The 72,089-nt window shown below is 40.0% G+C and overlaps 1 protein-coding gene across 1 annotated transcript; it reads left to right on the top strand.

Moving 5' to 3' along the window:
- Positions 1–23,703: 23,703 nt before the first annotated feature.
- Positions 23,704–25,317, top strand: LOC115982885 (polygalacturonase-1 non-catalytic subunit beta-like). The gene is made up of 2 exons (XM_031105621.1): positions 23,704–24,774; positions 25,187–25,317. The coding sequence occupies exon 1, from the start codon at positions 23,953–23,955 to the stop codon at positions 24,733–24,735; it is 783 nt and encodes a 260-aa protein (XP_030961481.1). The 5' UTR covers positions 23,704–23,952; the 3' UTR covers positions 24,736–24,774; positions 25,187–25,317.
- The last annotated feature ends 46,772 nt before the right edge of the window (positions 25,318–72,089 follow it).

The following is a 72,089-nucleotide window of genomic DNA, read 5'->3' on the forward strand; positions in this document are numbered from 1 at the left end:
GACTGATTGGACCCAAGTAGACCGAAATGGACTGAATTGGAAAGAATGGACTGAATGCTACAAATGGGACTGAAGTGGACCAAACTAGAAGGAATAGACCGTAATGAACCAAAATTGACCAAATGCTACGTTAATGTGACTTAACAGAAGTGTGACAACAGTTAATATTACCTTAAACTTTTAGATATTATATAGATTCTTAACAGAAGTGTGACAACAATTAATACGATGCTTGAACTTTTAGATATTATATAGATTCAGTTGAATTTGTTAACCTAGAGGGATTTGCTAATGACTGGTTTTCTTTTTTGTCTGTATTGTAATGCAGTGTAATTTTTTATTTTTATTTTTTAATAAGGAATGCAGTGTAATTAATTATTATTATTTTTTTTTTTGAGAAGAAAAGGAACCACTTTATTAATGTATGGAAAAATTATGAAGTTACATCAACATAAATTAGATAGGTAATGTCGGCTGGAACAGATTCCATCCAAACAGATAAAGGAAACGACATTCTAGCTCTCCTAGCTAAAGCATGTGCAACACCGTTGCCCTGCCGCCTAACATGAGAGAAAGAACAAGTTTGGAACAAACCCCTTAAAGAGTTACAATCTTTTATAATATGACCAATGCTAGATTGGTCTGGGCAGAGGCCTACTAGTGCTTGGGAATGCAGTGTAATTATTAGTAAGAGTTTTGGGTATGCATATGAGTAGTTAAATTTTAGTCATAGCTTATTTGTGTATGATACTATGATTACCTCCGGAGTGGGCAGCACTGTAATATTGCGCAATGCTAAAATTACAAAATGATTGAAGGTAATTTGGAAAAAAAAAAAAATGAAAAAAGGAAAGAAAATATTGATTGGATGATTTCTTATTATAAAATGACATGGCAATCATCATAGGATTCATAATTGCAAAAAAAGCCCTATAATCAATTGAAAACAGAGTAAGTGTTCCTATAAAATAAAATAAAGGCAAAAACACCATTTTGGTCCATACATTTTGAGGTTATAATTAATTTAGTCCCTACATTTTGGTAACAATCAATTTAGTCCCTGTTATTTTCAACTAGCAGTAAATTTGGTTCCTATTGTTAACTTTTAATGGAAAATTCCTACGTGGCAAACAGATTGTAGAATTAGCACATTTAATATTAAAAGATTAAATGTGTCCAAATTTTATTGGCCATGTCACTGATTAACTGGCAAAAAAATACACATCAGAAAAATAAAATAAAAAAATTAAAAGGATGAATTTAAGGAATTAAATTAATTTTCTTTTACTTTCTTCGGAACCAAAGTGCAACCCACACAACCAATTGAAATAATCAAAATAGCTTACATCTTCGTTTCTAAATCTCACGCTTCCCACCTCCACCACCTCGTAAGTTTATATTGTTTTAATTGAAGTGAATGAATTTCATTGCTAAAAGTAAGCTTTCATTTCCGGATTGGTAATGTTTAAAAAAATGATATTTGTTTTTGATTTTCTTGGGAAACAAACTTGTTTTTAGTATTGAATTTTCAAAAAAACATATCAAAGACTTGTTGTTGTTATTATTATTATTACTTTTACACAAGAAGATCATTATTATTGTATTAGTGATCGGATCCTCACAAGCATCGATTGGATTAGATCCGAAAAGGATCATTCATCTCTGGCTTTGACATATGCGCACTGCGTGTACGAAAGATGAAGCTTGAAGGCACGAAACCCATTAGGAATTTCATAGATCTTTCATGGAACTGTAGCGATCTTCTGGCAAAACCATCTTTATCTGAATCAGATGTGCTATCTATTGATGAATTGGTGTTGTCAAATCTGGTTTTTTAGGAGGATTTGGATTTGTTTTGTATAAGGTTTTGATTCCTTGAATTGGGATGAAAAATTGTGTACTGGGTTGGTGTTTAGTTGTCAAGAAAGTTCAAGAAAAAATTAAAATTTTATTTTGTTTGATTAATTTAATTCTTTAAATTTATCCTTTCAATTTTATTTAATCTTTTAATATTAAATGTGTCAATTGTGTAATCAATTTGCCACATAAGTATTTTCCATTAGAAATTAGCAGTAGGGGCTAAATTGACTACAAGTTGAAAATAACATAAACTAAATTGACTATTATCAAAATGTAGGGATCAAATTGACTATGACCTCAAAATGTAGAGACCAAAATGGTGTTTTCGTCTAAAATAAAATAAAGAGTTGTGTATTAAAAATAAGGTTGAGATGTAAATTACACTCTCTAACTTTAACTAAAATTCAATTTAAGTCTTTAATTTTACTTTCATTCTTTTTTTTTTTTCTTTTTTGAATGTACTTGTAAGGATGTGTTTTGGACCCTAAACCGAAAGTATGATTGGATACAAGCCCACTAAGCCCAATACAATGACTTTGTAGAGAATGGGTTGGAAAACTAGGTTTTAATGAATGGGATAACAGTTAGAATGAATTTCAAAAGATAATCAAACAGAGATAGACTGGAGTTCTCTAAGTAAATTTTTCCTCGGCACAATTCGAGAAGGTTTATTCTAGTATATATTGATTGAAAATGATTATAGATATGGTTCACGCTGCTACATTGCTTTCTCCTATAAATTTCCAATCCCTTCTCCATGGAGGGTCTCTTCTATTTTATAGTTCTCCTTAGACAATCTTGGCCCTTCATCTGTTGATCATCCAAGCCATCACTTGAGTGCTTGTCCCATTGGACACCCCCTCAGTCCCTTTGTGCATTGGGGCTGCTAATGCAACACTGTTCAGGAGTCTTCTCCACATTAATGCAGCCAGAAAGTTAGCTACAGAGCATTAAATACGGTGTTAGCAACTTTCTTCTTAGATATCTTTGGACTCCCCCCTGTCCTATGTTTTTGCAATGCTTATCCATGCCTACAGAACTTCCTAGAACGTTCCCCTAGACGGTAGACTACCTCTTTGGACCTTGGCTTTGGTTAGCCGAAGATGCATTCATCCTTGGCCCAACCTCCTAGGCTGTTATGATCAAAACCGACTTCTTCATTTACTAACATGGGCTCCCTTAACAATATTTATCCCATGTTGGACGTCCTCTAGTCCTCGGATTGGGCTTTAGGCCCACTATATACATAGATAATGGGCTCCTGGGCCCAATGCCCCTACAATAGCCCCCCGAGATTCTTCTTTTTGGCTCCTCGAGAAGAAAGAAGGATTTCAATGTCACTGTAGTCGCCCTATGCTCTTTGCATCCCACCTCTGCCTGTGAAGATGCCTTTTTAACTGCCCAAGGTACGCTTCTGGTGCTTTGGCATTCGAGATGCGCCTTCATTAAATTTTTTGTGGTTCCTTGTCCCCCACGTTCTACAGCGTGATGCAAATCTAACGGCTGATGTTTTTGTTGGGTACCGAGTGGGAATTTTCCCGCTTCTAACTCCCTCCTGATATAAATACCTCTCAAATCAATCACTTATCTCACTTTAGCATTCATTCTGTTTTAGCGCACATACCTTGAACCTGCAAATTTTTCCAACTCATCTATGCCCTTACAAATACCAAAAGCCTATTTTAGGACACTTTTATTCTTTCTATAAGTCTTTCTGAACTTTTACTCTTTATTTTTCTATATACTCTTCTTTTCTTTGCGTTCTTTCCTCCTCGTCTCCACCTTCTTTTCTCAACCTTCTTAGTTCCTCCCCACCCTTCCAAAAATGGGTAGATTCAAGAGTTTGGTAGACTCCGAGGAGGGAATAGAGAACTTTAGGACTCAGTATAGGATCGCTCCTGGAATAGGTATTAGGTATTGTAAAGAGGGGCAGCTGCACGAAGATAGGCAATAGGGAGAAATAGTAATCCCAATGATTGCCTTCATAGAAGGGGGGATGAGAATCCCCATGGGTACAGTTACTAGGGACCACCTTAGTGCCCATAGATTAGCTCCCACCCAGTGCGCACCCAACATGTTCAGAATCCTAGGTAGTGTAGATGCCCTTAATGAGAGAATGGGTCGAAACCTTACACACCACGATGTCAATTGGGTGTACAATCTTCACAATTTAAAGGGGCAGGGGTATTACCTAAAATATAGGTACCTTGAGATTAGGCTTATCCAATGCCTCCCCAAATCCAATAAGGGCTTAATAAGGATTTTTTGATCGTGTCAGGGGAGTGGCACGATGGCTTCCCCTGTCCGACAAGAGAGGGGAAACTAGGTGGGGTTCTAGGTTTAGATTTGTAATTTCAAAGTTGTCTCTTTCTTATTTATCTTTTGTTTGTGTTCATACCTGAAAGTTCCTTTGACTTGAGTTGTCCTTTGCTAATGGTGTTTTTTGTTTATCTTGATGGTTTTGCAGATTCGAGAGCTGCTATTCCCAACTTTGATTTGGTGATCAGGCAAAGTTTGGACAAAATCCTGAAGGTTGAGGTGTTCGTCCATATAGACGGTCAATTTCGAGCAGCCCACCTGATATTGGACTATATTCCAATATCTAAGAGCATCTAGGCGCCTAAGTGCGTCATCAAAGCCAAGGATCCTCGACTGCAACGGATTAGTGTTGCTGCTCTAGGATTTCTGGCCTCCGGTCTAATTCTTGAAGGTATTCTCTCTACCAATCCCATACCAGAGGGTATACCCAAGGTAGAGGCCTCCTCTTCTCGTCCCATCATAGAGGAAAAAGAGAAAGAACAAGAAGAGGAAGGAGAAATAGTTGAAGTGTCTGACTCTGAGGACGACTTTGGGGTTTTTGATCAACTTTGATCTCTGGACGCTTCATCTGGTGACCTCAGACAATCTCCCCCATCCTAGTTTAGCTACCACCAAGGATCTGCCCCTCTACCAAATGATATGGGGATTTGATGGAAGCAAAAGACTAGCTTGCTTGACCTAATAAAGTCCCAGCTAGGGAGGGACATGCCTAGCAAGGCCGCTCAGACTAAGCCTCCCGCCCCATACTCGCTTTACCCTTCAAACTTGAACCTGCCAGCCTAAAGAGGAAGAGGGAGTCTAAAGGTAAGGAGGTGGTGGAAGTTGGAAAAAACCACCCATTTCAAGAGGATGAGGCCTAAAGAGCAGCCAAACAAGTAAAAATGGGGCAAAAGGGGGCTAAAAAGAGGAGTGAACCTAAGGCTGCGCCCCTAGCCTGGCTCCCTACCCCAATGCTGGATGGGGCACCTTTGTTAGCTAGTGCCTCCATTATGGACTTCCAAGGAGGGACGACTGGCTACGTGGCTAACGCAGTGGGGTAGGCTCTACTACTCCCTGAAGACATGGTTGAGCTTTATTCCATAAGGAGACATGAGGTCTTTCTAAGCTTAAAGAGGTATCTAGCCATGGAATGTTCTCTACTTGACCCTTTTTTTTTTTTTTTTTTTTTTTTTTTTAACTTCTTCTTTTTCTAATCCATGTTTTCTTCTTTAGCAGGTTGTTCAAGCCTCTTTTCGGGTGGAGGAGATCACCAACTACTGCCACAGGCAAATGAAGGAGGAGGAGGAAGGAAGGCGTAATGCTGCCGTGGAGGCCTTTAACTTGGCCGAAAGGAGTATTCAAGAGCTAAAGAAAAAGCTACTAGAAGAGGAGAGGGAAAGAAAGAGTGCTACAACTGCTTTGGACAGTGCTGAGAAGCAAGCTGAGGGCCAAAGGATTTTCCTTCGCAATGCCAAGGATCAGTTGGTCGCCTCCAAAACTCAGATCACTGCCCTTAAAAAGAAATTGGAAAAGGCTAAGAAGGCAAGGGAATTGGCTAAAAAGGCTCGGGATTAGGCCGAGCAAGATGGGTATGACCTAGGAGTGGCAGAGACTGAAGAAGCCCTTAGGGCTGAGGTCCCGAGGGTGTGCAGGACCTATTGCTCCCAAGTATGGAATGAAGCTCTCAACCAAGTTAGGGTTGAGGCTTCATCTATACTTAGGAGGGTAGAGAGCGTGTATTACCCCCCTGCCATCCGAGAGTCTGTTCCCTCTAGCTCGAGGACTGATATCACCTCTGAGGTGACCGGAAGTGGGCAAGGACAGTTCGGTCAATGTTCCAACTTCTTCTGACAAATCCACCGAGGAGGCCGAGCACCCTGGGATCACAGAAAAAGAAAAGAATGCTAACCAGGGAGTGGCCCCTGATGCTATGAAGCCTCCAACTGTCACCCAGGACCCTCCTGCTGAGAAAGAAGCTCCTAAAAAGGTGGAGGTCGTCCTGGCCGCTATTCCCTTGCCTGCCAAGGCTGATCCAGCAAGCAAGGGCCTTGAGGCCTCAGTAGTAGCCTCTACTCAACCTATCCATGGTCCTCCCAAAGACAAGATTGTAATAAAGAAGAAATGATTTCTAGTGTTCAGGTGCTTTTTTATTTTTATTTTTTTTTAATTAAGTAAATTTGTAATTAGAGTGACATATTTGTATCTAATCTACCTCTTTCTGAGGCTTTAGTTAATGAAAGTTACGAACTGTTTTCTTATTTCCATGATTCTTACACAAGTGTTGATATAGTTCCTATTTTGTTTAACACTTAGATGATATGGAAATTAGATATAACTCCATTCATATGTACAAATGGTAAAACATCTATTCTTGTCATACTTCATATAAATTTCTTCCCATTACTAAGGTAAAAGACCTGAACACAATAATCAAACCTGAAACAGATCATGGATATACTTTCAAATGCTTTAAGTGATGCTTACAAGCATGCAATTGATTCTGTCACTTTAATGAAGATCTGCATCATTAATTAGGACTAACCCCATCTAACACTTAAATAACCAATAGGAAGTGTTAACATACTCAATAGGATTCATATATAATGGAGGTTCTGTTTGACAACTTTGTGAATGGCTTGAAATGTTAATTTTCCCAAGGTATGTAGTCTGAGGAGCCAGGCATAGCTAAGGTTTTGTTTGATACTTAGATGTCAGGGAGTATTAATTTACCCAAAGCATGTGGTCCGAGAAACCAGGCATAGGTAAGGTTCTGTTTAATACTTAGATAAATGATTGTAAGATATCAATTTTTCGAAGGTATGTGGTCTGAGGATCCAGGCATGATCAAGGTTCTGTTTGATACTTAAATAAATGTCAGGGAGTATTAATTTACCCAAAACATGTGGTTCGAGGAGCCAAACATAGCTGAGGTTCTGTTTAATACTTAGAAAAATGATTGTAAGATATTAATTTTCCCAAGGTATGTGGTCTAAGGATCTAGGCATGACCAATGTTCTGTTTGATATTAAGATAGATGTCAGGGAGTATTAATTTACCCAAAGCATATGGTCTGAGGAGCCAGGCATAGTTAAGGTTCTGTTTAATACTTAGAAAAATGATTGTAAGATATCAATTTTCCCAAGGTATGTGGTTCGAGGATCTAGGCATGACTAATGTTCTGTTTGATACTTAAATAGATGTCAGAGAGTATTAATTTACCCGAAACATGTGGTCCAAGGAGCCAGGCACAGCTGAGATTCTGTTTAATACTTATAAAAATGATTGTAAGATATTAATTTTCCCAAAGTATGTGGTCTGAGGATCCAGACATGACCAAGGTTTTGTTTGATATTCAACAAATAGTAGAATGCATGACAAATAAAATGATATAACCAAAAATATGGCAAAGACTGCTCTTATTAATAATAATACCTCATCAGGTTGTTTACATTGCAGGGATGAAATACAGTATTTTCATCTAGATCTTCCAGATAATATGCGCCTATTCCTGCCATTGAAGTGATACGATACGGTCCTTCCCAATTAGGCCCTAGCTTTCCCCAGGCTGGGTTCTTAGAAGTACCCAAAACTTTTCTTAACAAGAAGTCTCAGCTTCACATTGGCTTCATACCCTCGCTTGAGCTTGTGTTGATAATACACCAATTAGACCATTGCATTTTCTCTTCGTTCCTCAATTAAGTCTAGGCTCTTCCCTAATAGCCCATCATTGTTGCTCGGAGTGAAAGAACTCGTTCTCAGTGTTGGGAATCCAGTCTCCAGAGGAATAATGGCCTCGGCCCCATACGTCATTGAAAATGGCATCTCTCTTGTTGACTTGCGAGGCATAGTCCGATATGTCTAAAGGATATGTGACAACTCTTCCACCTATTTTCCCTTCACATCATCCAGCCTCTTCTTAAGTCCATTTACTATAACTTTATTGATAGGCTTGGCCTGTCCACTCCTTTGGGGGTAAGCTGGGGTGGAATATCTATTCATAATCCTTAAGTCACAATAGTATCTCCTAAAAGCCTTGCTATCAAATTGCAGGCCGTTGTTCGAGATAAGGGTATGAGGGACCCCAAATCGAGTCACAATATTCTTCCAAACAAATCTCTTAGCATCCACGTCTCTGATGTTAGCCAATGATTCAGCTTTAACCCACTCAGTGAAGTAATATGTGTCGACTAACAGATACCTCTTATTCCCGGCTGCCTTAGGGAAATGACCTACAATATCCAAGCCCCATTGAGCGAATGGCCAAGGGCTAGACAGAGGATTAAGGACTCCTCTCAGTTGGTGGATATTTGGTGAAAATCTTTGACATTGGTCACACTTCTTCACATATTCTTGTGCTTCCTTTTGCATGCCTAACCACCAATATCCCTGAGTGAGGGCTCGGTGAGACAAAGATCTGCCTCCTGTGTGGCTCCCACAAATCCTTTCATGTAGTCCTCAAGGAGTAGCTCTGATGCTTCAGGATGTATACACAGCAAGTATGGCCCATAAAAGGAGTGCTTATACAATTTTTGGTCCTCGAACAGCCAAAACTGAAGAGCCTTTCTTCACACATTTTCAGCTTCTGACCTCTCCTTGGGTAGGATATCCTCTTTGAGGAATAGCATAATAGGATCCATCCAATAAGGCCCTACCCTAACTTGATGGATTTGGACCATGTTCCTCTCTACCCCAATAGGCTTGCACAAGTCTTTAACAAGTATGACCCAAGGCAAATCGCGTGCCAAGGAGGTTGCAAGAGTGGTCAGGGAGTCTGCATGTGTGTTTCCACTCCTAGGGATATGTAATAAGTTAAAAGATTCAAATTCTGATTGCAAGTGTCTAACCTGATTCAAATATTCTTGCATTCTCACATCTCTAGCTTCTAACTCCCCCTTTACCTGGCCTACGACCAATCTTGAATCCAAGAATATCTCTATTGCCTTTCTGCCCATTTTTTGCACCATGGCCATTCCTACCAATAAAGCCTCATATTTAGCTTCATTGTTCATGGCCGAGAAGTCTAGTCTCAATGATTTCTCAATGGTGATCTTCTCGAGGGATACTAGAACTAGCCCCATTTCGGATTTCCTCTGATTTGCTGTACTATCAACGTATACTCTCTAGGATAAAGGATCTTGTAGGGAGATCATGCCAACTGATTTTTCATCCATGTCTTGCTTCTTTGCTTCTACTTCCAATAGGGATTCAGCAAACTCGACTACCAGATTTGTGAGGACTTAACCCTTGACATCTCTAGAGAGAGAGAGAGAAAGATGTGAAATTAATAGCCTTATGTTATGGCCGCCCCCCCGACTTACGGCCTTTACGCTACTACTACTGTGACGTGAGCGGCTCAAATTGGTTTGATCTTTACAAGGCATGTATTTGATATCAAAAGCTCCTAGGATTGTGCCCCATTTAGCAATTCTCCCTGTGTAATCAGTACTTTAGAGCAGAGTTCTGAGCAAAAGCTGAGTTAGGACAACAACTGTGTGTGCTTGGAAGGAATGAGGGAGTTTACGTGTAGCATGTACCACCGCCAAAATGGCTTTCTCCAGTGGTAGATAGCAGACCTTGGCTTCATGTAGTAACTTGCTCACATAATAAACTGGCCTTTGTATGCTACTATTAACTTGTACCAATACCAAGCTTACAGCATTAGGGGGCCACAACAATATATGTAGAAAAGACCTCATCCATCTTAGAACTGGACATGATAGGTGACCGAGAAAGATATTCCTTAAGACACTAGAAGGCCAAAGCACACTCCTCGGTCCACTCAAATCTCTTCCACTTATTCATCAACAGGAAGAAGGGTCTGCATCTATCCGTTGACCGAGAGATAAATCGGTTCAAGGCAGTAGTCATTCTAGTTTGCTTCTGGACTTCCTTGGTATTCCAAGGTGGTTGTAAACTGTTAATTGCCTTAATCTGATCGGGGTTAACCTCAATTCCCCAGTGAGTTACCATATAGCCCAGAAACTTGCCTGATCCCATACCAAAAGTGCATTTAGAAGCATTAAAGCACAACTTGTGTTTCCTCAGAATTTCAAAAATGTTCTCGAGGTTTCCTACATGCTCGGATACTACCTTACTCTTCACCACCATATTGTCTATATAGACCTCAATACTCTTACCTAATTGTGGTTTAAACATCCTAGTCATTATCCTTTGATAGGTAGACCCTGCATTTTTCAAATCAAAAAGCATCACTTGTAGTGGTAGTTTCTAGTGGAAGTGACAAAAGTTGTCTTTTCCTGATCACCCAGGGCTAGTGGTATCTGGTGATATCCTTGAAAGGCATCTAAGAAGTTCATCCGAGGATGGTCTACAATTGCATCCACCAATTGGTCTATCCTAGGCATAGGTAAGGGATCTTTTGGGCAAGCCTTGTTTAGATCTATGAAGTCCACACATATTCGTCACTTCCCATTCTTCTTCTTCATCACCACAGTATTGGCCAGCCACTCAGGGTAGAAAACCTCTTTGATAGCCTCTGCCTGCTTAAACTTTATCACCTTGTCTTTGACAGCATCAGAATGATTTTTGGATGAGTGCCGAGGTGGTTGCTTTTTGGGGGTAACAAATGGATTAATATTTAAATGATGGCAGATGAAGCTCAGATAAACCCCTAGGGCTTCGTAAAAGTTCCATGCAAACACATCAACATTTCTCCTAAGAAACTCTATCAGCTCTTCCTTCTTTTGTGGAGGCAACTGAGCTCCAATTTGAAAGAACTTCTCTAGATCATCACCAACAACAACCGTTTCTAAATCTTCACATTTCTCTTCCTTAGTTGATCTATGGACAGGTAACATCGGAGCTTTTGACTGTTATAAGCCCCTTTTAGCAGAGGTCGAGGATTCAGCTTCGGGCTGATGTAAGATGGCAGCCACCAGGTACTGCCTAGCCAAGGATTGATTCCTAACAATCTCTTCAATCTGGCCCCCTGATGGATACTTCACCTTCTGTTGTAGAGTAGAAGAAATGGCCCCTAGGGCATGATGCCAGAGTCTGGCCATGATGGCCTTGTAGGCGGAATAAGCATACACTACAATGAAGTCTACCTCTACTACTTCTGAACCAGCCTGCACAGGCAGTTTAATCTGACCCCTCGGAATGACAACCTTTCCATCAAAACTGACCAAAGGAGAATCATAAGTTGTTAAGTCCTTGGGTCTCAAGTTCAACCCCTTGTACAAGTCAGGATACATAATCTCAACACCACTGCCTTGGTCCACCATCACCCTCTTCACGTCATACCTTCCAATCCTGAGTGTGATCACCAAAGTATCATCATGGGCCTGTATGGTTCCAATCATATCCTCGTCTGAAAACTTTGTGCCAGTTGGACGTCCACCTTAGCTCTCTTTGGCTCCAGACTAGTGTCTTCGAGGGACAGCCGAGCTACTGACATCACTCTGGAGGGACAAGAATCGGTCCTCCCCGGAGAAACGAAGATGAAATTTATCGTCTCCAAAGGAGGTCTTGAAGAAACATCTCTCCGGGGTTCTGAATTTTCTTGACCCTACAGACCACTAGAATGATGCAAAAACTACTTCAATTTTCTTTCTCGTACCAGCTAGTCCAGATGATCCCACAAATTTCTATAGTCCTCCATAGTATGTCCCTGGTCTTGGTGGTAATGGCAATAAAGGCTCTGGTTGCGTCTCATAGGGTTTCCTGCCATTTTATTTGGCTATTTGAAGAACGACTCATTCTTAATCTTCTCCAGAACTTGGTGCACCGGTTTATGAAACACCACATTAACCACCTCAGTACTGGTAGGCCTTGGCTGCTTGGCAAAGTCTCTCCGAGGTCGGTTGTTATTGTATCGGTTTGACCTAAAATCCCTTCTCTCCTGAGGGTTAACCTTAGCCTTACCTTTCCCCTGTTGTTGGTCTTCCTCAACCCTTTTATATTTGTCAATCCAGTCCATGAGTTGGCGCACACTAGTGACAAGCTTTCCTGTCAAAAACTTTCTTAAACTGTGCTCGGTTAGGAGGCCGACCTTGAAAGTACAGATGGCCACGTCCTCAAAGTTACCATCAATCTCATTGAATATCTCTCAGTATCTGTCTGAGTATGTTTTCAAGGTTTCCCCCTCTCGCATGGATAAGGACAGTGAGGAATCCAAGGGTCGAGGAACTTTGCTATAAGTAATAAAACAAGAGCCAAATGCCAAGGTGAGCTCCTTGAAGGAATTTATGGAACCTGCTGCTAAGCCATTGAACCATCTCATTGCCATGGGCCCCAGACTGGATGGGAGTACCTTGCACATCAAGGTCTCGTTTTTGGAATGGACAGCCATTCTCTGGTTGAAATGGCTCACATGCTCCACAGGATCCGTTCGACCATTGTATAAGGTTCTGATTCCTTGAATTAGGGTGAAAAATTGTGTACTGGGTTGGTGTTTAGTTGTCAAGAAAATCCAAGAAAAAATTAAAATTTCATTTTGTTTGATTAATTTAATTCTTTAAATTTATCCTTTCAATTTTATTTTTCTGAAGGGTATGTTTTTTGCCTGTTAATCACTGATGTGACTAATAAAATTTAGACATATCAACATTTTATTTAATCTTTTAATATTAAATGTGTCAATTGTGTAATCAGTTTGCCACGTAAGTATTTTCCAATAGAAGTTAACGGTAGGGACTAAATTGACTACAAGTTGAAAATAACATAGACTAAATTGACTGTTACCAAAATGTAGGGACCAAAATGGTGTTTTCGCCTAAAATAAAATAAAGAGTTGTGTATTAAAAATAAGGTTGAGATGTAAATTACACTCTCTAACTTTAACTAAAATTCAATTTAAGTCTTTAATTTTACTTTCGTTCATTTTTTTTTTTTTTTTTTTTTTGAGAAAGTACTTGTAAGGGCGCGTTTTGGACCCTAAACCCAAAGTATGGTTGGATCCAAGCCCAATAAGCCCAATTCAATGACTTTGTAGAGAGTGGGTTGGAAAACTAGGCTTTAATGAATGGGATAATAGTTAGAATGAATTTCGAAAGATAATCAAATAGAGATGGATTGGAGTTCTCTAAGTAAATTTGTTCTCGGCACAATTCGAGGAGGTCTATTCTAGTATATATTGATTGAAAATGATTACAGATATCGTTTAAGTTGCTACAGTGCTTTCTCTTACAAATTTTTGATTCCTTCTCCATGGAGGGTCTCTTCAATTATATAGTTCTCTTTAGACAATCTTGGCCCTTCACCTGTTGATCATTCAAGCCACCACTTGAGTGTTTGTCTCATCGGACACCCTCTTAGTCCCTCTGTGCGTTGGGGCTACCAATGCAACACTGTTCAGGCATCTTTTTCACATTAATGCAGCCAGAAAGTTAGCTGCAGAGCATTAAATGCAGTGGCAGCAGCTTTTTTCTTAGATATATTTGGACTCCCCCCTGTCCTATGTTTCTGCAATGCTTATCCATGCCTACAGAACTTCTTGGAACGTTCCCCTGGATGGCAGACCATCTCTTCAGACCTCGGTTTTGGTTAGCCAAGGATGAATTCATCCTCAGCCCAACCTCTTGGGCTGTTATGATCAAAATTGACTTCTTCATTTACTAACATGGGCTCACTTGACAATATTTATCCCACCTCGGATGCCCTCCAGTCCTCGACTTGGGCTTTAGGCCCACTATATACATAGATCATGGGCTCCTAGGCCCAATGCCCCTATAGTACTTTTGATCATTTGAGTTCTCTAATTTTAATTTTTTCAATTCAAGCATTCCATTAACCTCTATTAAAAATTCACAGTTAAAGATCCTTAAATTACTTCTTTATCCAGATAAAGAGAAAATGCACTTGGTCACTAATCCTAAATTGCTAATTACTAAGAAGGAAGATGGTTTGGGGATCTTCAAAACAAGAGCTCGAAATTTAGGTGTTGTTTGGTTTGTGTTGTGTGTGTATTCATTTTCTCTTCCTTAAATCTTGTGTTCATTTTCTATTTCCAACTCATTTTATGTTTGGCACAAATTTTCTAATCTACTTTTTTTTTTTTTTCCCACTATGTATATTTCAATTAAAAATTGAATAATTGATTTTATAGCGATCTAGTTCAATGTGTCTTACACACTTAAAACACATCAACACATCAACTAGAAGTCTCCACTTCCACGATGAAGACAAACCATCTTAGTTGTCATGTTATAGTCTTCGCAGATGAAACTTCCAATTATATCACCGATTATGAACTACGTTTATGAGTTTACAAGGAACTTTTGATTTATATATTCTGTAACTAAATCACATACAATGCATCTCAAAACATTATATGATAATGTCCAATTAATTCGTATACAAATAGTTTCATATAATTAAAAATTTTAATTATTTATAACATACCAATAAATTTAAGTCTTATTAATAACATACCAATAAATTTAAGTCTTATTTATAACATATCAATTAGAAATCTTTCACTTCATGATAAAAACAAATAATCATAATTGATATGTTATAGTTTTCTTAGATGAAGTGCCCAGTTTCATCATCGATTATGAACTAATAATTTTTGAGTTTACAAGGAATTGTTTATTTACTTTTGTATGCGAATCTCATTCACAACATGCCTAAATCATATACAATTCATCTCAAAAACTACAACACATAACGTCTAATATTTTATAAACATACATTCTTAGAAAATGAAACACTTTTGTTATTAAAAGATAAATTATTTAATTGGGTTTTAGGGCACTAGTCCAAAACTATCTTGTGCCCATAGAGGACCAAAAAAAAAAAAAGTTTTTCTCCAAATTGATTTGGATGAATCTTTTCCAATTCATTATGTGCCAACTCATAAAATCATCCTCGCATATTATTCAAACGAGTTACATGACTCATTAAATATTTCATATGCTCAAAATTACATGTGGATAGTTTTATGAAACACAATGTAGTGACTTGGAGGAATTTTCCTCAAAACAGGCCGAGAAGAAATTTAACAATCATTTATAATGTACTAATTTAATTTCTCAGTGAATGAGCCAAAATCAGTTGGAGATTCAATTTATAGCATTGGCAAATGGTAATCACATTTGTTTTTCATTGTTACGGGCAAGTAGGCTAGTAATTGAAGAGAATATCCCATTATGAAAAGGACAATTCTAGACCCAGTGGTACAAATTATTTTATAATGTTTTCTTATAAATGTTGAGCAGATATATTGTGATAGGTGTATAATAAAATAGTTAAAATGGTGCTCCATTTAAAAGTGATCTTACATCAATTATAATTTAACACCTAAAAAAACTATGAAAAAAATTAAGAAATCTTTTGCGTCTCTGAGCAGTAGATACATGCTCTTATTAATTTATCAATAATTGAATTGCTGGGTTACTTTTTAACTTTTTTTTTTTAATTGAAATTTTTTTCTTTTTTTTACTTTTATTTTTTGGATAATCATCCCATCTATGTTTTGGATAATATAATCATCCCATCTATCAATAATTGGTGATATCTTTTGTTATTGAAATATTCTCTTTTTAAACATGGGGCAACTTATGGTATTGGGAATCTTCTGTTTGTTTTAATAAATCCTTGCATCTCCATTAGTTCAGCCTTTTCCCGCTTTTTCCACCAGAGATAAGGAAAATATATCGATTATAATTTGATTAATTCTAAGACCACGACCATATTTTATCTCACAGTTATTTTATGTCGCAAATTCTAACTAGTTACTTTTTGCTTTCACATAGATCTATTAATTTTTTCTACTACTTATAGCTTACCACATCAAAATTGTAACAAAATTATGACACAAAATGATATGATCCTAGATTTTTTTCATATAATTTACCACCTCATAAAAAAGCGGAAGATTCGTGAGCCCATTGACTATCAATAATTGAAGGAAAAATACTATTTTGATCCTTACATTTTAGAGTTACTGCCAATTTGGTTCTTACACTTTGGTAGCAATCAATTTGGTTAATGTTGTTTTCAACTTGCAATCAATTTGATCCCTACCATCAAATCACATATTTTCTTTCACTTTCTTGGCAATCAAACACAAATCAAATTAACCAAATTCCAAATTTAGTAGACACAGTAGCAACTCAGCAACTAAAACAAATCCAGATTTAAACTAATAATGACTGCAAATTGAAAATAACATGGACCAAGCTAATTATAAGTTAAAAATAACAATGACTAATTTGGCCGCTACCAAAACATATTAACCCAATTAACAGCTTAGAAATAATATAGATCAAATTAGTAATTAATGACTACAAAATATAAGGAACAAAATGGTATTTTGCGCTTGCTTACTTTTTAACTTTATTTTTTCTATAGTTCAATAGCTTTCCATCCCATCTATGTTTCGGTACGTATGCAAGTATGCTTTACCAAACATTTGATTAAATTGGTGATTTCTTTTGTTATTAAAATATTCTCTTTTTGACCTTGGGGACAAGCCATGGTATTGGAAATCTACTATTTGTTCTAATAATTCTTTGCATCTCCATCAGACGAGTCTTTCCCACAACCAGAAATAAGGAAATTAATTATAGTATTGGAAATAAGTAAAAGTTCTAATAATATTCTCTTTTTGACCTTGGGGACAAGCCATGGTATTGGAAATCTACTATTTGTTCTAATAATACCAGTTTATTATAGTAAGAACAAAGTTTAATTATAAACTATTTTGTAGCCAATGGTTACAACTTTTACTAAATATATTTTCGTTGGATATGAATTTTGACATATATATTATTGAATTACATTTCTTCTTATATCTTTTATACATGAAAAATTTCAAGACCAAAGATTAATATCCATTTCATTAATCAAATGTTGAAATTTCAAGTTTTGTAGTCCAAAATTATGCATAAAAATTTATTTTATGGATCGAATATTAAATGAAATCTAATTAGCATGAAATATGGGATATGTGTTAAGAATATAAGATATATGCAATTTAATAGTTAGATTTTTAAAATAGATAGTCATGTTAATTTTTTAGTAGGAGTTGTAGCCAAACTTTGTTCTTACTGTGAGATTATATCTTTATCAGGATATTTAATATGGCCCACATATATATTTTTAATTAATTATCTATTTATTTAATAATAAGAGTAATAGATGAAGATGGGTCTGGCTTGCCTCCAGTCTTTAATAGGACATCTCTTTTTATTCTGATAGGAAGTTGCCTTCTCACCCACTAACTAAACATGCGGTAGAGATTAAAATCCTAGGCCATGTCAATTTTTTCTCAAGAAAAAGCTAAATCAAAAAACACACTATTGGTTCTTAAGGTTTACTGTGGTGTCCATCTAGAAAAAAAAAAATCAATATTTAGTTAGCAAATCATTAAACATTCTTCAAAACATTTGAAGGCACCCGTAAGACTAAGCAAATCAACCACAAACCATCATGGATCCACCTAAAAAATGAAGAAAATCCTAGAGAGAGAGAGAGAGAGAGATTGCTACATGCAAAACATTCACTGAGTAATAGAGATCAAGGATTTTAGGTGATGATGCACAAAATCGTCAGTAAGTTGATCGTTCACACATGTGCCAGTGAAGGGTACCTGAAGAACAGAGGAACAAAGAACCAGTAGAGAGCATCGGTGGGATGCCGCTCAAAGATCCTTTGAAGGTTAAGTTAGTGGTAGAAGAATCTCCAAGAATTTAATAGTGTAAGAGCTAGGAAATTTCACGTACCTTAAGGAAGAGGAGGCTTGGTGCATATATAGTGGTGTAGAACTAACTAAGATCCCTTGAATGTAGGAGTTTTCCTTGCAGAGAAGATTTGAAGTTAATGCCCCAAGATTTTAGGGCTTCTCTTCCTATACGGGGAAGATACAAACTTGTAGTAGGGCCTTTGGAAGTGGTGTGCAAGTTATTTCCATAGGGATACATGAATGGAGAACACATAAAAGTTCGTGGGACTCAGTGTGCAGATCATTCATCAGGGTCCAATAGAGCACCCATTGGGCTCATATGTTGGACTCAAATACATGCTACCCAAAGGGCCGATGGGTCCTTGTCGGGATCTTTTACTTGCACCATCGGGTCCTAAGTGAATTGCATGAGATATCTGTCTCGACAGGTCTTTAACTTTATGGATACCAGGTGAGCCACCCTCCTGACGGACCTTAAGTGAAGCATTTTGCCCGACGAATGAAAGAGTTGAAAAAATTTTCATAGGCCAAAAATACCCTTATCTCAGGTGATTTTAGATTCAGTTCCAACTCTGCCTTAGGATAACAATCTCCAAAATGACAAAGAAATGGGTTTAAAGTTGAAATATATAAAGGAGAGAATGGTTTGGAACTTAAAAAAAAAAAAAAAAAATAATTAGTGGATTTATAACCGAAGAATCTAAAAGAACTAATTGGGTTTTGAAGAAGAGAGAAGCCAAAAATGCATGAAGCGGGAGAGTAGTAATGTTGGCCATAATTGATTGGAAGGGTTAAAAAGAAAAGAAAAGAAAAAGGTAAATTTCAATAACCTACCCTAAGGCTTGGGCTTATGCCAACCAAGTCCAACACATTTCAAAATTGACCAACTTGGTCCTTAAACACCATTAGAGCAGATAGTCATTTGAGCCATCTCTCTCTCTCTCTCTCTCTCTCTCTCTCTCTCTATGTGTGTGTGTACACCAAACCCATACCAATTCATAAAACATATATACACACTATACATTCAAACCCATTTTTAAATCAACCCCAAAATCCCATTTTCCAAACCCTCCAAGCCCTAATAGCCAAGCTCAAAACACCTAGTATCCCATTTTACAAACCCAAATTAAAATTACTAAATCTCTACAGCCAATAGAGAACCCAATCCCTAAATTAACCAAACCAAAAACCAATCACAAAACCAAACATAAAAGGGGGTCTTTGCCATAAAAAATGAGAAAATAAATGAGAAAAATAAAGAAGAGAATAAAATAGAAATGAAGAGGAGGAGGCAGTAGCCAACGGTTATGGTGGTGCTGTTTAGCTCTACTGCCATTAACTAGTGGTGGAGTGGGTTTCGTGGAGTTTGGCCATGGATGAGCTTGAAAGAGAAAGAACCAAAAGACAGGTGAACCACTATGGTGTTAGCTTACAGTGGTTGTGGTTTGCTAGTGATTGCCATGAGGTTTTGGCCATTTTAAGGGATCAGAGTTTAGGGTTAGGGAGAGGGATGAGAAAAGAGAAAGATGAGAGAGAAAAGAGAATTAGGGAGAAAAGAGAGAATAAAGGGCTCAAATTACTAACAGATGGGCCTAACGGTATTTAAGGACAAAGTTGAGTTTAGGTACCAAGTTGGTTAATTTTGAAATGTCTTAGACCTAATTGGGATTAGCCCAAATCTCAGAATAGGTTATTGAAATTTACCACAAAATAAGTGGAGGTGTTAAACACTAACAAAAAATAATTAAAAAAAAAAATTGTGATAATTGAGTCTTATGTGGAAATTAGAGAATTCCATATTTTAATATTTAATATAATTATTATTGTTAAAGAAGGGAAAGTTATGAGTTCTTGTATTTAATAATAGTTATAAATCAAATAGTAAACAATTATTATGATTGATAAATTAAAACTGGCTTAGAGAATTTGTGAAGTAATGGTGCACTATTGAATATTTTAATATTTATATATTAATATTGTTGAAAAAAAGTGGTTCTAATCATTTTATCTCTTGCCATAGTTCCTTGATGGATGTATTTTCTAGTATTTTCTTCATGAGTGTTCTTTCAATAATAGTTATAATAACAATTATTAGAGAATGTGAAAAGTGATTATGTTACTTTGATCGATAAGTTAAAATTAGGTTAAAGAGAATGTCTTCTACCACAAAAAAGAAAGAAAAAAAAAAAAAAAGAAAATGGTTATTTTAAAAAAAGAAGGAGAAGAAGATAGCAAACTAAAAAAAATAGAAAAATGGGTGACATGACTGATGATGTGGCTCAGTAAAAGCATAATAATGTTAAATGCTACGCTTTAACTTTCTTTATGTATATATATAATTTAAATATTATTGATAGTTATTTTTATATTTTTTTAACTCTTTAAAATTTTTTATAAGGATATTATTAGGTATAAAATGTAATTTGTCCATTTTTTTATAATTATTGTGAAACTTTTTTTTTTTTTTTTTTTACAATTCATTTATTCTAGGCTCTTTGGTTTTTGTACTTAATAACTCACTTGGATGAATATTTATGATGTGGTCCTATATTTGATTTTAAAATTATGAAATAAAACTTTTTAAGAATAAATAATTTAGGACACATGGAATAAAATTGGAACTTTAATTTAAATTTCTCTCAGCTTCACCTATTATTAGATATATAGATATATAGATTACATATGGAAATAGATTAAAAGGGACACTTGGCATCAAATTAGACTAAAATTAGAAATTAATTTGAATTAGATTTAAATTCTCTTGGTCTTTTAAAAAAATAAAGTTGTAATAATGCCTTGGACCTCTTGGTTTTCATAGTGGTGTAAAATTCCAGTACCAAAATTCAAACAATCAAAATTGGATATTTGCCATAAAATTAGAATTAAATATATGATTGGGTTTCTTATGGTTTTTTTTTTTATTGGATTTCTTGTATTTTGTACTAAATAACTCACTTGATAGTTGGCACAAAAATTAAAAAGTTTGAATGGGATATGTGACACAAGGGTCAAGTGGCTTAAGTCCAGTGTCCAGTAGTACTTGATCTATTGAGATAATGACATATGTCCACTTTTGGACATGTGTCACCATATGCCCGGGTCCAATGCATTGGATGCACTGAACCTAAACCAAGTTCGTGACACAAAATTAGACAGTAATTAAAACCTAATTTGAAATATCTGAGACTTGGACCTAGTCACAGTGGGATATAGCATATAGTCATAACTTTTTAGTAAATATATGTAATTTTTTAAGACATTGGTATTATTTCCAAGGTCCAATGAAAAAATTATTATACGATTGTCAATTGCTATCAAAAATGTAATTATTATTTTGAAATGAACTTAATTATTGTTTCCAAACCTACAAAATTCTTTTTTTTTTTTTTGTTAACAATGATGTTTCTATAAGGTGTGGATGTTTAATTCAGTGACTTTGAAATTTGTATTTGTGGACTTTTTACTAGTTGTAAGTATTCTTGACAAAAGTTTATATGTATTTCCTAGTATTTAGTTTATTTGAGATGAAGCAGACATTATAATTTTAATAGATTTGAATAATTTCTATAATCATGTTTTGAGGATATTTATAGTTTTTAATAGGGCCCTGCTCATTGAAAGGTAAAGTTTTTATATACATTATTATTATTATTTTCATGTTTATAGTCATTGTCCTAGTTAGAAAGTATTACATGCTGTAATTCCGGTAGCTTTAACCTTTCTCTCTTAGACACACAAGCATTTATTGCATGGAAAGATGCTAATTAATTGAATTATAAAACTCTTGAACGATTGATTATGTACAAAGCATCTCAAATTTACTAACAATGGCATTGTTTTTTTCTTTTTAGAAGAAGCAATGGCATAGTTAATGGACAATAAGAAGAAGATAAAAATAAAAGAAGATATTTACCGTTGTGTCCCGACAAGTAACATTTACCTTTACTGTTGTACGGCATAGCTGGTACTCAGGGATGGACCCAAGTGGGGGCCTAAGGGGGCTTGGGCCCAAAAAAAAAAAAAAAATTTTGTAGGTAAAATTTTCCCCAAAAAAAAAGACTTGGGCCCCCCTTTATTTTCATGAACCATCCTATCCTAGCCGACCAGCCCACTGAGCCCAGTCAAGAGCCCATATAAATCTTTAAAAAAAATGTGAAAAAGAAAAAACAAAACCCTAGCGTCTAAAACCAAACGGAACAACTGAACAAGTGAAAAAGGAAAAACAAAGGAAAAAAAGAAAAGAAAATTGAGAGGCAAGATAGAGACAGTGAGAGGCGAGACTTAGAGAGTACTCACACTGCTGCTCAAGCTGCCACCATGCAAGAGAGACCCATCTCTCTGCCCACATCGCCACCCATCTTGCAGAGTCGTAGACCTGTCCTTGTCAACTGTGGGCATTGCATACCCAAACAGGAAACGGCCACACCAACACCACCACAACCCACGCGAGACCCATCTTGCCACTGGTTGCTCAATTTGCCTAGCCCAGCTTCATTGCTCCAGCCTTCACAGTTCACAAGTATTTAATCTATCATTTCCTTCAAAACCTAATATAATATTTGTGAATCTCAGAATCTAATAATTTGTGCTTGTGGACTTGTGGTATTTGTGTTTTTATTGATGAATTGAATTTGTGTTTGTGGTGTTTTTTTTTTTTTTTTGGCTTTTTGGTTTTGTGACTCTTTGTCACTTTGTGTTTATGACTTTCTCTTTTATATTATATAAGAGAGAGAGAGAGAGAGAGAGAGTATAAATTTGTGTATTGTTTTACTGTTTGTTCTTTGTTGACTGGTAGTTGGATTGGGCAATAATTGGGACAAGTGACAGGCAATAATAGGGACAAGTGACAGGAAAAAAAGAGAGGTAAAGTTAAGAAAAGTTTTTTGTTGCTAGTGCAAAAAGCAGAAAAAATTTATACTGTCGGTAGTGGGATTGGGTGAGTGTCAGAAATATGGAGACAAGATAAAGACAGAGATAAATAAAGGCGAAGACCAAAGACAAAAAAAAAAAGCAAATTATCTAATATAGAAAATTGTCACAAATTTAAGAAAATAACAGTGATTCCCTTGTGCCTATTGTTAACACATAATACTAAATTAGATAAATTTATAAATTGAAAAGAAGTAAGAAATACTAAATTTTCAACTATGAAAGTTGTCAAAACTAACCTTTGAAACAAAATGGAAAACGATTTTTTGACGGACTCTTTGATGTTATACATTGAAAAGGATGTAGTTTCGACATTTAGTTTGGATTTAATCATAAATGATTTTGAAGATTTGAAAGAGTATCGAGTTTCCTTTTCATAGATGATTGTATTAAGAAACAATAGCGTTTCATATATTTTGTTTTTGTTGGTAGATGATTGTATCTTAATATATTAAGAAACAATGATTTTTGGGTATTTGTCTTGGTTGATATTTTATTAATATCATATGGATGTGTATTTGAAAATTTTTTTTCTGCTTATGTCTAGCCCCCCCCCCCCAACTTGAAATTCTGGTCCGTTCTTGTTGGTTCCGGCAGCTTTTTGCAAAGGACAACCTTGTGACATCCTTCTCTTATCCCCTGTGATATTCTTAATCACAATCTCGTTGTCCTAATGCATAAATCGATTTTGTTTTATTTTTCTGTCATAACATATATCTTCTTTTACGTACTACTGTTTTTTGATAATGACATTTATGTACTACTTGATTTCTTATAGTTCTGGTATTCTTGTATGATTTTCCTATAAATATCGACCTACTATAAACCAACAAATTCGTTAACACTAAACTCACTTTCTCCTTTCCCTCTACAAAAACATAATAATGCACACAAAAAAACTCAGCCCCATGACTCCTCTCCTTCTCTTACTTTTTTTCTCGTCTCTCACTGTAAGCACTCTCACTCTCACTCTCACTCTTGCTCTATCTTTGACATTCTCCTATTCTCACATTCTCAATGTTTTCCTTTTGTGTCAATGCAGGTTGGGTCCGCCTCTGCTTCCGCTGGTGAAAACTTATACACCCCAAAAGCCAATCTGATTCGGTATTGGAACAAAGAGGTCAAAAACAACCACGCCAACCCAACCTTTCTCCTATCCAAAGCGTCCCCATTGAGCGTGGTCGACGCAGAAAGATTGTCCAAACTTGCAGCCCAGAATGCTCTCCTCTCAGTTCCCAGCCATCTGCCCCGCCGCCAAACTTTTGTGCTTCCCTGATTCATTCCTGACTCTTCAAGAACTCATATTCCATCCCACCGATCCCGAAATTAGATCATGGATGCAGCAATGTAATTTCTTTCGAGAATCGATGTTAAAGAAAGGGAAGGTGATGCTAATGCCGGATATTAAGGACAAAATGCCTGAAAGGTCGTTTTTGCCTTGGTCCATTTCGTCAAAATTACCATTTTCGACCTCTAAGATTTCTGAAATAAAGAAGATTTTTCATGCGGATGATAATTCTACTATGGAGACTATGATAGTGATGTCGTTGAGTGACTGCGAGAAGGCTCCGAGCCTAGGCGAGACCAAGCGGTGCGTGGGCTCAGCTGAGGATATGATTGACTTTGCAATCTCGATCTTAGGTCGAAACATTGTTGTTCGATCAACTGAGAATGTTAAAGGGTCAAAGCAGAATATAATGATTGGATCAATCAAAGGGATCAACGGTGGCAAAGTCATGCAATTAGTTTCTTGTCATCAAATCTTGTTCCCGTATCTACTCTATTTCTGCCATTCGGTCCCAAAGGCTCGAGTCTACGAAGTGGATATACTGGATCCGAATTCGAAGGCTAAGATCAATCATGGTGTTGCCAGCTGTCACATGCACACGTCGAATTCAAACCCGAATCATGCTGAATTGACTATAGCATCAGGTCCTGGTCAGATCAGGGCTTGCCACTGGGTTTTTGAGAATGATCTAATCTGGACAGTTTCTAACTAGTCCTTACAGACCTTGGTGGGCAAGACAAGTTGATTAAGGGTCCGTTTCGTTAGGCACTTTGGAAGCTTAAAAACGAGTTTTTAAAACCCCAAAACTCCATTTCATAATAGTACTCTTCATAACGTTTTTATAAATGCTCATTTTAAATTCAAAGCATAGTTTTGCAACAGTTTATACAAAAACACTCTAATTTACCATATGTATTTTGCTATTAATAGGAAAAATAGTTATGGATTTATTTTACGTCTGGAAGATGCTTATTATACCATATATTTTGAGTTTTGATAACCTTTTCAAGGTTACTTAAATAATTAGATGGCCAATGAAAAACACTGCTTTTTACTATTTTTTTAATAAATTTTGTTTAAATTATAAAGATTAAAATGTTAAAGAAATGACTAGAAAAACAAGTTGAGATATTAATCCATTTTTTTTTTTTTTTTTACTGCAGGAGCATCCTCACTAGAGCTTTGCAAGCTTTGATCCAGCATGTATGATGTAAAGCAAATAAATGTGCTAATAGTTTAATTATGTGTGTTTTGAACCTGTTCATCTATGTATTTTGTGTAGAGCTTTGCAGACCTAATTCCAACACATATAATGTACAACTGATAAATGTGTTGATGGTTTATGTGTAATTTGGACTTGCCTTTCATCCAAGTGTTTTGCGTATTTACGGAAAGTCTAAGGTCTAGCTACTCCTAGACTAGTGTAGTTATGTATACAGCTTGTAATATATGGACTTTCTCTATTACTTTGTGTATATTTACTAGTATAAGCTAGAAATGATTCAGGTACATATTTTTTAGTTCTAAACTATGGACTCTTTGTAATTTTTCTTTATTGTGGAATTTAGCTATTACTGTGTTTCCTTTAAGCTAGGATTTATATAGCATGCATCAAGTTTATATTGTTATTTAAGGCTTTTTTTTTTTTTTTTTTAAATTTATAATTTATAGTGTGTTATGGGTCTGACTTAGGTCCAGTGTCCAGTAGTACTAGACCTGTTAAGATGATGACATGTGTCCACTTTTAGACACATGTCACCATCTGACTAGGTCCAGTGCATTAGATGCACTTGATCTAAACCAAGTCTGTGCGTTATAAGATTTTACTGTTATTGATCCGTATCTTTATGGAGCATAATTGTTTCTTATCCCTACAGTTCAGTGTGTTTCAGTATGCAATTCAAAGCCTTGTTAATTTTCACATCCAATCACTATTTTCGAGCTTTTTAATTGCAATTTTTTTGGAACAGAATTACAATTTGATATATATATATATATATATATATATATATATATAAGTATGTATGTATGTAATGCATTATGCAAAACCAGAACATCCCATTATGCAAAACCAAGACATTCTACTATCAAAAAATTCAGAGCATATATCCAAAGCACTACCAATATTAATTATATATACCAAGTTATGCCTTGAAGTCTAGCAGAGCCAACTGCAGAGAAAATTTTAGACAAGAAAAAACCCATAGCTTTTTTCCATGACTTGTATCACGTCCAATTTATATTTCTGAAACTTGTCTCATTCCAAAATATGAATTTTTTTTTTTTTTTTTTTTTTTTTTTTTTTAGAAGAAAGAAACGTCGTTTTATTAAGAAAGGCCATCCAAATCATCCTCCAACCAACTACATTTATAAGTATTTTCAGTCAGTAATTTCTCAATAAAAGCTTTCAGTTCATTCCTTTTACTTTCAGTTTACATTTTAAGTTTACATATTTAACTTTCGTATATAAGTTTTCATTTAAAATTCTGTCAAAGTTCAGGCCATCGGTTTAGGTCATTATTTCCCTGTAGCATTTATTGTTGGGTTTTGGGGGGGGGGGGGGGGGGATTATTATAGCCTTTAAGGTGTTAAAGAGAGTGAGGTATACAATGGAGAGAGTGAGGGTAGAAGAACTATGCATTCATGAACTGGGAATAAGACCAATAGGTGGAGTACTAAGGAGGGGTAGTAACTGAGCAAAGGCACCACTAGTCTTGTTTGAGCTGTGTGAGCAATATCAGCCAAAACTCTTGCAATCCCTCCACCACTACTGCCACCACCACCACCACTGCTGATCAAACCAACCCCCGTCAAAATGGGAAACAAAGAGAAGGCAAAAGCTCTCTCTCTCTCTCTCTCTCTCTCTCTCTCTCTCTCTCTCTTTCTGGCTCTCTGCGTCTCCATGCTATTATGAAATAGTCACCATCACTTTCGTTAGGGTATGTCCTTAGGTTATAGTTCGTTTCATATCATTTTGACCTTACCCTAGTTTCTTTGCCAATGCCCACGCATGACTTTTTTTTTTTTTTTTGTTTAATAAACGAAAGCTTTGGTATTTTCGCCTTATTAAATCGTAGAAACAGACGCAAAATCTTTCCTTCAAGCATCCCACATATTAGGCAGGACTCAGGAGTGAGGTGAGAGGAAGAGTTAAAACAAAGCATACTATTGACATCACAACCACACATAGCAAGATTAATGGATTATGGGCCACATGGCTGATGTCTCCTTTAACCCAAGAGAAAGAGGCTTTAAGCCCCAAAATGATACGCTTGATTCAACCCCTTTACTTGTTGCTATTAAAATTACAATTGACTATTTGTTATGTACCTTGTGTGGAGCCAGAATTTAGATCCCTTGCTCAATATGATTTGACCTTATAAATATCAAGAAAATCAATAGGAATTCCTTAATGAGTGGGCCTCCAACTTAATGAGTGTGCAACATTCTTTTATGAAGGGTACGTAAAATTAAATGGTGTGCATTTAAATGCAGCTTTTTGTTGATTGCTTATTTGATGAAAGTTGGTTAAAGTATAACTGTATCTAGAAAAATTGCGTCTTTAAAAATCTATATAAAAGCAAACAAGCTGAAAAACTAAAATGCCAAATTAACAGGCATAGGTGTCCTAGATTCCTAGTTATGTTTCATTCAAATACTGGTTTATGGAGAAGAATTATGCAGCTGGGTGGCAGGTAGGACCAGAATATTTCTAAAATGAGTTTGGGTTGCACATTTCTTTTTGTTATGCCTCGGTGATTTTTTTTTTTTTTTTTTTTTTTTTTTTTTTTTTTTGTGTGTGTGGTTAAAGATGCAATTTTCTTTTGGGAAGCATATATTTAGAGTTTAGTTTAAGAAGGTAATATCACACAATCATCTAGTCTATGTGTCGTAAATATTAAACATATTTTTATTAGTGTAAACTAATTAAATTAGATGGAAAAAGAGAGACTAAAGAGTTAGTCGATCAGTCTTATCTAATTTCGAGATATACATCTATTCATTTTTTACTATAATATCATGTTTTGATTGTATTGCACTATGTGTCATTTAATAACCCAAAAGAAATCCTTTATTCCCATCTAATTTTAAATGGAGGAATTTTAAGGATATTTAGAACTCGATAAATTTCAACAACACGACTTCCTATACCCACTTATCTTTTGGGAATTTAGTTATGCACTTGCTTATGATCATGGTTTAAATAGACACATGTTGCTAGAAAATATTGGTTATGATAATAAATCTAGTTTACTAATTATAAAACGATTAATTACTAGTAATGATGCCGAAAATACCACCAGTGAGTCACACGTTCCTCGCACGTCGCAAATGGCACCTGCACAACGAAAAGGAAGAACCTAGCAGAGAGTACCAGTGTGGTACTAGCCAAACACCCTCCGAAGGTTAAATCAGAACTATTCTCACTGCTCTAGAGTGCTAGAGAGGGTAAATTATGCGTACCTTGGTTTGTGAGGGTGCTTGGGTTTTTATAGTAGTGAGGGTTGCCCCTCTTTTCCTTGGAGTAGAAGTCTTTTCCTTATAGGAGTCTTCTTAGACGTATTTTACGGGATCTTTTCCTTATAGGGATCCCTTGAATATTATCTAGCGTGGGAAGCAAGACAATTCCTTATACGTAACGTGGGTAGCAAGTAAACTTATGTTCGGTCCGTCAACTTCAATTTACTTCCTTCAGTTTTTTGGGCGTCGGTCTAGTAGTGCCATCAGCCTTGGAGCCAGCTGACCTATGACCGTTAGCCATAACACCATCGTCTGCTTACGTCTGAAGGATTGCACTAAAAATCCGTCAGCTTTATGCTTCGCGTGGCTAGGCTCATCTTTTATCCTCATCAGCTGCCCCCTACTCTACGTGCTCGACACCTCACACCGTCAGCATGTGGAGTTTATGACTTAACTATCTTTTGGGTCTTAGAGGCGAGAAAACCAATTATGAACGATTCCTCGAGCCGCGGGCCATTAAATGCAAGGATACGTGACGCGCTTTCGTTGGCCTCGTTTCTGGGCACGGGCGTCGCCTCGCCTTCCGTGCGTTTTCCCTCTTATATATATACCATGTCCCTTTTCTCATTTCTCTATTTCAACCTTGCTGACTTTTCAAGAGAGAACCCGTCGCCCTTACTTCCGATTTGATCCGTCAGCTGTTATCAACACCGTCACTTCCGAGGTCGTTTTATCTATTCAAGATCTGTTTTACCTGTAAGTTCTTCTTCCCTTTTTCCTTGCTCTTTTACTTTGCCTGAACAATTTTTTATTAAGGACGTCAGTTTAGGCACTTAGAGTGGATCCGTCACTTGTAGGTAGTCAGATGTCAAGTGACACGTCGAGTGACCAGTCGTCAGTCCGCGATGGAGCGGGGTACGACGAATTTTTTGGCTCAGGTCAAGAGTCCGACGGCTTTTCTGAGTCATCAGGAAAAGAAACGTCAGCCCAATCCCCTAGTATTGACGCAAAAGACCATGTTGAGGGAGTTAGGGAGAAAGTGTTAAGTGAGATTGAGGTCAAGGGGGAAGACGAGGAGATTGTTAGTGACGGGAATGGGGACGAAGGTGACGAGGAGGTTGATAGTGATGGGAATAGGGATGAAGGTGACGAAGAGTCCTGTGAGGGAACTTCAGGGAGTTCCGGAGGTAACCGTCCTTTCATTCTTCCGGAGGAGTGGGCTGTCAATAAATTCCTTCCAAAGATGAGCAACAGAGTTTTTAATGAGTTACGTACCCGTTTCCAAATCCCAGATCACATTCCTATCTGTCTCCCTAGAAAAAACGAAAGGTGTTATACAGGGAGGACTGCAGATGTTGGGATGTACAATGCCATGTTCGCAGCAGGCCTCAGATTACCACTGACGGCTTTACACCGTCAGCTGGCGGATTTCTTGGGATTGTCCGTCAGCCAGATTGCTCCGAATGCCTGGAGGATCTTCATTGGTGCTGAGATCCTTTGGGGTCGATTGAGTGGGGGGAACCGTCGCCTTTCGTTAGACGAGTTCTTTTATTGCTACAGGCCCCATCATAAAGTATCTGCCAAGGGGACATACCATTTTGCTCCTCGTGAGAAGAGCTTAAGATTAGTGTCTGATATGCCAGACTCAAATAGGAATTGGAAGAGTAGATTTTTCTTTGTTAAGGGGACGGACTGGGTGTGCCGTCTGGACGAGTGGGATACGCTGCCCGGTGGTTATTTTGATAACACTTGGGCTCATATTAGGGATTCAGGTCGCCCCTTCTCTTTCTTTCTACCGTCTCTTTTCACTTATCAAGGAGTTTTTAACACCGTCTATTCCCTTTTGTTTCAGCTAGCGCTCGCCCGGAAATATCTGACGAACAAAGGGAATTCATCCGTCGAATACTTGGCATCCCGCTTAAGCAACGGAAGTGTAGGGATTTGATCACCCTAGACACTCTTCATCTATATTGTGGGGGTCTAGAGCCAACGGCTGAAGCTCGAAAGTTGGAAGAATTTTCCCGGAAACGTAAGTGGACGCCTCATTTAATCCGTCGGCTTATTTACTCCGTCTGCTTTACTGATATCTGTCAGTTTATTTTGCGTAGAGATGGAAGCTGCTAAGCAAAGGGTGAGGGCCGCTGCTACTCGTAAGAAGGAGGAAGAGAAGGCCAAGGGAAAGGAAGGAGTGTCCTCGTCAACCCCTCATTATGCTTTTAAGGGTTCAGTTAAGAGGAAGGCTGACAGAAAGGATGATCCTCCCTCGAAGAAGGTGGGCGTCAGTCCTAGGGATGTGCCCTCCAAGAAGTCGTCCCCCAAGTCTAGTCACGGTGCTGGGAAAGAAGTGATGACCTCTTCCGGCCCCGTCATTGAGGGGCCCCGTTGCTTGTTGACTCACAAGGATTATGCTGTTGAAGGGGTAGAATCTCTTATAAAACAGACGGATCTGGATCCTTGTGCTCAGCTAGGGACGGAGGACCTAGGAGCGTCAGCTTTCTTTGATATAGCACGGGTATGCTTCCTACCTTGAATAACCTGATCTTGCCTTGGTTAATAGCTGACGACTGTACTTCCTTCAAGCCATGGTTCGCGTTAAAGCACTCCAAGACCGGTGCGTGGCCAAAGAGGGCGTCGCTGCTCGGGTTAGGAGGCATAACTCCAACCTGATGGATCAACAGGCGTAATATAAGGAGGCCGTCCGTCTTTTAAATGCTGATCTGAAGGACGTGAGGGAGAAGTTAGGAGAGGCTGGGCATCAGCAGAAGAAGCTTGAGGAGGAACTTTCGTCTTTACGCGCGCAGGTAGAGACGGCTGGGACTGACGCGGTCCAAAAATTCAATACAACCCAGTCATTCATTAATTCCTGTGCTGATTATTATGGCACTGGTTTCGATGATTGTCTGAAGCAAGTAGCGTCAGTTTATCCGGAGTTGGATCTATCTGGAATTACCATGGATGTCTCCGTGCCGATGACTCCTGCTGGCGACACCGTTGCTGACAAAGCTGACGAACCCCTCAATTTGGACCTTTTGCTTAATGACGCCGGAGTTGTTTTAGCCCAGCTTGCCGTCAACACTCTTGCCGAGTTTTCAGATAAAGTACAAACTGCCAAGGATAAAGCTGACGGGGCCTCTAAGGACATTCCTGTCACCTAGTCCTGGCCTTTTATTTTTGATAAGGATAAAAGATGAGCCTAGCCACGCGGAGCATAAAGCTAACGGATTTTTAGTGCAATCCTTCAGACGTAAGCAGACGATGGTGTTATGGCTAACGGTCATAGGTCAGCCGGCTCCAAGGCTGATGGCACTACTAGACTGACGCCCAAAAAACTGAAGGAAGTAAATTGAAGTTGACGGACAGAACATAAGTTTACTTGCTACCCACGTTACGTATAAGGAATTGTCTTGCTTCCCACGCTAGATAATATTCAAGGGATCCCTATAAGGAAAAGATCCTGTGAAATACGCCCAAGAAGACTCCTATAAGGAAAAGACTTCTACTCCAAGGAAAAGAGGGGCAACCCTCGCTACTATAAAAATCCAAGCACCCTCACAAACTAAGGTACACATAATTTACCCTCTCTAGCACTCTAGAGTAGTGAGAATAGTTCTGACTTAACCTTCGAAGGGTGTTTGGCCGGTACCACACCGGTACTTTCTGCTAGGTTCTTCCTTTTCGTTGTGCAGGTGCCATTTGTGACGTGCGAGGAACGTGTGACTCACTGGTGGTATTTTCGGCATCATCAGTTGGTGTCGTCTGTGGGAAACGTTCGAAGAATTTGAGTTATCACCTCCCGGACATAAGAGTCGTATGGTACTCACTCGCTCAATGGCCACCACTAACAACGCTCAAGAAGACGAGCCACCGAGATCTACGGTATTAGAAAGGCAGGTCCAGACTCTCATGACAGTAGTAGAACGACTCACGAAACAGAACCACGACCTGGAGGAGCAACTACGCCAAAGGGACGCAGGACCTAACCTTTTGGAGCAAAACCAGGAAGGTAACAGCGCCGAGCGAAGGGAGCAGGAGAGGCCTGAAGGCAGCAATGCCCCAAGCTAATCGGAGCGGCAAAACGTAAGCCTTCCGTCTCTCGGAGATTTCGCCCCACCACCTATCGTCGCGGAGATGCAGGCGATGAAGGAGCAAATTGAGGTCATGATGAATGCCCTCAAGGGACGGGTATCTTTTGATCTCGACGACTTGGTGAACAGAACCGACTCGCCATTCACCGCCACCGTCAACTCCTACCCCTTACCGAGTAAGTTCCGCATGCCACAGATAGACAGTTACGACGGAGTCAAGGACCCTCTGGACCATCTGGAGACCTTCAAGACCCTAATGCACCTTCAGGGAGTAGCAGACGCAATCATGTGTAGGGCCTTCCCTACGACGCTGAAGGGCGCAGCAAGAATTTGGTTCAGCCAACTGATACCGAACTCCATCAGCACCTTCAAAGAACTCAGTACTCAATTTACCGCACATTTCATCGGAGACCATCGGTACAAGAAGTCTACGGCTTGCTTGATGAGTATGAAGCAGCGAGAAGATGAAACTTTAAGAGCCTACATCTCCCGCTTCAACAAAGAGGCACTCTCGATCGACGAAGCCGACGATAAGATACTTGTTACGGCATTCACGAATGGCTTGAAGAAGGGTAAGTTTTTGTTCTCCCTATACAAAAACAACCCAAAGACCATGTCGGAAGTACTTTATCATGCCACAAAGTATATGAACGCTGAAGATGCGCTGTTAGCTCGGGAAGAGAGGCCCAGGAAAAGAGAAAGGCAGGAAGACACTCGGCAGGACCAAGGCCGAAAGAAGGCAAGAACAGGAGACCGAAGGGACAAGAGGCGCCCTAAGCCCCTGGGGGGAAAATTCACGAGCTTCACTCCACTGACAGCCTTGATAGATCAAGTCCTTATGCAAATCAAGGACGAGGAGGCTCTGACGTTCCCAGGAAAGCTGAAGAGTGACCCCAACAAACGTTTCCGGGATAAGTATTGCTGTTTCCACCGCGACCATGGTCACGACACGGCTGATTGCTATGACCTCAAGCAGTAGATTGAGGCCCTTATCAGACAAGGAAAGCTGCAGAGATTCGTTAGCAAGGAGAAAACGGATCCCCCCGCACAAGACCAACACCCCCGACGAGATAATGAGCGACCGAGGCCCCCGATTGGGGACATAAGGATGATCGTAGGAGGAACGGCTGTCGCCGGGTCATCCAAGAAAGCCCGCAAGACCTATCTTCGGATGGTACAAAATGTTCAGCTGACGGGAGTCGTGCCGAAGATAGCATGGAGAGAAGGCCCCGTAATCGGATTCTCAGAAGAGGACGCGCGACGCCTTCACCATCCACATGATGATGCGCTCGTCGTCAGCTTGCAGGTAGGAGACTACAACATGCACCGGGTGCTGGTCGACAATGGCAGTTCAGCAGATATTTTATACTATCCAGCGTTCCAGCAGATGAGGATCGACAGGGAATGATTGATCCCGACAAATGCCCCGCTTGTTGGCTTTGGCGGGAGCCGGGTATTCCCACTGGGCACGGTCACATTATCCGTAATAGTGGGTGATTACCCTCAACAGATAGCTAGGGACGTGACATTCTTGGTAGTCGATTGCTCGTCTGCCTACAACGCTATCCTCGGGCGACCCACGCTCAACTCATGGAAGGCGGTAACTTCCACCTACCACCTGATGATAAAGTTTCCGACTGACTACGGAGTAAGGGAGCTACGTGGAAGTCAGATGGCCGCGCGCGAATACTACATAGCCATGATGGAAATGGAGGATCAGGTTCAGGCTTTAAGCATAGAAGAGCACCAAACGGTAACGGAGCCGGTTGAGAAGTTAGAAGAGATACCCCTTGACAGTTCCGATCCTGGCCGAATGACCAAAATTGGAACGCTCGCTAACCCCACGATCCGTCAGGAGCTCATAACCTTCCTCAGATGCAATCGAGACGTATTCGCGTGGGGTCATGAAGATATGCCGGGAATAGATCCTTCAGTCATGGTGCACAGGTTGAATGTATCGCCCGCCTTTCCACCTATCAGACAAAAGAAGAGAGTGTTTGCCCCCGAGCGAGACCGAGCCATAGCAGAAGAAGTCAGAAAGCTACAGGAAGCGAGCTTCATTAGGGAAGTATACTATCCCGACTGGTTAGCAAACGTAGTGATGGTCAAAAAAGCGAGCGGGAAATGGTAGATGTGTGTGGACTTCACCGACCTTAACAAGGCCTGCCCCAAGGATAGCTACCCCCTCCCGAGGGTCGATGTCCTAGTAGACTCTACAGCCCGACACCAGTTGCTGAGCTTCATGGATGCTTTCTCGGGGTACAACCAAATCCGAATGCACGAAGCCGATCAGGAAAAAACGTCGTTCGTGACCAGCCAAGGCCTCTTTTGTTACAAGGTGATGCCCTTCGGCCTGAAGAACGCAAGCGCAACGTACCAAACACTCATGAACAAAATGTTCGCACAACAGATTGAGAGGAATTTCCAAGTCTACATGGACGACATGCTAGTAAAAAGCCGAAGGGAGGAAGATCATCTAAGAGATCTCAAAGAAACATTCGATACACTTCGGTCCTACAACATGAAGCTCAATCCAGGAAAATGTGCCTTTGGAGTAATGGCAGGAAAATTCTTAGGATTCATGGTGTCTCAAAGGGGAATCGAGGCAAACCCGGACAAGATCCGGGCTATTATGGATATGGCACCACCAAGAAATGTGAAGGAGGTGCAAAGCCTCAATGGAAAGATAGCGGCACTAAATAGGTTCGTGTCAAGGGCAACAGACAAGTGTTTGCCCTTCTTCCGAACATTGAAGAAATCTTTCGAGTGGACTGACGAATGCCAGCAAGCATTCGAGGAATTGAAGGCTTACCTCTCCTCCCCACCATTGCTGAGCCCGTCGCAGCCAGGAGAAGAGCTTTTTCTCTATCTAGCCATCTCCCCTGCAGCCGTTAGCGCGGCCTTGGTCAGAGAAGAAGAGAAAGTACAAAAGCCCGTGTAATACGCAAGCCGAGCGCTTCACGGTGCCGAAGAAAGATACCCGCCCATGGAAAAACTTGCCTTTGCATTAGTTACGGCAGCCCGCAAGCTTAAACCGTACTTCCAAGCTCATACGGTGAACGTCCTCACTGACAAGCCCTTACGGCGGGCAATGAGTAGTCCCAAGGCTGCGGGACGATTGGCGTTATAGGCTATAGAACTGAGCGAATTTGATATTCAGTACCGCCCGCGGACCGCCATCAAGGGACAGATCGTTGCCGACTTTATAGCTGAATTCACTCATAACGAAGACAAGGGGGCAGCAGAGTCCCCTCAATGGTGCATATATACGGACGGATCGTCTAACAAACAAGCCACAGGGGCCGGCATTATGCTACTATCGCCCAAAGGAGACACCATTGAATGTATGGTCCGTCTCGACTTCCCTGCCACCAACAATGAATCAGAGTATGAGGCTCTGATAGCAGGGCTCGACCTCGCCAAAGCAGCAGGAGCCGCGAGGGTAGTCATCTACTGCGATTCATAAGTCATCACTAACCAAATAAATGGAGACTATGAGTGCAAGGGCGAAAAGATGAAGAAGTACCTTGATGAAGTAAGGGCGAGAGTAGATGACCTAGAAGCCAAAGTCATCCAAATTCCCAGAGGAGAAAACGAGCGAGCCGACCGCCTCGCGAAGGCCACTTCAGCAGAATAAATGGTCATCCTTGGTAATGTACTCTCTTTCGTGTAGCTTTCTCCGCTAATAGATCTCAGCAACGTGCAGGAAATATGCTCCGACAGTAGCTGGACAACACCGTTAGTTTCATACCTGAAAGATGGGGTCTTACCAGATGAAAAGGAAGCCGCAAGGAAACTTAAGGTCCAGGCGGTGAGGTTCGTCCTGATAAAAGACGTCCTGTACAAAAGAGGTTTCTCCCGACCATATTTGAGATGTTTGGGTATGGAAGAGGCAGATTACATCATGAGAGAGGTACATGAAGGAATCTGCAGAAACCACTCAGGGTCCAGATCGTTGGTACACAAGCTTGTGCAAGCAGGGTACTATTGGCCCACCATGCAGAAGGATGCCAAAGCCTATGTCAGGGCCTGCGACAAATGCCAAAGGTTCAGCAATATTATTAGACAACCAACCATTCCTATCTGTCTCCCTAGAAAAAACGAAAGGTGTTATACAGGGAGGACTGCAGATGTTGGGATGTACAATGCCATGTTCGCAGCAGGCCTCAGATTACCACTGACGGCTTTACACCGTCAGCTGGCGGATTTCTTGGGATTGTCCGTTAGCCAGATTGCTCCGAATGCCTGGAGGATCTTCATTGGTGCTGAGATCCTTTGGGGTCGATTGAGTGGGGGGAACCGTCGCCTTTCGCTAGACGAGTTCTTTTATTGTTACAGGCCCCATCATAAAGTATCTGCCAAGGGGACATACCATTTTGCTCCTCGTGAGAAGAGCTTAAGATTAGTGTCTGATATGCCAGACTCAAATAGGAATTGGAAGAGTAGATTTTTCTTTGTTAAGGGGACGGACTGGGTGTGCCGTCTGGACGAGTGGGATACGCTGGCCGGTGGTTATTTTGATAACACTTGGGCTCATATTAGGGATTCAGGTCGCCCCTTCTCTTTCTTTCTACCGTCTCTTTTCACTTATCAAGGAGTTTTTAACACCGTCTATTCCCTTTTGTTTCAGCTAGCGCTCGCCCGGAAATATCTGACGAACAAAGGGAATTCATCCGTCGAATACTTGGCATCCCGCTTGAGCAACGGAAGTGTAGGGATTTGATCACCCTAGACACTCTTCATCTATATTGTGGGGGTCTAGAGCCAACGGCTGAAGCTCGAAAGTTGGAAGAATTTTCCCGGAAACGTAAGTGGACGCCTCATTTAATCCGTCGGCTTATTTACTCCGTCTGCTTTACTGATATCTGTCAGTTTATTTTGCGTAGAGATGGAAGCTGCTAAGCAAAGGGTGAGGGCCGCTGCTACTCGTAAGAAGGAGGAAGAGAAGGCCAAGGGAAAGGAAGGAGTGTCCTCGTCAACCCCTCATTATGCTTTTAAGGGTTCAGTTAAGAGGAAGGCTGACAGAAAGGATGATCCTCCCTCGAAGAAGGTGGGCGTCAGTCCTAGGGATGTGCCCTCCAAGAAGTCGTCCCCCAAGTCTAGTCACGGTGCTGGGAAAGAAGTGATGACCTCTTCCGGCCCCGTCATTGAGGGGCCCCGTTGCTTGTTGACTCACAAGGATTATGCTGTTGAAGGGGTAGAATCTCTTATAAAACAGACGGATCTGGATCCTTGTGCTCAGCTAGGGACGGAGGACCTAGGAGCGTCAGCTTTCTTTGATATAGCACGGGTATGCTTCCTACCTTGAATAACCTGATCTTGCCTTGGTTAATAGCTGACGACTGTACTTCCTTCAAGCCATGGTTCGCGTTAAAGCACTCCAAGACCGGTGCGTGGCCAAAGAGGGCGTCGCTGCTCGGGTTAGGAGGCATAACTCCAACCTGATGGATCAGCAGGCGCAATATAAGGAGGCCGTCCGTCTTTTAAATGCTGATCTGAAGGACGTGAGGGAGAAGTTAGGAGAGGCTGGGCATCAGCAGAAGAAGCTTGAGGAGGAACTTTCGTCTTTACGCGCGCAGGTAGAGACGGCTGGGACTGACGCGGTCCAAAAATTCAATACAACCCAGTCATTCATTAATTCCTGTGCTGATTATTATGGCACTGGTTTCGATGATTGTCTGAAGCAAGTAGCGTCAGTTTATCCGGAGTTGGATCTATCTGGAATTACCATGGATGTCTCCGTGCCGATGACTCCTGCTGGCGACACCGTTGCTGACAAAGCTGACGAACCCCTCAATTTGGACCTTTTGCTTAATGACGCCGGAGTTGTTTTAGCCCAGCTTGCCGTCAACACTCTTGCCGAGTTTTCAGATAAAGTACAAACTGCCAAGGATAAAGCTGACGGGGCCTCTAAGGACATTCCTGTCACCTAGTCCTGGCCTTTTATTTTTGATAAGGATAAAAGATGAGCCTAGCCACGCGGAGCATAAAGCTAACGGATTTTTAGTGCAATCCTTCAGACGTAAGCAGACGATGGTGTTATGGCTAACGGTCATAGGTCAGCCGGCTCCAAGGCTGATGGCACTACTAGACTGACGCCCAAAAAACTGAAGGAAGTAAATTGAAGTTGACGGACAGAACATAAGTTTACTTGCTACCCACGTTACGTATAAGGAATTGTCTTGCTTCCCACGCTAGATAATATTCAAGGGATCCCTATAAGGAAAAGATCCTGTGAAATACGCCCAAGAAGACTCCTATAAGGAAAAGACTTCTACTCCAAGGAAAAGAGGGGCAACCCTCGCTACTATAAAAATCCAAGCACCCTCACAAACTAAGGTACACATAATTTACCCTCTCTAGCACTCTAGAGTAGTGAGAATAGTTCTGACTTAACCTTCGAAGGGTGTTTGGCCGGTACCACACCGGTACTTTCTGCTAGGTTCTTCCTTTTCGTTGTGCAGGTGCCATTTGTGACGTGCGAGGAACGTGTGACTCACTGGTGGTATTTTCGGCATCATCAGTTGGTGTCGTCTGTGGGAAACGTTCGAAGAATTTGAGTTATCACCTCCCGGACATAAGAGTCGTATGGTACTCACTCGCTCAATGGCCACCACTAACAACGCTCAAGAAGACGAGCCACCGAGATCTACGGTATTAGAAAGGCAGGTCCAGACTCTCATGACAGTAGTAGAACGACTCACGAAACAGAACCACGACCTGGAGGAGCAACTACGCCAAAGGGACGCAGGACCTAACCTTTTGGAGCAAAACCAGGAAGGTAACAGCGCCGAGCGAAGGGAGCAGGAGAGGCCTGAAGGCAGCAATGCCCCAAGCTAATCGGAGCGGCAAAACGTAAGCCTTCCGTCTCTCGGAGATTTCGCCCCACCACCTATCGTCGCGGAGATGCAGGCGATGAAGGAGCAAATTGAGGTCATGATGAATGCCCTCAAGGGACGGGTATCTTTTGATCTCGACGACTTGGTGAACAGAACCGACTCGCCATTCACCGCCACCGTCAACTCCTACCCCTTACCGAGTAAGTTCCGCATGCCACAGATAGACAGTTACGACGGAGTCAAGGACCCTCTGGACCATCTGGAGACCTTCAAGACCCTAATGCACCTTCAGGGAGTAGCAGACGCAATCATGTGTAGGGCCTTCCCTACGACGCTGAAGGGCGCAGCAAGAATTTGGTTCAGCCAACTGATACCGAACTCCATCAGCACCTTCAAAGAACTCAGTACTCAATTTACCGCACATTTCATCGGAGACCATCGGTACAAGAAGTCTACGGCTTGCTTGATGAGTATGAAGCAGCGAGAAGATGAAACTTTAAGAGCCTACATCTCCCGCTTCAACAAAGAGGCACTCTCGATCGACGAAGCCGACGATAAGATACTTGTTACGGCATTCACGAATGGCTTGAAGAAGGGTAAGTTTTTGTTCTCCCTATACAAAAACAACCCAAAGACCATGTCGGAAGTACTTTATCATGCCACAAAGTATATGAACGCTGAAGATGCGCTGTTAGCTCGGGAAGAGAGGCCCAGGAAAAGAGAAAGGCAGGAAGACACTCGGCAGGACCAAGGCCGAAAGAAGGCAAGAACAGGAGACCGAAGGGACAAGAGGCGCCCTAAGCCCCTGGGGGGAAAATTCACGAGCTTCACTCCACTGACAGCCTTGATAGATCAAGTCCTTATGCAAATCAAGGACGAGGAGGCTCTGACGTTCCCAGGAAAGCTGAAGAGTGACCCCAACAAACGTTTCCGGGATAAGTATTGCTGTTTCCACCGCGACCATGGTCACGACACGGCTGATTGCTATGACCTCAAGCAGTAGATTGAGGCCCTTATCAGACAAGGAAAGCTGCAGAGATTCGTTAGCAAGGAGAAAACGGATCCCCCCGCACAAGACCAACACCCCCGACGAGATAATGAGCGACCGAGGCCCCCGATTGGGGACATAAGGATGATCGTAGGAGGAACGGCTGTCGCCGGGTCATCCAAGAAAGCCCGCAAGACCTATCTTCGGATGGTACAAAATGTTCAGCTGACGGGAGTCGTGCCGAAGATAGCATGGAGAGAAGGCCCCGTAATCGGATTCTCAGAAGAGGACGCGCGACGCCTTCACCATCCACATGACGATGCACTCGTCGTCAGCTTGCAGGTAGGAGACTACAACATGCACCGGGTGCTGGTCGACAATGGCAGTTCAGCAGATATTTTATACTATCCAGCGTTCCAGCAGATGAGGATCGACAGGGAATGATTGATCCCGACAAATGCCCCGCTTGTTGGCTTTGGCGGGAGCCGGGTATTCCCACTGGGCACGGTCACATTATCCGTAATAGAGGGTGATTACCCTCAACAGATAGTTAGGGACGTGACATTCTTGGTAGTCGATTGCTCGTCTGCCTACAACGCTATCCTCGGGCGACCCACGCTCAACTCATGGAAGGCGGTAACTTCCACCTACCACCTGATGATAAAGTTTCCGACTGACTACGGAGTAAGGGAGCTATGTGGAAGTCAGATGGCCGCGCGCGAATACTACATAGCCATGATGGAAATGGAGGATCAGGTTCAGGCTTTAAGCATAGAAGAGCACCAGACGGTAACGGAGCCGGTTGAGAAGTTAGAAGAGATACCCCTTGACAGTTCCGATCCTGGCCGAATGACCAAAATTGGAACGCTCGCTAACCCCACGATCCGTCAGGAGCTCATAACCTTCCTCAGATGCAATCGAGACGTATTCGCGTGGGGTCATGAAGATATGCCGGGAATAGATCCTTCAGTCATGGTGCACAGGTTGAATGTATCGCCCGCCTTTCCACCTATCAGACAAAAGAAGAGAGTGTTTGCCCCCGAGCGAGACCGAGCCATAGCAGAAGAAGTCAGAAAGCTACAGGAAGCGAGCTTCATTAGGGAAGTATACTATCCCGACTGGTTAGCAAACGTAGTGATGGTCAAAAAAGCGAGCGGGAAATGGCAGATGTGTGTGGACTTCACCGACCTTAACAAGGCCTGCCCCAAGGATAGCTACCCCCTCCCGAGGGTCGATGTCCTAGTAGACTCTACAGCCCGACACCAGTTGCTGAGCTTCATGGATGCTTTCTCGGGGTACAACCAAATCCAAATGCACGAAGCCGATCAGGAAAAAACGTCGTTCGTGACCAGCCAAGGCCTCTTTTGTTACAAGGTGATGCCCTTCGGCCTGAAGAACGCAGGCGCAATGTACCAAACACTCATGAACAAAATGTTCGCATAACAGATTGAGAGGAATTTCCAAGTCTACATGGACGACATGCTAGTAAAAAGCCGAAGGGAGGAAGATCATCTAGGAGATCTCAAAGAAACATTCGATACACTTCGGTCTTACAACATGAAGCTCAATCCAGGAAAATGTGCCTTTGGAGTAATGGCAGGAAAATTCTTAGGATTCATGGTGTCTCAAAGGGGAATCGAGGCAAACCCGGACAAGATCCGGGCTATTATGGATATGGCACCACCAAGAAATGTGAAGGAGGTGCAAAGCCTTAATGGAAAGATAGCGGCACTAAATAGGTTCGTGTCAAGGGCAACGGACAAGTGTTTGCCCTTCTTCCGAACATTGAAGAAATCTTTCGAGTGGACTGACGAAAGCCAGCAAGCATTCGAGGAATTGAAGGCTTACCTCTCCTCCCCACCATTGCTGAGCCCGTCGCAGCCAGGAGAAGAGCTTTTTCTCTATCTAGCCATCTCCCCTGCAGCCGTTAGCGCGGCCTTGGTCAGAGAAGAAGAGAAAGTACAAAAGCCCGTGTAATACGCAAGCCGAGCGCTTCACGGTGCCGAAGAAAGATACCCGCCCATGGAAAAACTTGCCTTTGCATTAGTTACGGCAGCCCGCAAGCTTAAACCGTACTTCCAAGCTCATACGGTGAACGTCCTCACTGACAAGCCCTTACGGCGGGCAATGAGTAGTCCCAAGGCTGCGGGACGATTGGCGTTATAGGCTATAGAACTGAGCGAATTTGATATTCAGTACCGCCCGCGGACCGCCATCAAGGGACAGATCGTTGCCGACTTTATAGCTGAATTCACTCATAACGAAGACAAGGGGGCAGCAGAGTCCCCTCAATGGAGCATATATACGGACGGATCGTCTAACAAACAAGCCACAGGGGTCGGCATTATGCTACTATCGCCCAAAGGAGACACCATTGAATGTATGGTCCGTCTCGACTTCCCTGCCACCAACAATGAATCAGAGTATGAGGCTCTGATAGCAGGGCTCGACCTCGCCAAAGCAGCAGGAGCCGCGAGGGTAGTCATCTACTGCGATTCATAAGTCATCACTAACCAAATAAATGGAGACTATGAGTGCAAGGGCGAAAAGATGAAGAAGTACCTTGATGAAGTAAGGGCGAGAGTAGATGACCTAGAAGCCAAAGTCATCCAAATTCCCAGAGGAGAAAACGAGCGAGCCGACCGCCTCGCGAAGGCCACTTCAGCAGAATAAATGGTCATCCTTGGTAATGTACTCTCTTTCGTGCAGCTTTCTCCGCTAATAGATCTCAGCAACGTGCAGGAAATATGCTCCGACAGTAGCTGGACAACACCGTTAGTTTCATACCTGAAAGATGGGGTCTTACCAGATGAAAAGGAAGCCGCAAGGAAACTTAAGGTCCAGGCGGTGAGGTTCGTCCTGATAAAAGACGTCCTGTACAAAAGAGGTTTCTCCCGACCATATTTGAGATGCTTGGGTATGGAAGAGGCAGATTACATCATGAGAGAGGTACATGAAGGAATCTGCAGAAACCACTCAGGGTCCAGATCGTTGGTACACAAGCTTGTGCAAGCAGGGTACTATTGGCCCACCATGCAGAAGGATGCCGAAGCCTATGTCAGGGCCTGCGACAAATGCCAAAGGTTCAGCAATATTATTAGACAACCAACCGAAGAGCTGACTCCGATGACGGCCCCATGGCCGTTCGCACAATGGGGATTAGATATTATGGGACCATTCCCTACAGCCGCACGACAACTGAAATTCCTGGTAGTGGGCATTGACTATTTCACGAAATGGGTGGAAGCTGAAGCTTTGGCCACGATTACAGAGAAGAACGTGCAAAGCTTTGTCTGGAGATGCATCATATGCAGGTTTGGCATTCCTAGAGTCTTTGACTCGGACAACGGGAGGCAATTCGACAATGACCTCTTTCGGGATTTTTGCTCATAGTTAGGAATAAAGAACCACTACTCCTCCCCCGCCCACCCTCAAGCTAATGGCCAGGTCGAAGTCATGAACCGATCCTTGCTCAAGATTATCAAGACTTGGCTCGAGGGGGCAAAGGGTATATGGCCCGAAGAATTGCCAAGTATACTATGGGCATACAGGACGACGACAAGAACACCCACAGGAGAGACACCGTTCCGACTGACGTACGGAGGCGAAGCAGTCATCCCGGCCGAAGTCGGACTCACAAGCTACAGGGTGCACAACCATGATGAGAACAAAAACGACGAGGTTATGCGACTATAGCTCGACCTAGTGGACAAGATCAGAGTAGCAGCAGAACAAAGGCTCACTAGGTACCAGGACTGCATGACCAAACACTACAACTCTCGGGTCCGACATAGAGACTTCCAAGTTGGAGACCTTGTTCTTAGAAAGGTCATGGGCACCGCTAGGGACCCTACCCAAGGGAAACTCGGCCCCAATTGGGAAGGACCTTACCGAGTTACGTCGTGGCAGAGAAAAGGTACTTACCACCTGGAGACGTTGGAAGGACAGAAACTATCACACCCATGGAACACCGAGCACCTACGAAAGTATTACCAATAGGAGCGGCAGCATGAAGACCAACCTCTTTTTTATTCCAGCAAATTTTAGTTTTACTCCTCAGATTTATCATCTACTTTAGTTTTTTGCAACAATACTTTTTTTTTTAGCCCAAAGGGCAGGATTTGGTTTTAATTACTTTTATTTAAATGCATGGCAATAAGAGGAGTTTATTCAGAAATTGCTGAAGTATCTATTTTTTCTACGGTCCACTAAGTTCACAGCTAAAACGACTAAGTCCATAACACACGGACTAAAAAACTGACGGTCCAATGGATGAAGCTATCATCATATGGACAATCCTAAAAAACTGACGAACCTACAAAGATGAAAAAGTCATCAAGGCTAAGGCTAAGAAAGTGACGGTCCCGCAAGGCTAAAGCTAAAAAGCTGATGGTCCAATAGATGAAGCTATCATCATATGGACAGTCCTAAAAAATTGACGGACCTGCAAAGATGAAAAAGTCATTAAGGCTAAGGCTAAGAAAATGACGGTCCCGCAAGGCTAAAGCTAAAAAGCTGATGGTCCAATAGATGAAGCTATCATTATATGGACAATCCTAAAAAACTGACGGACCTACAAAGATGAAAAAGTCATCAAGGCTAAGGCTAAGAAAATGACGGTCCCGCAAGGCTAAAGCTAAAAAGCTGACGGTCCAATAGATGAAGCTATCACCATATGGACAGTCCTAAAAAACTGACGGACCTACAAAGATGAAAGTCATCAAGGCTAAGGCTAAGAAAATGACGGTCCCGCAAGGTTAAAGCTAAAAAGCTGATGGTCCAATAGATGAAGCTATCATCATATGGACAGTCCTAAAAAACTGACGGACCTACAAAGATGAAAAAGTCATCAAGGCTAAGGCTAAGAAAATGACGGTCCCACAAGGCTAAAGCTAAAAAGCTGATGGTCCAATAGATGAAGCTATCACCATATGGACAGTCCTAAAAAACTGACGGACCTACAAAGATGAAAAAGTCATCAAGGCTAAGGCTAAGAAAATGACGGTCCCGCAAGGCTAAAGCTAAAAAGCTGACGGTCCAATAGATAAAGCTATCATCATATGGACAGTCCTAAAAAACTAACGGACCTACAAAGATGAAAAAGTCATCAAGGCTAAGGCTAAAGAAATGACGATCCCGCAAGGCTAAAGCTAAAAAGCTGATGGTCCAATAGATGAAGCTATCATCATATGGACAAGGTCCTAAAAACTGACGGACCTACAAAGATGTCAAAGACATCAAGGCTAAGGCTAAGAAAATGACAGTCCCGCAAGGTTAAAGCTAAAAAGCTGACGGTCCAATAGATGAAGCTATCGTCATATGGACAAGGTCCTAAAAACTGACGGACCTACAAAGATGTTAAAGTCATCAAGGCTAAGGCTAAAAAAATGACGGTCCCGCAAGGCTAAAGCTAAAAAGCTGACGGTCCAATAGATGAAGCTATCATCATATGGACAAGGTCCTAAAAACTGACGGACCTACAAAGATGTCAAAGACATCAAGGCTAAGGCTAAGAAAATGACGGTCCCGCAAGGTTAAAGCTAAAAAGCTGAAGGTCCAATAGATGAAGCTATCGTCATATGGACAAGGTCCTAAAAACTGACGGACCTACAAAGATGTTAAAGTCATCAAGGCTAAGGCTAAAAAAATGACGGTCCCGAAAGGCTAAAGCTAAAAAGCTGACGGTCCAATAGATGAAGCTATCATCATATGGACCAGGTCCTAAAACCAACGGACCTACAAAGATGACAAAGTCATCAAGGCCAAAGATAAAAAGCTGACGGTCTGACCAAAAAACGAGACTTTACTCACAAACAAGGTTCTCAAACCAATGAGCCTGTAGAGATGACGAGCTCATCAAGAAAAAAGGCTAAAAAGATAACGATCTCATCAAATAAATGGCGCCATAAAAATTAGTCAATAAAGGGATGAATCAAAAACATCAGTGTGTACATGTTCAAAGCGACGGATACCAAGTGCCATAAAAAAGGGCAGAGGGGGTTACAAGTAAAAGCCCAATAAACACAAGGACACTTAAAAACATTGTTCAAAAATTAAAATAAAAGGCCAGGACTAGGTGACAGGAACGTCCTTAGAGGCCCCGTCAGCTTTATCCTTGGCAGTTTGTGCTTTATCTTTGGCAGTTTGTGCTTTATCTGAAAACTCGGCAGGAGTGTTGACGGCAGGCTGGGCTAAAACAACTCCAGCATCATTAAGCAAAAGGTCTGAATTGAAGGGTTCGTCAGCTTTGTCAGCAACGGTGTCGCCAGCAGGAGTCATCGACACGGAGACATCCATGGTAATTCCAGATAGATCCAACTCCGGATAAACTGACGCTACTTGCTTCAGACAATCATCGAAACCAGTGCCATAATAATCAGCACAGGAATCAATGAATGACTGGGTTGTCTTGAATTTTTGGACTGCGTCAATCCCAGCCGTCTCTACCTGCTGCGTAAAGACGAAAGTTCCTCCTCAAGATTCTTTTGCTGATGCCCAGCCTCTCCTAACTTCTCCCTCACGTCCTTCAAATCAGCATTTAAAAGACGGACGGCCTCCTTATATTGCGCCTACTGATCCATCAGGTTGGAGTTATGCCTCCTAACTCGAGCGGCAACGCCCTCTTTGGCCACACAACTGTCTTGGAGTGCTTTAACGCAAACCAAGGCCTGAAGGAAGTACAGTCGTCAGCTATTAACCAAGGCAAGATCAGGTTATTCAAGGTAGGAAGCATACCCGTGCTATATTAAAGAAAGCTGACGCTCCCAGGTCCTCCGTCCCTAGCTGAGCACAAGGATCCAGATCCGTCTATTTTATAAGAGATTCTACCCCTTCAACAGCATAATCCTTGTGAGTCAACAAGCAACGGGGCCCCTCAATGACGGGGCCGGAAGAGGTCATCACTCCTTTCCCAGCACCGTGACTAGACTTGGGGGACGACTTCTTGGAGGGCACATCCCTAAGACTGACGGCCACCTTCTTAGAGGGAGGATCATCCTTTCCGTCAGCCTTCCTCTTAACTGAACCCTTAAAAGCAGAATGAGGGGTTAACGAGGACACTCCTTCCTTTCCCTTGGCCTTCTCTTCCTCCTTCTTACGAGCAGCGGCGGCCCTCACCCTTTGCTTAGCAGCTTCCATCTCTATGCAAAATAAACTGACAGATATCAGTAAAGCAGATGGAGTAAATAAGCCGACGGATTAAATGTGGCATCCACTTACGTTTCCGAAAAATTCTTCCAACTTCCGAGCTTCAGCCGTCGGCTCTGGACCCCCACAATACAGATGAAGAGTGTCTAGGGTGATCAAATCCCTACACTTCCGTTACTCAAGCAGGATGCCAAGTATCCGACGGATGAATTCCCTTTGTTCGTCAGATATTTCCGGGCGAGCGCTAGCTGAAACAAAAGGGAATAGACAGTGTTAAAAACTCCCTGATAAGTGAAAAGAGACGGTAGAAAGAAAGAGAAGGGGCGACCTGAATCCCTAATATGAGCCTAAGTGTTATCAAAATAACCACCGGGCAGCATATCCCATTCGTCCAGATGGCACACCCAGTCCGTCCCCTTAACAAATAAAAATCTACTCTTCCAATTCCTATTTGATTCTGACATATCAGACACTAATCTTAAGCTCTTCTCACGAGGAGCAAAATGGTATGTCCCCATGGCAGATACTTTATACTGGGGTCTGTAGCAATAAAAGAACTCGTCTAGTGAAAGGCGACGGTTCCCCCCACTCAGTCGACCCCAAAGGATCTCAGCACCAATGAAGATCCTCCAGGCATTCAGAGCAATCTGGCTAACGGACAATCCCAAGAAATCCGCCAGCTGACGGTGTAAAGCCGTCAGTGGTAATCTGAGGCCTGCTACGAACATGGCATCGTACATCCCAACATCTGCAGTCCTCCCTGTATAACACCTTCATTTTTTCTAGGGAAACGGATAGGAATGTGATCTGGGATTTGGAAACGGGTACGTAACTCATTAAAAACTCTGTTGCTCATGTTTGGAAGGAATTCATTGACGGCCCACTCCTCTGGAAGAATGAAGGGATGGTTACCTCCGGAACTCCCTAAAGTTCCCTCATAGGACTCTTCGTCACCTTCATCCCCATTCCCGTCACTACCAACCTCCTCGTCACCTTCATCCCCATTCCCGTCACTATCAACCTCCTCGTCACCTTCGTCCCCATTCCCGTCACTAACAATCTCCTCGTCTTCCCCCTCGACCTCAATCTCACTTAACACTTTCTCCCTAACTCCCTCAACATGGTCTTCTACGTCAATACTAGGAGATTGGGCTGACGTTTCTTTTCCTGGCGACTCAGAAAAGCCGTTGGACTCTTGACCTGAGCCAAAACATTCGTCGTACCCCGCTCCATCGCAGACTGACGACTAGTCACTTGACATCTGACTACCTACAAGTGACGGATCCACTCTAAGTGCCTAGACTGACGTCCTTAATAAAAAATTGTTCAGGCAAAGTAAAAGAGCAAGGAAAAAGGGAAGAAGAACTTACAGGTAAAACAGATCTTGAATAGATAAAACGACCTCGGAAGTGACGGTGTTGATAACAACTGATGGATCAAATCGGAAGTAAGGGCGACTGGTTCTCTCTTGAAAAGTCAACAAGGTTGAAATAGAGAAATGAGAAAAGGGACATGGTATATATATATAAGAGGGAAAACGCACGGAAGGTGAGGCGACGCCCGTGCCCAGAAACGAGGCCAATGAAAGCGCGCCACGTATCCTTGCATTTAATGGCCCGCGGCTCGAGGAATCGTTCATAATTGGTTTTCTCGCCTCTAAGACCCAAAAGATAGTTAAGTCATAAACTCCACATGCTGACGGTGTGAGGCGTCGAGCACGTAGAGTAGGGGGCAACTGATGAGGATAAAAGATGAGCCTAGCCACGTGAAGCATAAAGCTGACGAATTTTTAGTGCAATCCTTCAGATGTAAGCAGACGATGGTGTTATGGCTGACGGTCATAGGTCAGCTAGCTCCAAGGCTGACGGCACTACTAGACCGATGCCCAAAAAACTGAAGGAAGTAAATTGAAGTTGACGGACCGAACATAAGTTTACTTACTACCCACGTTACGTATAAGGAATTGTCTTGCTTCCCACGCTAGATAATATTCAAGGGATCCCTATAAGGAAAAGATCCCGTAAAATACGCCCAAGAAGACTCCTATAAGAAAAAGACTTCTACTCCAAGGAAAAGAGGGGCAACCCTCGCTACTATAAAAACCCAAGCACCCTCACAAACCAAGGTACGCATAATTTACCCTCTCTAGCACTCTAAAGCAGTGAGACTAGTTCTGACTTAACCTTCGGAGGGTGTTTGGCCGGTACCACACCGGTACTCTCTGCTAGGTTCTTCCTTTTCGTTGTGCAGGTGCCATTTGCGACGTGCGAGGAACGTGTGACTCACTGGTGGTATTTTCGGCATCATCAATTTTAATTTTTGAACAATGTTTTTAAGTGCCCTTGTGTTTATTGGGCTTTTACTTGTAACCCCCTCTGCCCTTTTTTATGGCACTTGGTATCCGTCGCTTTGAACATGTACACACTGATGTTTTTGTTTCATCCCTTTATTGACTAATTTTTATGGCGCCATTTATTTGATGAGACCGTTATCTTTTTAGCCTTTTTTCTTGATAAGCTCGTCATCTCTACAGGCTCATTGGTTTGAGAACCTTGTTTGTGAGTAAAGTCTCATTTTTTGGTCAGACCGTCAGCTTTTTATCTTTGACCTTGATGACTTTGTCATCTTTATAGGTCCGTTGATTTTAGGACCTGGTCCATATGATGATAGCTTCATCTATTGGACCGTCAGCTTTTTAGCTTTAGCCTTGCGGGACCGTCATTTTTTTAGCCTTAGCCTTGATGACTTTAACATCTTTGTAGGTCCGTCAGTTTTTAGGACCCTGTCCATATGACGATATCTTCATCCATTGGACTGTCATCTTTTTAGCTTTAGCCTTGCGGGACCGTCATTTTCTTAGCCTTAACCTTGATGTCTTTGACATCTTTGTAGGTCCGTCAGTTTTTAGGACCTTGTCCATATGATGATAGCTTCATCTATTGGACCGTCAGCCTGGATGGATGTTAGAGGCACTGTTTATCAGGTACTCCTTTACATAGGTTGTGGGTTATGGCTTTGCTGTCCAAAAAACAGTGCCTCTAACATCCATCCACTAAAATGTATTGTAGCTGGATTGCATCTCAGTATATTTATTATTGTTTAAAAAAAAAAAGAGAAAATTATGAGTTCTTGTTTTCAATAATAGTTATAACCAAATAGTAAATAGTAACAATTATTATGATCGATAAATATACAACCAGCTTAGAGAATGTATGAAGTAACGTTACACTATTGAATATTTTAATATTTATATATTGTTAAAAAAAAAAGAAGGTTTTTTTGGACCTCTTTTATCTTTTTTCCATAGTTCCTTGATGGATGTATTTTCTTCTTGAGTGTTCTTTCAATAATAGTTATAATAGGAATTATTATGATTGAGAAGTTAAAATCATGTTAGAGAATGTTCTTTCTTAAAAAAAAATGTGTGGTTTTTTTTTTTTTTGGTGTGTGTGTGTGTGTGTGTGTGTGTGTAAAATAGCACACAAGCCCAAGTGAAGGAACAAGGATCCTGGGCCTGATGCTTTATGCTTTAAGGGATTGGGCTTGGTTCACCGCAACTAAATTGAGCTGATTTCGAACCAAGTGGTGCACAAAGCGTGGATCCTACAACACATACATACTAACATACAACAAACATATACGTATTAAACAAGAAGGAACAATAAAGAACGAAATAATGAGGAAAAGAAAGTAAAGTAAAACGTTAGGGATCCTTTGGAAAATATGGAATGTTTCATTATTTTCTTAATTTTATAATACATCATGCTCACTAGGACATATTACAAGGTCCAAATAAGTTCAAAAATCGCAGACTTAGATGGCTCTTTAGGCCTCTAAAACTTGTAAAGTTTGAATCACTTTGAATCCAAGTGTGTTCTTTAGTGGTTGTTTGAGGATCCGGATGGTGTTTTCCCTCTCTTTTCTTTTCTTTCTTTCTTTCTTCTTTATTTTTTTATTTTATTTTTTTGGAATTCTAACAAAGCTTTCTCAAGGATTTTTCACTTTAATTCACTGTTGTTGAATGCCCTTCACTGTTGGCTGCTTCTTCTTTTATAATGCCATCCTAGGGTTTCTAGGGTACCATTGATCCCCTCCATTTGCTGCCCTGGGTATTAGAACCAATGTTGTGTTAGCAACATTGGTGGCTGCTTCCTTCTTAATTCTTCATTATTTTCCTCTTTTGAGGTTCCCTCTTCAAAAGCCCTTAGCTAACTTTCCCATTCTGGGGGGTCTTAGAGGGCTAACCTTTTATCCTTCTTTTTCCAAGGCTTCTAGATTCCAATTTTTTAGATCCACCTTTTGCTGTTTTCCCTTTTGTCATTTTTCCTAAATGGGCAGAATCCTTTCAATCAGGCTGAAAGATCCTTAGCCTCCTTCCTTCATGGTCCATCTTCCTAGGTTCCCCGAGGTACCAAATCCCTATTCATGAGTTGTTGGTTCCCAAGTCTTCTGATCCTTTTCTGCATCATTGGGTGGCTGATGGGACATATTTACCCTCGTTCTTTGTATTTTTGGGCATGCCCCCTTGAATTGTCTTAGTCCTAACCTAGCCTTACTGTACATCTTGAGGATCCCAGGCCTCTAGGAATCCCTAGGTATCCTGGTCTAGTTTTCTCCCTAAGCTCCCCAGCGATTTTCTTCCCTTGAGGGCTGGGCTGGACTTCTTCTTCCCTTTGTTTCACAAGGTCTAACGCTTGCCCATTCATGAGTTTTGGTCCCTTCCTATTGACTCTTAATAGATTTGGGCCTTCCCCCTTTTTTATTGAAAGCCCAAATTCTTTTCTAGATTTCAATCTTTTGTATTGTTTTAGGCTTTGACACAACATTGTTTTATTTTGGACCTCAACATTTAGGCCCCTGAGCTCGTGGGTTGCTTGCAGCCTATGCGTGAGTATACGAGATTCTTGATTTATGTAAAAAAAATTTCATTTGCTATCTCAATCAGCTTCGGAATCCCCTTTCTCTGCTTCTTGGGATCCTACCTTTCCCCATTATCCTCTGGCATCCTGATCTTTCATGTATCTCACTTCTTTTGTAACTCCCCCTCTTTCCATGGAACGTGACAGTTAAGTGTCTGAGTAAACTTCCCCCTCCACTTTTTACGTTTCCGTAACTCCCATTAATAACTGGCAATAACTTCTCTTATAAAATTGAATATTGGCAACTGACGCGTTTTCCAATACATCATCTTTTCCAACTTTTTTCTATGCCATTATTGTAGTCTCTTTAAGCCATCTTTTCATTCCCAAAGATATTTTTCAAACTCACCTTCTTCCTTCCTATTTTTTCCTTTATCCCTTCTCATCTGTCCTTCACACCTTTAACCCTTTTTTTTTTCCGCTTCATTGTTATTCCATGGCTTCTTTTACTTCACGAAAAAGGAGGGAGCGTTCTCCCACTCTTTTTGAAGGTGAAGGTTCTTCTAGGTTAGCATAGGGCGAGGTGTAGGAGGTTGTGGATTTCCCAACCTTCCCTTTGCGGGACCTCTGGTACACCTCCAACTTGTTCTTCCCTTAGGTGTCCCACAGCGAGGCTTCTCCTTCCCCTCACACCTGGGTGTTTTTTGATCATCCTGGGTTTGCTAATTCTGCCCAAATTCCAGATCCAAGGGAGATTTTGGACTTGCAGATTAGACGAAGATCCCACGAGGTAGTTCCCATCTTCTTCGACTTTGTTCCAGGGAAGATTATTGGTTTGTCCAGTTGGGTGGACAAGGAGCTTTTTGACGGTGAGTTTGCCAGTTGTTTGGAGCACGCTGAGATCCTAAAACTAGTAGCGATTTCTAGGACTCTTGAAGGTTTTAGAGACGCAAAGGGCTTTAGACACTTGGTGCGCCATTGGTGTCCTTCTCTCCACACATTCTTCTTTTCTGTGGGTGAGCTCACCATCACTTGGGTGGATGTGGTTAATAATTTCCTCCTCCTAGTGTTTAGTGACGAGAATCCCTTTGATATTAGCCTTTCCAGTGAGGATCTCGAGATTGAAGAGAAGCTTTTCAGCCATTTTGGCGGGCATACTGCTTCTTCTGGGGGGAAACCGACCAGAATGGGCAAGTGGGCAATGACCCTTTCTTAGGAAAAGGACAAGGCAGTTAGGCAAGCCAGGTTCTTGACACTATGGCTTAGTAAGTTTTTGTTCAGTGAGTTCCTCGGGTATGGGATTAAGTCTATTTTCTTTCGCCTCGCAATCAGATTGGCTCAGGGTGCCCAATATCCTCTAGCCCCTATGTTTTTAGGCCATGTTTATCTTCAGTTGGACTTGATTCATGGAGATGAGGTTAAAGGCAACTCCTGCTATACCATTACTTTGTCCCTCCACTGTGCTATTCTTCAAGTGTTCATGTCGGACCGTTCTTCTATCACTTTGGCGAAATGCAGGAACATGATGTATGTAAAAGATAAGTTCCAGAGATCCTTAGACATGATTAAGGGTTTGTGTGGCAGTTCTACTAATATTCACCCTATCATCTTCCGTTGGTCTAACTTAAAGGGTGGCAGCCTTAATTTGGTGGAGTTATTTGATCAGGCGGGGCACTTGAGTTGGTGTTCTCTCTGGGAATTTAGCCCTAGGTTCGCATGTGATTTTGTGTTGGCCTTTTTCCTTAACTCTCCAGGACATACCTTTGACCTTCATTGGGGAGATCAAGGTAGCTTTGCATATTTGGCCTGTACTAGCCCCTCATGGCTTCTAGTGCCTTCATTAAGTGGTCCAAGGTACACTCACTACTCAACACACTGGGTACTTAGGCAATTTAGTTTTGATCAGGACATCCCGCCGATGTTTGAAGAGGTAGTGCCTTCTCTCCCATCCCTGGATCCATTTCTAAGGCTTCAAGCCTTTTCTTAATGGTCACAAAGGAGCCCCCAGTTCATGGTGCCAAACTCTCAGTGGGGGTTTTTGCTTCTAGTGGCTTTTCTGGTTACTAGAAAAGGGTTCAGAGGCCTTTCTTGGATTTTGTTGGTTCTGGCAAGATTGGGAGGGTTCCTGATCCTGGTCTCTTCTCTACTCCCTCTTATAACAAGCATTTGGCCCTCCCCACTACTGGTGTTGTGTCTGCTGCAATAAGCAGTAAAATAGGATTTACGGAGTGGCATGCCTCTAGGGGAGGCTAGATGTGCTATGCTAATGACTTTTCTAATGCTTGGTCAGGGTGTGATCTCATTGTGGACTTTTCCTTGGGTGTGCCTATTAAGAGAGGAGTGGTAGAGGCAATTGTTGTTGTAACCCCTGTAGACAAGGCAAGGAAAAAAGGATCAAGCATGAGGCTGTCAAGAAGGCTGGTTGAAGGAAGTGTTGAGGGTACTGAGGCTGATTATGAGACCAATAAAAGAAAAATTGCTAAGTCTCGCAAGAAGCTTGTTGTTTTTGAAGAGCCCGAGGGAGTGGACCCTACTAAAATTGGAAATGAGGTCAGCCATCCTTTCCTCCCAAAGATCCAAGTGAAGACTAAGGTAGAGTCCTCTGTCCTTCAGGTTCCTGTGGGTTCTTTTAAAGGAACCTCTTCAGTAGCTGTTACTTCCTCAGCCCATGGTTCTTCAGGGTCCCTTGACATCATACCCCAATCTCCCTTAGGACCCTCTAGGAGTACCTATAGTAAACAAAAGATTGTTGAAGAATCTGTAGAGAAAGAGAGAAAGGCAAGGCCTCATTCCCTTTTTTTTTTTTTTTTTGACATCTCTTTACTCACCTCTAGTTTGTTGTTCTGTTGTGTCTCCCTCCATTTTCCTTTACTGATGAATGGTCTTTCCTTTTTTGTAGTCTAAGCTCAAGTCAGACCCTAAGGGAGCAAAGAGTCAATCCTTTGGTGATGATGTGGTATGACCCTTATTCACTTATTCTCTTCACTTTCTGCTTTCTTTCTTTCTTTGGCACTGTGTATATATATTTTTTTTTTGATGTTCTGTCAATTGCTTCTTCCTGCCTCTCTTTTCTTTTGTAGGTCAAGGTGCCTCCCCCGTAACTGGTGGTGTCTTGGTGAAAGAGGTGGTAGCAGTTCAGCCCCCTGCTGCCTTAAGCATGGAGAAGGAGCCCCCTAGTGGTGGCATGGCCGAGGAGGCTAGGCAAGCAGTCAAGGATGCCTAACCCATCTCATCTCTTGCCTCGTTGGCTATCCAGGATCCTGAAGTCTCTCAACCTTCTGTTTCCCAAGATCCCAAACTTGTGTAGACTCCTAGCCCAACTAAAACTATAACAATTGAGCCCACAACTGAACTTGCGTTGGGTATGGAGTCTCTAGGGTGTGCATCTTCATCTACACAAGCAGATAAACCTAAGGGATTTTTTTCCTTTTCTCTTTTCCTCTTTTAGGCCAAGTTAGCCCCCGATCTGCCTTTGAAGCTGCCCCTTCCTTGGAGTCAGAGGCTTCTAAAGGTGTGTACTGCTTGTTATTGTTGCCCTTCCCTCTTTTTAGTTTATATCTTCCCTTTCTCTTTTTCCACCCTTCTTCCTTGTCTTTATCTCTCTCTCTCTCTTTTATTTTTATTTTTATTTTTATTATTTTTATGGGGAAGCCTTCGATGTCTCTCCCCTCCTTCAGCAATTTTGCTAAGATCTCTTTACCCTTCTTTTAATGTGCATTGTATCCTTTCACAGAGTCTTCTGAGAGGTCAGAGGGACAGGAGGACAAACCTCCCACAATGGTTGAAGTGGCTGCCCAAGCTCAGAAGGAAGTTCTACCACAGGAAGCTGGTACATGTTCTTTACCTTTCCCTTGCTCTCCTTCTTTTGTCTCCCTTATTATTTTTTTTAACCATGACTCTGTCTTTTTTTTTTTAGGTGTTGACGCAGGTACCAAGGGACTTGAGCCTATTATTGCTGAGGAAGCTAAGAGACTTGCTCCCAGTGTCTAGACTATTGAAGCTCAGACAAGGATTCCCCAGACCATCCGAAGACTTGAAAGTCCTCTAGTTCCTGAAGGCAGGGATACAACTATGGAGGAAGCCCCGGAGATGGCTGTCTCGGATCATAGCTCAGGGCACCCTGCTTTCCTGGCCCGTTTTGACACTTTGGAGTTCAACAGCCTCCCTGCGAGCCACTTGCACCATTTTGGGCCTCCCTTTGCTAGCTTCCTGCGATTCTATGTGCCTGTTAAAGGCTTGCCACTCTTGGAGGGACTATTCACGACTCATGGGGACTTCACCAGCAGGTTCAGGGGAGGCGTGTTTTTGGGCAACATCTTTATGGAGCTCCTCTATGCCGTGTTGATTTCTCTAAATGACTCTTTTCTTGACTCTTTATCCAAGGAGAGGCTTTTGGAGTGGAGGGAAGTGGTGCAGGATCTCATAGAAGCCAGGTTCAATTTGTCCTTTTTGCTGGAGTGCCTGCGGTCCCTAGCTCATACACTATTCCAGAGGAAGGCTTTTAAGGATCTTAATGCTAAAATCGCTGCTACTGAGGAAGTTCTGGCTCATGCTCACAAGGCATTGCAAGATTTGAAAGTCAAGAAGCAATTGGTTCTTTCTTCCTCAACTGTTCATGTAGTTCCCTCAGAAAGCTCTTTAATGGCCTTAGCCCCCCCCCCCCTTTTTGGCAATTCAAGATGTATAAGTTTTTTTTTTTTTTTTTGTAAAACAGTTTAAGATGTATAAGTTTTTTTATTTTCTCTCTTTTTGGAACCACTGCTGACTGCTTTCTTTATGATATATGGATTTGTGCTTTATGTATTTTTCTGGCATTTTTTCCTTCTGTTTTTTTTTTTTTTTTTTTTTGGAACTAAGTCCTTGACCATGGCTCCTACAATTTTGTTGTGGTAGGTTCTAGACCAAATACCCTAGTGGTTATGTTCCTACGCAAGTACTAAGCTAGGTACATTGGATGCTTTTTTTTTTTTTTTTTCAAGTCCTAGGTCATGAAGCAGGCAGACCTATTTTAGGGCAAGTACTGGGCTAGGTACCTCAGGATACTTATTCCTACCCGAAGTCCTAGACCATGTACTTGGACTGATTGTGGTGTGAGTCCTGGGTCATGTGCTAAGATTTCATCTTTTCTTCCCTTTTTTTTTAGCGCTGGCCCAGGTACCGCACGCAGATTCGACCACATTTGGGCTATGTCATGTAATATTATGCAATTGTACATCTGACTTGAAGCTTTTTTTTTTTTGGAAAAAATGATTCCATTGAAATACATCATAACTACTAGAATAAGGAACAAAGGATGATTGGCAAAAGGTAGTAAGGGTCACAAAGTGTCCTTCTATCATAGATTCCTAAAAGAAACAACTAAATGAAGTTCTTGGCGAAAAAGAATAACATGGCAAAAACATAAAGAGTGACGAGACACTTAGTAGATTGGAGAGTGACAAAAAAAAAGGATTCTCGGTGTACTGGAACCTCTCCCTTTTCATGCATAGTATTGCTTTAGTCATTTTCCATTTATAGGATCCGTTAAGGCAGTCCCATCTTCCTTCGCGAGTTAATAATATCCACTATCATGGGCCTCCCTTATGACATAGGGCCTTTCCCATTTTGGAGCAAATTTGGAGGGTCCTAGGATATTCTTCCTTTCGTGCTCCGTTACTCTTAACACCAGCTACCCTTTTGTGAAGGCTCTTGGGTGTACCATCTGCCCATATGCCTTAGCCATTCTTTGCTGGTACCTCTGGCTTGCCACTTCTCACTCCTCTTCTAACCCCTCCAAATCTACCAATCTCCCCTCGTTATTGGTGCTATATGTGTCCTTTTGGATTCCTTCAAGTATTACTCTCAGTATAGGGATGACTAGCTTTATTGGAATGATGTCTTCTGTTCCATAAACAAGGGAAAATGATGAAAATCCTATAGCACTTTTCAGGGAGCTCCTGCATGCCCAAAGTACATCTGTCAGATGGGTACTCCACTTCCCCCCATACTCATGCTTTATTTTCTTGAGGATTTTAAGTATCACCCTATTAGTAGCCTTGGCCTGGCCATTTCCTTGTGGTTAGTATGGTGTGGACCTCCCATGCTTAATGTGATAAATCTTGGTTAGGTTTTTCATGTCCCTATTTATGAACGGGGTACCATTGTCGCTGATTAGTCTCTTGGGGATCCCAAACCATGTCATGATGTGTTCCTGAATGAAGTTTGCAACAGCTGCTCCAGTGGCCTTCTTCAAGGGAATGGCCTCTACCCATTTTGTAAAAGACTCGATGGTTACCAGGATCCATATATGGCCATCAGAGGGAGGGTTTATGGGTCCTATAAGATCAAGGCCCCCATGTGTGGAAAGGCCATGGTGTGGTCATATCTTGTAGCACATTTGGATGAGTATGGATTGCATCCCTGAGTACTTGGCATGCATGACACGTTTTAACCAATTCCTCAGAGTCCTAGGCACCCATCAGACAAGGGGACACACACTTTTCTGAAATTTGCTCTCTGCCCAGTTCCTCTCTACATTTTTTCTCTTTTCCAAACCCCAAAAAATACCCAAAGACACATCAAAGTCTCTTGATTCTTCCCTCTTCACCAAGAACGCAAGGTATTGCTTTTGCACTCAATCTTCCTTTCCTTGGTTCTACGTCTTGGATTTGGGGTTTAGAGGTGTGGATGTGGCTTTTTAGCTATCATCCACACCCTAACCTTTTAAATTTTTTTTCTTTCTAGCATTTATCCTTCCTTTTTGCTTACATGATATATCTTATTGCTTTCTTTAGCATGTTTCTTGCTTTATCTTGTTTCTAGCATGTTTTTTTAGCTTAGATTCGCATCCTTCTATGCTTGTTCACATGTTTATATGTCCCGATCTACATGCTTAGGGTTTTCATGCCATGTTTTGTGCTTAGATCTACATCCTTCCATGCTTATATGTTTAGGTCTACATGCTTAGGGTTTTATGCCATGCTCTCCTTTGCTTTGTTTCTCTTTTTGCTTTATTTCAACATTAGGGTTATATGCTCACATGCTTGATATCATGTCTATGGTTATGCTTTGCTCGGATCTATGTGTTTGTATGATTTTTACCATGTTTTATACTTAGATCTGCATTTGTACATGTTTATATGCTTGGATTTACATTCTTCCATGTTTATGTGCTAGCTTTCACATGTTCACACACGTTGCCATGCCCACGCCTAGATCTACTTTTTTACATGCTTGCGTGCTCAGATTTAGGTTTTCACATGCTTATATGTCCAGATCTATGTTTTTACATGCTTGTGTGCTTGGATCTATGCTCTGCTTTCTTTATGCCATCTTCCATGTGCTTGTGCGCTCCATGCCATGTTTGTGTGGCTAGACCTAGGCTATGTTTGTCATGCCATGTGCTATTGTATCCCCCTTTGTCGCTTTACTTTTCTTTCTTGCATTTTGGCCTATTGGTTCGGACCTGATCTAGACCCTATGGTCTTTGTCATCGTCCATATACCTTGGCCTATATCAAAGGGTTTGGATTACCCCATTTTGCATGTCTATGCTTGCTTGTTTCTATGCTTTATGCTTGTGTTAGCCTCTCTAGTTCTAGGCTTTGCCATGCTCGACACCCTTAGCGAGCTGGTGGTCGTGTGGTTGCGTCCAACGCCCATGTGGCCTTGTTTGGATGTAACCATGTCAGATGCGTCTCCGGATGCTGGGCTGCTCCGCACGTACTCTTCCCTTCTTCCGCTCCGCGCAATGATATGCTTGCCATGCTTGTTTGTGCCACCCGGTGGCTTTCTATGCATCTTTACATTCTTGCTTACATGTCCATGCATGAGTCTTACTTGCTAGTGTGTTGTCCGTGCTTCAACACAATGAAGTTCTGGACATCTGATCCAAACCTACATTTGTCCCTCACAGACACCATCTTTTGTTTGCTATCTTGCTTGTTTCCCTTCTTGCTTGTTGGTTAGCTTTCTTGCTTTTGTCACATGCTATGCTTGCCATATCTATCTTGCTTGTTCACCTTGCGACCTTGTGCTTTAATCTACGCATTTTCCTTCCATTGCTTGTCCATTGGTTTTCTTATCTTTACCTTTGCATTTACACACATGGAGTTAGGGCACAGTTTCCCAAGCGCAAGCAAAAAGGGCAAGGATGCAAGCATGCATATATAAGCTGAGCAGCTGCAATCAGTAGGTTTAGGAGTTTAGCCTTTCTCCCATGGAGGGGATAGCTTTTCTCTCATGTTTAGCAGAGCGGCTGCAGTCACTTAAAGGTGCTTATTTACCTTTCTCTCATGTTTCTCAAAAAAAAAAAAAAAAAAGAGATGCCTTTCTCTCATGTAGTGTATTTGAGTTAATATCAATGAGACCATGAGTTGTGAATTTCGAAGAAGTTTTGTAGTGATTACTTTTTTTAACAATCATGCTATATGATCAAATAAGCATATTAATTTAGTTTTCGTTATAGAATATGTACTTACAATTAAAAAGCCTACAAATACAGTTTTCATTATAGATAAGCATTAATTTTATTTTAGACAAAGTTTAACTACAAAATTGGTTGTAAACTCATTCTCAAAAAAAAAAAAAAAAAAAAAAAAAAAAAAAAAAGGTGGTAACCTTAGACTACAACCTTACTCAATATTTTTTTATTGAAGGTGAATTTTGATAAATTCACCATTGGATGAAATCTTCTTCGTATATTCTCCATACTTGCAAAATTTCTAGAAAATTAAAGATCAATAGCTATCTCATCAATAAATTGTTTAAATTGCAAGGTTTTATATTTTAAAATTATGCATAAAATATAAGCTTATAGATTATATAGTAAATAATATCCGATTGACACAAAATTTGATACATGTATTAAGAGCATAAAGAACATGCAATTCAACAGTTAGATTTTTAATATATATAGTAATGTTTATTTTATTGAGTAAGGTTGTAACCTTAGGTTACAACCAATTTTGTAACTAAACTTTGCCCTTTAATTTTCACCCTTGATGTAATCTTCTTCCAGGGAGGGACTTGTCTAGTTGAAAGTTATACCCTAACCATTATATTGTTAATATATTTCTTCAAAAAAAAAAAAAAAAAACCATCGTACCAGGCTAATGCAGAAGCCATGATTCCTTCTTCATATCACTAAAGGAATTGTGATGCATGACAATAAATAGAAAAAGTAAAAGAACAAGAAAATTAAAGGATAAATTTAAGAATTAGCATTTAGGGTTGCTTGGAATCAACACCAAGCTAAACTCTTAGGCATCATTACCTAAGGCGTTAGGAGTCAACACCTAACTATTGGAAAATATCCAATTTGAATTTCATTAGTTATGTTTATCTTCCAATACAAATAAACCAATCTCTTATATAGAGTTAGAACTGGAAAATAAAGAGATAAAAAATAACAACATACCAAAAATAATCCTAACTGAATTCAAATACTAATACCTATCTAATCTCAAAAATAAACAAAGGAATCCTAAACTAATCCAAAGTACATAAAAAATTCAATCTGATAAGGTGTGTTGTCCTCATCAAATCTCTCGAGGTAGGGAAGACTTGACCCTGCCGAGTTCAACTCTGAGTAGTACTCTAGCAAATCCAAATGAAGATGCTGCAATTCCTCTATTATGATCCAAGTGTAATCTGGTATTGGTTGTCCCTTCTAGTGAACTAGGAGGCACTGAATTTCTCCGAACCTAATAGAAATAATTAACTTGCTCATCCAAAATAGCATCAATAGTTTCTTTATGTCCTAGCAAAATGGTTGTTGGTGTTGGATAAATGGATTTGAACAAAATCATGGGGTTGGTAATAAACTGCTGGACCTTTATAAATAGCCAAATTCTCATTATTAAATATGGACTTAGTTTTGTAATCAGTTTCAGAATCAACAAGACATGTATTTGGTCCAACATGTTTCAACATTTTGAGTGATTTAGTACTACAAGCTTGCAATTGCTTACTTGGAACCAAGATTGTCAAATTCGGGATCTTACATAGAATCGTGAGAGGTAGGTGGGATCGTGGATAGAGTGTTTTTTTTTAGGAAAAAAAAACATATTAGTATCTTAAATAATCACATAAATTATATATTCATTCATAAAAAACCAGAAATTTGCATCCATTTAATGTAATTATCGTACATCACTACAACCAGTTGTAAGCATCATTTAAAGAGGCCAAAAACCTCAAAACATGACACTATTGGAATGTTATTTTTCATTTGGGTTGAACTAACACTCTATCTCTCTACATTAGAATAGCAAAACTTGGTCTATTGGGATGTTATTTTTCATTTGGGCCCAACTGGGCCTTCTATCAAGTTAAAGAAGATTACAAGAAACCTGGATCATTTAGGATTGTTAGAATCGTACGATCCTACCAATTCTGAACAATCGCAAAGATTCTTGAAAGATTCAGATCGTTTTGGGTGAGTGGGATCATAAAATCGTAGGATCATAGGATCCAAATCAAAATTTGACGACTATGCTTGGAACCATGACATAATCCCCTACTTGAAATTTCATGTAATCTAAAGTAGCATGGATTTTATAGGGATTATCATTTGCTGGAAATTGTTTACGTACCTCATGATGCTTATACGTTCCTATTGACTCAAGTGTTCTATCATGGGGTGAAAATGGAAGAGTACCTAAAGGCTTCCTAGGCTGGACTTCAAGTGGACTCATGCTTTCAGTGATGGGACTCTCACATGCAAGTTGGGTGACTTGGAAATGGAATCCATGGAATCCTCACTCTGTCTTTTCTTGACTACTCTCATGGGGTTTGTTGTGAGGTGGTATTATTTGAATGCAACCAAGTTTAAGATTTTCCTCTCATTCATCATCTGTGAGATTGATTTCATTCATGTTGGATTCATACACTTCTTTTGTATATCATCCTCTTTATTCTCTTCATGAATGATAAGGACCTTAGTACGGCATTTAGCAGCAATATGGCCAAAGCCTTGACATTTAAAGCATTTTAGTGCCTTACAAACTCTTCCTATATCTGAAATTTACTAGAATTATGAGAAGCCTATTGGAACTCAAACTCTTCCTATATCTTTTTGTTGGAAATAAATTTTGAAAATCTAACCATTAGATTGCATGTTCTTTATATTCTTAACACACATATTAGATTTCATTCAAATCAGATATTATTTACTATTCATCAATAAACTTATTTTTCATGCATAATTTTAAACCACTAAAACTTGAAATTTAAATATTTGATTGATGACATTTCTATTAATTTTTTTGTCTTCTTAATTTTTTTTTTTTTTGGTAAGAATGGAGGACATAATAAGAATATGCAATCCAACTATTACATTTTTTAAATTCACATCTAATAAAAGGATATAATAAGAATATGTTTTTTCATCTTTTTATATATGAATTTGAAAGCTCGGATTTGTAAAAAAGAAAAAGAAAAAAAAAAGAGCTTGTTTAGACCCCCAATTAAAAATTACAGCTAGATAGCTTTTACTCTAACTTATACAAAGTGCAGAACAAGAGTAAATAAACACAAAGAACCATTATCACTGCCTTAAGCCATATTCATCCATTACTAAAAACTAGTGTTTAACCCACGCAATACGCACGATTGTTTTACATATTAATGAACTTTGCATCTAACATAAACTTATCATACTTCTACTACATATATTCAAACTTTAATAACGTAGTATATTTAAGCATATAGTGTCCAAGACCTAAAACTATATACATTACGCTATTATGAATATGAGGACATACAGGTCTAGGCATGTGGGTCAATGGTGATACAAGAGCAGCCCCATGCTATGTTAATACCATTGGAGTACTTCCTCATGGGATATGACTTGTATGGGCCATCTCAATTAAGTGTTAGCCTAAGGAGTCCCTTGAGTCCATCTTGCAATGCCCCGGAACTTCTCTCACCTGAAAGTATGGGCCTAAAGTTGGGACATAAAGGGGGAAAAGGAAAGATGTAAGGAAAAAAAAATTAGAAAAGGAAGTATATATTGGGCCTGTTTGGATAAGCTGTTTCAAAAGGTGCATTTTAAAAACTAGCATTTTTAAAACGTGCATTTTGAAAAATCCATTTTAAAAACCACAGATAAGTGTTTGGTAAAAATGTGAAAATATGAGTTTTCTATTTTTAAAGCCATATTAAGCGTTTGGATAAGCTGTTTTAAAAATAGTTGTTTTGAGTGTAAATTCCAAAAAAAGGCTTAACTATTTTTTGAAGCTGTTTTAAAAAGTGTATATTGTCATTTTTCTTGTGATCAGTGTTTTTATTATTATTGAAAATATGTAATTAAGCTTAACAATTACATTAATAATAATAACAATAATGATGTTTTCATTGTTGAAATTCATGGAGAGAAGTTTATCAAATTTAAAATATTAAAAATAACTCATCAAGAAAAAGATATTAAATTGATTAGGAAAATAATTATATTAAAATGTTAATTGCCAACAATATCAATACTAGACAATCCATTATAATAATAAAAAGGTTCTTATCTGAAAAATTAAAAACCAAAACACCAAAACAGAAATAATAAAAATATTGTTTACAATTCGCAAATGGATCGAGTTGTTTTGTCACGAACAAATTTCATCTCCTCATCTTGTATATTTTCAACGTTTGCCTGTCTGCTACTACCTTCTCCACTACTATTGCTTCTTAGTCTGTCCAAGCCATGTTCATCCCAATTGAATCCCTAATCTTCCCTATCATGTTTTCTAATGAAATTATGCAAAACACAAGTAGCAACTATAATGTTTCTTTCGTGCTTAATGTAATAAGGTGGCATTTGCTTCAAAAAATTTCATTGATTCTTCCACACTCCAAAAGTTCACTCAATTGCACTTCTAAGTGATGAGTGAACATAATTAAACCTCTCTTCTATGTGATTCCCTCAACCAACTCGTTGAAAATCTGAAAGATGATACCTCTGTCCCTTATAAGCAAGGTTTTTAAACCTGGACCGGACTATACGGTCCGACTAGGTTAACCGTGAACCATTCATCAAAACGGTTTTTAAAGTAACAAAACTGGAAATATCAATTTTTCTGTGAACCTCTCGAACCGCAGTCGAACTGCCCAATTTTGAAAACTAGACATGGGTTTGGCGGTCTTCCAAGCCAAGATCTCTCACATGACATATCAAATCTGGTGATTTGCCAAGGAAAAAAGAAGAAAAAAAGAAGAAGGAAGAAATGTAGTCACTGACTCACTGTCCACCAGATCTAGTAAAGAAAAAGTGAGAGCCGGCAAAGAGAGAGAGAGATGAGCAGGTGAGAGACAGAGAGGATTTGTTTTGGACCTGGCCTTCAGCTCTGTTTGTTTGAGAATGTAGATCATGATTGAGAAATGAGGGAGAGAAAGAGATGAAGCCTTACTCTATTGGCAAAAGTAAACGGAGAAAGAAAAGAAAAAAAAAGAGGGTTTTGGTAAATCAATTGGCTTGGGAAATGTGAGTGGTGTTGGATGTTTTGAATTATTTACTTTAAACCTAAAAGCTATATCTCATGAGATCTCAATGACTCTTGAGTTGTTTTAACTTTTTTATTTTCTCTTCTTTTTATCTTGGGAAAACGTGAGTGGGGTGGGGTTGTTTTTTTTTCCTCTCTGAATGGAGGTTGGGTACTTGGGTGTTTAATTTTTCAATTAAATTTTTTAAATCATTTTTAGTTATATTAATTTATTATATTTTAGATATAATTTGTTAAAATATTTTAAATAGTTAAGAGAGTATCTACTAAATCTATGCAACAAATTCTAAGAAATATTATCTTTATCTTGAATTAAGATATATTTGAATCTCTATAAATATTGATTTCATCAATATTACATAATTTTACACATTTATTTTAATTATTTTTGTATTAAATAATTATTAAATTAATTATAATATCAGCACAGTTCGACCTTAAAAACCTTGAATCTCTCTCTATTCTGGTTCTTTGAACGTCCGGGTTTTAAAACCTTGCTTATAAGGTGGCAAATATCCTTTCCTTAAGGGGTATCCAACATCAACTAAATAATATTTTCCTAGTAAAAGAAAAAAAATGTAAGATGCACATAAATAATATACTTCATACATATTTAATATATAAAAATTTTATATACTTGGTGGTGGTTTTGGAAAGCTGACAGATTGTCGACGGATAACATCTAAGAAAATACGTGTATCATGTGCTGCACCCTCCCATCCAGCCATAACAAATGTGAAAAGTAAATCAAAATCGCATGTTGCCATCACATTAAAAAAGGTGTCACGCCCTTTCTATTATAATATGAAGCTTTCTTGTCGTCTCCAACAACAACTTGGATATTGTGAGAGACCGCGCCCCCGGCCCGTTTTCATTTGGAATGTTGGGCCAAACCTATGTGAATGGGCGGAGTCGTGTTATTGTCTCTCAAAATGGAAGTTCGACTAGTTATATTTTTCCCTTTAGATTAAGGGTTTTACAATGGAGTCGCCACTTATTTAATTATTGAACAAATAAGAAAACCATGAATGAAAAATTCCTCATTTTATTAATTTGAAATTGAATTTACATTGATCATAGGAAAATTGCATGGCTTTGGTCCTAGATACAATCTAAGATAAAGTACACGGCTTTATTTCCTAGTTACAATCTAAAAATAAAAAATTACATGGATAAGTATTTGATCTACTAACCCTTGATCTAAGCTCGGAGGCTATGTTACAAGATGGGAAGGTGTTAGGCACCCATCTTGCCCGGTGAAACCGGTCTTCTAGACTATGGTGGCCAACATTCATATCACATCATCCAATATGTCAATCAATTTGTATGTTGAATTTAATCTGTGTGCATGTGATAAACCCTAATTCAATTTATTAAGCATGGCATTTGGATTGAAAAAATGAACTCTAGTGAATGTGTGTGAATAGTGATAAACCTAGATTCAAGGATTGGAAAGAATTACTAAACAAACATGTTTTTCATATTTTTGATGTGGATTTAAGATTAAATCTAGTGATATGCATGAACATGTGATGAACAATTAAGAACATGTGAAGAACATATAAGAACAATTAAGAACATTCAAACATATTTAAGAGAATTATCATGCTTTAATCTTAAATTCTCATCATGACAATATAAGCAAACAGTTAGGGAAGGGGATTATACCTTCATGCAAGATCCATGTAATGGAGGAGGAGATTCTTGATGGAGGTCTTGAGGGTGGAGGAAAAGAAGAACTAGGAGAGGGAGAGTGAGTCTCACTCAATACCTTGAGTCTCAGGAAGACCAAGATATGACAAAACTACTCAACTTCACTAGAACTCAAGAGAAGAGAAGAGAGGGGGATTTTTTGTGTCTTGGAATGAAGGAGAGGGGGGTTTATATAGTAGTGGTGGAGGAAATATGAATGGAATGCCATTTAATGAGAGTTGACAAGGAATCATGAACCTAGACCTCCTTTTAGCCTTTAGGGAAATCTGGTGTATTAAATGGAAAGATTGGTGGGAGTGAGGAGCAAGTCAAAATTCGGTTTTCCCATAGCTGCTGTCACAGCCCATAGAGCCAACTTTAAAAAATCATATCTGCCTCAATTCTAATCGGAATTGTCTCATTCTTATGCTCAAATTGAAGCCCTGGATGTCTAGTTTCTGAGAAAAATAACCTCATTCACAGATTCCAAATATTCTGAGAGATATCAATGAAATGGTAAGCAGAGGTCATTTGTTAGAAAATGGTTTCAGCACAATTAACATTAATAGATCCCCAAATTAGCTCCCAATTAACATTAAATGACTCCAATCACTCCCATTTCAGACTTAATTGGCTCTAAATTTACTCTAATTAAAAGATAATTGCACAAATTACTCATTAAATAATTAATGTTTAACTATCTAGTTAATTAGGTGTATGCAACTCTACCATAAAATGTAGTCCTAACCATCAAATTATGGCACATCATCGATCTCAAATTGATTATATTTATAACCAATTGAAATCAATTGTTCATAATCACATATAGTCAGACTCAATTTGTAATAGTGCATCTCAGCCATTAAAACTTGATTTGATGATAACTTTCAATCTAATGGTCCGATTAGGGCTCATGACCAATCGATTTGATCGTTACAACATCAAGATCATTTTGATAAAATGAGATTAGGATCTAATGACCAGAATCAAGATGCATATTTCCAATGTGAAATTACCCTTTTACCCTCCATGTGAGGTTAAATACGGGTTGCAAAACAGGATGTCAACAGATATGTGTACCGTCAATGGCACCAATGCAGTCCTAAAATAGAATATAAATTTTAGATACTTAGGAAATAATCCTAACAAATATTAGAAACAAATTAGAATGTATGAAATGAATACTTGAAAGTGTGGCATGTACAATGGATTCTTCTGTATATGTCTTGGAACTACACTAAATGCAGGGTCAGAAGGCTTCAAGATATCCATTGACATTATGTTAAGGCGTTTCAGAACTCTATGAAAATGTCTATGTATAGTCTCACCAGAATGTTGGAATCTTTCTTGAACCATCCTATAACAAGCTCCATGTCCAAGTATCATTAAACATATACCTATCGACTCTTCAAGCCTAATATGCCTTGTGTGCTGAAGCCCATTTGTATGTTGTAAAACATTACACAATTGAAGGAAAACATGTGGCTTCATTCTAAACATTTCGTAACATTTCGTTTCATTACCCGTCAAACAATCTATCAACCACATATAGCCAGTTTGTTCAGAATCTCTACAAGGTTGTTTATCAATATATTTCATATAATATGTCACTGCAACATGACATCTAGCAACAACAAGATCATATAATTCCTCATCATCATATTCAACATTTTCCACATCATAAGAAAGATCTTCATCTCTATTACCAATATGATCATTGTAATCCATAGGAATACCACCTAAAATATTATAGCAATAAATTAGATAAATCACAATAAAGAAAATGAGTAAACATTTAAATGATAGGTACTGTAGTGTGACAGTGTGGATATTTGTAGATATTTGTAAATAGGCATTGTGACAATTGTAGGTTTGATATTGTAGATATTTCTAAGTAGGTGTAAGGGTGTGCACAGGTGGTGCGTATATTGCTGCATGGGTGTGCATGTGTAGGTGTGATAGGTGTGTGTGTAAGGGTGTGCAAGGGAGTGTGTGTGTGTGTGTGCACAGGTGGTGCGTGTGTGTGTGCATAGGTGGTGCATAGGGGAAAGAAATAAGGCAAAAGAAATTTTACAAGCTGAAAAACAGCCCAGCTTAAAATTTTTAATTTTTCCCTTGCATCAAATGAGGAGAAAGATTCACAATAGACAATATTAAGTGGGGATTCTAAAATTTATTTTCCCCAATTGGTAGCTAGATTCACAGTAGTTGGGGTCTCCCATTGCACCTAGAAGCTACTTGATTGCTTGTGACTGAATCTACCAAGCACTTTATCCCTCTATGGTTTGGTTTGCTGTCAAGCACACTATCCCTCCATGTTTGTCCAATTTCATAAATCAAGTAGTACATTGGGCCACATGGTAACTAAACCAAGATGCTTTTTTTTTTTTTCATAGTTGACCTGTTGCATGCAACCTACCAATGGAAATCAACCCCTAGTGGATCCAAAGAATGGATTATAATAATAATAATAATAATAATAATAATTAATATGCTAACTGGCCATCCACACAAATTTGACAGGCGAATGGATTGAGAGGCTCAATCAATAATCATATGCAATAGGGTGCTCTAGTCAAAATTATATTAGTCAATAAAATAATATTTTTATTAAAATTATTGTGGACTACCTGTGAGGATGGTAGCACAACCATTCAAGAAAAATACTAATCAATAAAGTTGGAAAAATGTCAGTTTCCTTTACAGAGCTACAAGTTTCTTGTTACTTAAAAAACAAAAAAAAAAAAAGTTTCTTGATGAGTAGCTGCAATAACACACATATGAGAGTATGAACCAGGTAATATGAAACATTGTTTCCAGAACACAATTAACAATGTGTCACCAAATATCAACATTTGGGAAACAACCTTTCTATTGTTGGATAAATACATGCGAAGTGGAAAATTAACGGATCTACTTCATTCGCAATTAATAACATGTGCTATGTAAGTTTCAGAATATAAAAACAAGAGAGTGTACCTTGGTGTGGTGAATTTCAAAACAAAGATTAGAAGTTCTTGAGAATACTTTCAATATTCACCCCAATTCCACTTGATGCCCAAGATGTGTGTCTCTCAATCAGTTGTATGTTCAATAGAGAATGAAGGAGTGTCTAACACTCACATACATACCAATTCATGTTATTACAAAATTCTATATGTTTCTCTCCATATAACCAATTATCTAATTGGGCTAACCTTTTGGGCTTTTACAATTGGGCTTTAGTATGTGGCTTGGAGTGGGACTAAAAGGGAACAAATAAGACACTAGCTCCAATGGGCCTTGGGCTTTTCTATCAACTCTTAACAAGTCCAAAGTTACCATTAATTATATTTAATACCACTATATAGATATAATTATACTCTAGACCTTATTAATAAATTATATCCGAAGACTTTATTGTACATGCAACCCCTTCATAAAATATTCATAGTAATACAAAGTCGTGAATAAAGACTGCCACTTTGTAAATCACTACATTTTAATTCTTGAGCACCCATTTTAATCCTTTTAAGTTATTCATCATATATTTATAAAATCCAATTTCATAAATATATACTTTAGTAATTTCTTACCAAAGTGGTTAGGCCCAACTCTTTGAATAACTAAATTCATTAAACTTATTTCAAGATAATATTTTATATCTCCGTTAAGAGACTATGAATTCCATCTTGAGAATATATATATGTTCCATCAACACTAAATGTGCTGCCCAACATACTAAGGTTTTGACTGTTACTTTAGATCTCACTCCTGATATATCAAAACAACCTACACTTCATGACAGGTCTATTATTCTCTCAGGATTAAGAGTTTATGTAAATATAAGTCGTGAGATTTAGCGGCCCAGTTCAATATGTCTTAACTCTTAAAACATATCTATATATCAACTAGAAGTCTCTACTTCCATGATCAAGACAAATCATCTTAGTCAATATGTTATAGTCTTCGTAGATGAATGCTCAATTTCATCATCGACTACGAACTACTATTTTGAGTTTTCAAAGAACTTGTGACTTATATCTTCTGTGACTAAATCACATACTATGCATCTCATGGACTATATGATAATGTTCGAATATTCATGTTACCATTATTTCAGATAATAATAAAACAACTTTATTAATCATAACATTAAGTCATACATAATGTCATACATAGCATCATACAATGGGATTTAAGGGCACTAATCCTAACATCTATAACAACATAGGTAGTGATGCAGCAGAACCAAAACAATATCAACCAAACAAATAGCATCAAAATTTACATGTAAAGTGATTCAATGTCACATGACTGAAAGTAGCTAAGGAAGCCTTTTTTATAAGTAGGGAAAGCTTAATATCTTCAAAAGTTTCCAACCTTTGAAGTAGTCCTAACATCTTAGTCTTTTATTTGCAGGTATAAGGAAGCCTTTTTCAGTCATGGTGCTGCAGCTCACAGAACCTCAGTGTAAAAAGCCAGAGGGTGCATCACCAGCTGCTACACCAGTGCAACTCAACTTGCCTTACAGTGCAGCAGCTAG

The sequence above is a fragment of the Quercus lobata genome, chromosome 3 (genome assembly GCF_001633185.2).
Source record: "Quercus lobata isolate SW786 chromosome 3, ValleyOak3.0 Primary Assembly, whole genome shotgun sequence".
In the NCBI taxonomy this organism is placed as follows: domain Eukaryota; kingdom Viridiplantae; phylum Streptophyta; class Magnoliopsida; order Fagales; family Fagaceae; genus Quercus; species Quercus lobata.

Excerpts from the sequence above, each read along its gene's own strand:
- LOC115982885 (XM_031105621.1), top strand. The coding sequence starts at position 23,953 with ATGCTCTCCTCTCAGTTCCCAGCCATCTGCCCCGCCGCCAAACTTTTG.